We start from the raw sequence: 72,089 nt of genomic DNA on the forward strand, positions 1-72,089 counted from the left end.
GTATTAGCCAAAGAGAGTGGATAGATGTTACCAAATAAACTTATATTTAATAAAATGAGAGGAAAGTATAACAGAGCATTGTTTACCTTAAAAAGGCTGACTTCTGTCAGATTTCAGAAATATACTGAGCTCTTTAAATTTTCTTTAACAGTTAATAATTCATAAACATTGTCTATATTTAGAAATTGCCCTTATAACCATAATAACTCTGTGCCCATCTCCAACAAAAAGACATGAAGTGTTGATTGCTGTTGGAGTAGATGTGGGTGATGAAAGTTTAACATTATTTGAATAAACATGACTTGCTATATTTCCTTTTTTGAAGACGCACAGCTCTTTGAGGTCTCCTTATTTCCATCTACTCTATACATTTGAATGTATTCCTGCTCTTGAATGTACCACTGAGTTTTTTTACGGTAGGGCATCTTAACATTAGAACAACAATAACAAACAACAAAATTAAATTTATAGAGCGCCTTTCACGTCGGGAGGACGTCCCAAGGCACTGGACAGTCAGAGGTCAGGACCCGAGCATGGGGGAGGGGTGGGCTAGGGGTGAGGGAAAGCAGAAAGGTGGGAGGGTGACTGAAGGCACGATCGAAGAGGAGGTTCTTGAGACCAGCCTTGAAGAAGGCAAGGGAGGAAGCAAGGTGAAGGGACCATGGGATGGAGTTCCAGAGTGTGGGGGCAGAGAGGCTGAAAGCCCAGCCCCCGATGGTAGGGAGGGTCGGACGGGAGACAGGGAGCAGGCTGGAGCCCGCTGAACGGAGGGAGCGGGCAGGTTGGTAGGGAGTCAGCAGGTCCGAGATGTAGGAGGGGGCAAGGCAATGGATGGTCTTGAAAGTGAGGACGAGGAGCTTGAATTTGATCCTCTGAGGGATGGGGAGCCAGTGGAGTCAGGTGAGGGTGGGAGTGATGGGGTCACGGAGCCTGGGGAGCGAGAGTACACAATCTGCAGAGTTCTGCAGCTTGTAAAGGGAAGAGTTGGGAAGGCCGATGAGGAGGGAGTTTCCATAATCCAGACTTGATGTGACAAATGCATGGCTGAGGGTTTTGGTAGCCTGAGGGGTGAGGTAGTGGTGGAGTCTGTCAATGTTGTGTAGGTGGTGGCAGGGAGTGCTGGTCGTGGTGCGGATGTCGGGGAGAAAGGACAGTTCAGGGTCAAACAAGACACCCAGGTTCCTGACTGGCTTAGTGAGGTTGGGATTGCAGCCATGGAGGCCATGAAGGCTGATGCTGCCAGTGCCTGAGGTGCGGAGGCTCTGGCGCGAGCCAATCAGGAGAGCCTCGGTCTACAGTGGCCATTGCACCAAAACCTGCCTGGAGCAGAAAAAGCTCCATTTAACTGACAGTCATATTGCTTTCTATTCTGGAAAATTTCATGTGCTATCTTAGCTGGCGAGAGGACATTCATTGTCAGCTTTGCTAAAATTACTGGAAATCAAATAACTCATCTCCTTTTTTTGCCCTCCAGTTATTTCCCCTTCCTTCTGAAGATGTTTTTCTTTCTTCATGCCAGTCCCTAACCCCTTACCATATCTCATCCAAGTGACCAATCTTCATGTGTGAGTTTGAGAGCGAGTTCTATGAAGCTCTTCAACTGCAAGGCATATTAGCTGATTCCAAGCCTGTCCTTAACCAATATCCACACACGAACAACCAGCAGTGGTTTCTGAATAGCGATCAGTCCAAGAAGGATAGAAGCTTGAAGGGGTTTGGGAGCAAGGTAGGGCTGTGGGATTGAACAAACAGCCTGCTCTGACAGTCAGTGCAGGCTTAGTTTGCCGAATGGCCTCCTTCTTTGCTATACATTTCTATGATTCAGTTTACGAGGCACTTTTCACAGCAATTTTAGCTTTATGATTTACCCTCCCTCCCACTTCCAATCATGTGATTGAGCACTTTGAAATAATGAAATTAAACAATATTGAAAAATAGCTTTTAAAAAAGACCAGATAAGATTGCAGAAGCAAAAACTATTAGAAAAACGATGGGCTTCAATGGACCTGGTGGGTTTTTCTTCACCTTTGCCTTTATTGTTATTCTGTTTAATTCCTTTGTGAACAATTCAGCAATCATTCTTTCTCATATTTCTCCCTTTTCTATACTAACTGTGTTATTCCAATTTAGAATTCATTTACTCCAACTACCCAAAAATCCAACTATAACAGCCAAAAGTTTAGCTTCCCTCTTTAGATATTGCACAAGAATAGACTGCGACATTTGTTAAGCAGTCAGTCCAGGCAGTTGGCCAAAACTGACTCTTTAAATCCAGGTTCACAAACCATTTGGAAGTATTACAGCCAGAATCAGACAAAATGAAGTAACTCATTAATGAACTCACTGTGTAACTATGGTCTACTGTATTGACCTGACTTTATAAAACTATTTCTCCAGACATCGATGAAGCTTTGATAAAATATATCACTGGCCCTGCCTGCCACCTGCCACACATTTTATGACTAATATTTACTGTAACCTAATGACTATTATGAAATGTTGGTGTTATTTCCCCTCCTCCACCAACACTGAATGTTGGTCAATTCTGTTCTTTTTGCCTAATCTTTTATTTATCTGTGCAATTGGCTACTTAACTACTACTGTTCATTCCCATCTCAATATTTACAGTTACAGAATCCACTCCTTCTCCCACACAATTAATTTATGAACTCATGGTGTTCCTTTTTAAATGTTTTCAATTTTGTAATTTCAGTTCCCTATATCATATCCTTTTACAATAATTGTTCTTGGCAACTGATTACAAAATCAACTGGGGAAAAATTAAAGGTTTTTTTTAATTAAATCCCTAAATTGCTTTCCACTTTCCAAAATGTGCCTCTTCTCTTGTAGGTTTCTGCATGGACTCTGACCATTGATATTCACACAACCACCAAATAAGAATTACTCATTTATTTTGATTCCAAACCCTTTTTCCCTTAAGAACAAAATTGACACAGCTGTAGAATAGGAGTGAATTCAGGGTATAAAGTAATAGAGTCAGTGTGAACAATAAAGAAAGTCATGCATGATTGGTTGTAGACCAGGACTACTTGATTTGCTTCTGACACAGTTGACCACTTCATCTTTCCCCACTGTCTTTCCTTTCTGATAAACCTCCATTGTCTCTTGAAACGGCTTCTCCTCCTGCTTCCCTGTGATCATTTGCACTGTTTCCCTAAGGCTAATTTTCATTATTCACACCCGTCCCTCGGTAGCATTATCTACAGGCGTGGGTTCCACTTCCATATGTACATGAATGACGCCCAACTCTACCTCTCTGTCTCGACCTTTGACTCCAGACCACTGCTATTCTTACAAACTGCCTGTCATATCTCAAATCCTGGATGAGCTTTAACTTTCTACAAATCAATGTCAACAAAACTGAAGTTATTCTGTTCGGCTTTCATTAGTGCTCCTCACCTCAGGAAGGGACCAGACTATTCCCTGCTCTATAATCCCTCAGTGTTGAGTACCAGTCCAAACATATTTTTAAAAAAAGTAAGCAACTAACTTTTACCATTCTGTGGCAGGATCTAACATTTCCCCAGTTGCAACAATCTGCATTTAATGTTAGTGTGCAGTAGACAGAGACACAAGGTCACTCCATCAGGCTAGCGCAAATAAAGTATATAAAGAGATGCAAAAACAAAAATGTTTTACAAACTCACATCTTGGAAAAAAGTCCAATGTTGTTCATAGATTTTCCTTGGGGGCAATAAAAACAACTCATGCAACTGGTGTACTGCACCATTCATCACCTGCCTCTTCAGAGTAAAACTTTAACTGTTTAAGTGATTAGGTTTTGCACAGATACAAATAGCCAACAGGTTATGTAAAATAATACAGTGAGTAATTTAGTGAGATTGTATTAAGCATTTTTTTTAGGAAATCAGAAACTCAGCAATCATAACTGATGGACTCAGATCTTAAGATGTTCATAATTCCAATTGTGAAGGTGGGAAAGAAGGTAAAGAGAGATGAGAGCAGGAAATCCAGGTGCATCAGGCCAGACAGCAGAAAGTGTTGACTGTCTGTAATGATAATAATAATAATTCTTGCATTTGGTAATTATCACGTCTTCAAGACATCTCAAAATGCTTCACAGAATATCGTGTAAAGTGAATTGATGGCACACGTTCAGGGTTTAACACCAAACATTTAGCTTTAATAGTTTTCGTAAAGCTTTTTTTTATAAATAATGGAAATAGTCAAGATCCCTAAGCCTTATTCTACGAGTATTTCTGATCATAACTGTCCAGCCTCTCATTCTCCTTCATTCCAATCATTTTTACTCTAGTCAAAAGGCTTTTTTTTTTGCAAGTCACTTCATCTGTTTAAGTGAGTAGGTTTTGCACAGATACAAAGAGCTAGCAGGTTATGCTTTTTAATGCTTTCTAAAATTCAGAATATATGGTATTCAGCAGCTTATCATCCAAAAATTCTGATTCATCCTGAACGAATTCAAGCAAAATTTAGGAAGCCTAATCTATGTTGACTTGGAATTATTCTGTTAAATATGCTTGAATTATTTCCCTTTTCATAGGCTCCAATGTTTTTTCCAGATAGGGACATCAAGCTTAGAGACAAGTCTATAATTCCCAGGGTAATGTTTCTGACTTTCTTTTAAAGAAAAGGACAGCATTAAACATCTTACAATCTTCTGGTACCCCTGTATTTAATGAGCTGTGAAATTTCAGACACAGCTTTTTACCCCCCCACTCCCAATTCTATCCTCATTTCTTTAAGTATTCTCGGATATATTCCATCAGGTCCTATAGTCGTATGACGTTCAAGCACTGCAGGTCTTTTTTTAATGATAGTTTCATTGCCAGTCTCTATTTACTCATTTTAAAATGTATCTCCTAAACTTTTAGCGACTGGAAAGGGATAGGGTGAAAGCTTGGCATAAAATTATTGATAGGGTCTAAAAATAATAATAATTGGTCACTCAATCCACGATTGTTTGTGGGACACTGCTGTGCACAATTGGCTGCCGCGTTTCGCCCACAAAATATACAGTCAATTCACTTTACAGTATATTCTGTAAAGTGCTTTGAGGTGTCTCAACGATATGATACGTCACTCTATCAATTGCAAGGATTATTATTATTTTAAAATCCCCCAGATTGATTTGCCTTCTTTTTCTGCTTCAATAGTAGATCTAATAGGGAGTTTAGGAGGAACTTTTTCCACATAGGTAAGAATGTGGAACTCGCTGATGGAAGCTGAAATTCAAGCAAAAGTAATCAATGTATTTAGTAGAAATCTTGATGCACATTCAGGGGAATAGGAGGGGTGGGGTATAAATCTTCATGGACTCGGTGGCTGAAGACTGTGGCCATGCTATACTATTCAGTGTAATTCTGTATTATTTGTTTGAATAATATCAAATCAACATCATTGTTTTATCAGTAGTCTTTAGAAATTCCAAAAGATTAACTTCACCTAATTTTCACAATAGTGTAAATGAATCAAAGTCAAATATATTCTGTTGTTAAATTTCATTTATTCACTTATTTCCCTTATGTCTCCCCCTTCCCCCAATATATATTTCCTATCTCTTCCAAACATGTTCAATCTGAGTATAAGAAATTCATATTCATTGCCATTCTTGCCAGGTGTCTATCAGGCCAATTATATCCTTGTTCTTATTCAATATAAACCCCTCAAACTCCTCTGCCTAGTTTTCTATACTCCTTAGGTTTGTGTAAAAACATTTTAGTTTGCCAATAGTAATCATCAATATTTGTTTATTGACTTTTACCTCCTTTGTTCTTAATTTCTCAGCTCCTTCATCAATACTACAATACTTCCCATCACTCTCACTTTAATGTGTTTCTCCTTGTACCTTATCCTTTCTGTTGGTAATTTGAATATTTCATAGTTACTTCAGGTATATTCAGGTCCAATTTTCCAGACCCATGTTTATTTAAATATTCTTATTGACCAGTTCATTTCATCTTTATCCACATCTCAAAATTAATTCTTCCGTCCCTGCACAATCTTTCCAACTACCTGTTTCAATGAATTTTCTTCAGATGACACTGGTTGGCACTGCAAGTAATCCAGCAGATTGTTCTAATTTTACACTGTGATCTTGCAATTTTCTGGCAATTTATTTTTGTTTCCTTTTTAAGACAGTCACCTACATCATGAATTCCACTGCAGACACCAACCACATACTCATTTTCAGTTTCCTTCAAGATTAACATAAAAAAGTAAGAGCAAGAAAATACAAATTAGTTCATCAAATCTGCAGTTGATCTCTGTTATGTAACAAATTGCCAGCCCCTGTAAGAGCAAAACAGTAGTATTTATCTTATCTCCACTACAATCCTCCCAAATCTCTAATTACTGCTGGACATTAGCCCTTTGACATATCTTTGCTCAAGACATTCTCTGTGTGGCCTTCTTACAACTTCTTTCAAAACTATTTTACCATGACACACGTTATCCTTATTTTTTCAAGGCGCCAGCTTCATTTAGTGTATATGTTCCTTTCAATATCTTCTTTTATCATTATTTCTTCATTTTTCTCTTGTTTTCCTCCCATGACTCTTCGAGGAATCCTGAATTTACTCACAGCATAAATATGCAATTCCTTACAAGCAATTATATGTTACTATTATTGTATCAATATTGTTTCTCCCTATCTTATTTTGCTTAAAGGAATAGTGCAGAGAAGACTGGCAAAAAAAATTGCTTTTGTTAATTGCATTCCAGTATTTCATATTTGCCCAGTGTAAAATTAATTTGAATCTTTATGTGTTTCATATTGTACTTTGTAATCCATAAATGACTGTTCTGTGTATCAGAATGATTGCTTATCGTGCATTTATTTTCAAAGCATTCTGAAGCTCAAATATTGTACCAAACATTGGGCGTGACAGACTTGTTCAGTGCCAACTTCAAACAAAATCTTTTGACAAAATACCACCCCCCTCCGCCCGACATAATAATCATATCACAACAATAAATTGTCTCCCAACAGGATAATCCTTTTATACCTTTTGTAGTTGTAATCGAGAAGACGTGAAACGCGCTATATCAAATGCAAGGATTATATAATCATCTTGAGGTGTAAAATATCCATCTGTGGATTAAAATACAAATGATAAAATGTAGGCATGTTTAAAATCAATTTCTTATCTAACAGGTTGGAAGATTATCATGGTTTAAACACACGTTTGTTTGTGAATATTCTCCTGAATCTCACATCTACCACCCCCTATAAATGATGTTATATCTTAATGCACCTTGTGTTCATACATGTGGAGTCCTGTAGCTCAGTGGTTAGAGCACTCGCCTTGCAAGCGAGAGACCTGGGTTCTATTCCCAGCAAGGCGAAATGTCAGGGAAATTTCCTTACTCTGTTTACCTAGCAGTAAGTAGGAACCCGGTTGTTAGTCGATTGGCAGATCGCTTTTCTGGGGATAATAATCCTTAAAAAACAAACAATAATAATTTAGTCACTCAATCCAAGACTGTTTTTGGGACACTGCTGTGCATAATTGACTGCCGCGTTTCGCCCACAAGTATACAGTCAATTTACTTTACAGTATATTCTGTGAAGCGCTTTGAGACGTCTAGCGGATGTGAAAAGCACTATATCAAATGCAAGGATTATTATTATATTATTATTTTCCTCTGCCTATAATGCCTTACAATTTACAACTTTTCTCACATCTAACTTACATTATCAGCACATATTATATTGCCGTAATAGTGATCACTCTACAAATAGGAACAAGCCTCTGTATCAAACAAAGAAAATGTCCTTTGCTTAGTGTCCTTAGTGTTAATCTCTGTTACTCACTGTCAGTGGTTCTGTTAATGCTTCCTTTGTTATCAAAATCCTTTGTTAATCTGTTAATGTCCCATTCCCAAAGGACCACTACAATTCTCCAAATATCTACTGAGATCTGCTGAACAGAAACTGTTTTGTAGCTTAATCCGTGATTTCCATCAGTTTCTCAATAAATGTTCAATTTATTTTAAAGTTTACTGTAACTGGAAACATTTTACAACCCATCGTTTTCATGTATTGTACATTTTAAATCATTTTATCTATTTTAATTTACTGATCACATTGCTCCCATTACCAGCTAGATATCTTCTAGACAAGCAGAGTATTCCTCATGTCGATTTCATTGTTGCAAAGTCTATCTCTTGTGAAGCAGAATGATTAATGAAAAGAAAGACTGCAAATGATGATAATCTGAAATAAAAGTAGAAAATGCTGGTAATCCACAGCAGGTCAAGCAGAACCTAACAGTGGCAGCCAAGCTCACTTGGTATCACTCGCCTCTGAGTCAGAAGACTGTGGGTTCAAGTCCCATATCGTGACTCTGAACATACAATCTAGACTGACATGCCAAAACTTACCTGGGGGTGGCATTGATTGTCATAGATGCTGTGCTTTGGATGAGCTGTTAAATCATGCCCCTATCTGCCTGTTAAGGGGGACATTAAAGATTATAAAGAGAAGAAAATTTTACTCTCAGTATCTTGGTCAACAATTCCCAAATTAATTTGGTCATCTATTTCACAGTTGATTATGGGACATTGATACACGTAAATTGGCTGCCAATCACTATTCTTTACAATAAATCCGCTGAAGACACTTTGAGACAACTCGATGATGTAATAAGGTACTAATGTATATTATATGCAAGAATTATTATTGTAAAGAGAAATGCTTCTACTTTTCTGGTTCAATGATTGATTTAAAAATATATATATTTTACCAGATCTCTAAGAGCAGTAAAGCCCCTATCTTTCAAGACCTAGAAGCAAGTGGATAGTACAGAGGTAAATAAATAAGCACAAGGGTTGTCTAAGTGTATATTTCAGCAAAACCTTCATACTCAATCCAGTCTGAAATATGCAGATTCTATTTACAAGCACTGTGCTATGTGTCAGCAAAGCTAATTGCCTTCTTCTTTTTACATGGATTGTAAAACGTGCAATTTGTCCCATCTTATTTCTCCATTTATTTCAGCATCTAAAATATTACACTATATCTTATTGTAATGTCCTGTGCTCCCATCTATGCTCAGTTCAATTAAAGAGTAAAATTTCTGTTCTAGGAAATGGACAGGCAAAAATCTGGGCTGAAATCCAATGCAACTCAGTCTAAGACTGTCTGAATAATTATAGTCAAACAATTTCTCTTGTTGCTAAGTGTATCAATTTGGATGATGTGCACTTATAATGAGACACTCGCAGTGCTGCATTACTTCCAGTGCTTGACACTTAGTCAGGATCTTTCATAGTTAGTGCATGAGAGTATCCATCATAATTCTAAAGTTAAATGAACATTTAAATGCATTTTTTCAACTTTGAGCCACATATTTGCAAGTCAGCATCACGAGACTTAAACCACCAGTGAAAGTAGTTGAGAGGTATGGGATTTATCCAGCAGAATATATACTTCCTTGTTTGTATTTTATCATAATACTCTGACACAATGCCTTCTTATCACAAATAATGCTTTTGAAACACTTCAGACAAAAAAATAAGTCATTTTAAAGAATTGTGTTTCCTTTCCTCATGGCGAAATAGATTGTTAGTATTTGTTGGGGACCCAGATAAGGCAGCAGAGATGATTTGCCTTGTCACTAGCCTGAGGGAAACGACTGTTATTCTTGTCTCTTCCCAAGTAACTTTCAGAATATAAACATCACCATAGTTTCACAATCCCACATCTCTGCTGTATTTTGCAAATCTGAGATTAAAAAATCTATATCATCACCCCATGGGACGTCCTCCCAAGGTGAAATCCACTTTAGAAATGTAATTTTGTATTGATTGTATTTTGTATTTACCCCTAATATTTTTCCATATGTTTCAGTTTGGGAAGTTTTTGTAATAATTTTGCACTCTTACTGAACCAGCGATTGTGTAACATTTGCCTCCACTTCCGTCCTACTCAGCTCTGAAAGTTCTGTTCTTTGCAAATACTGTATTACACCCGAAGATCATCACTTTGTTAACAACAACAGGCTTGACTCAGTTGGTAGCACGCTTGCCTCTGGGTTATAAGTTGTGGGTTCAAGACCGCCATTTGAATATTTATAATCCTTGTATTTGATATAGCACCTTATCACATGATTGAGACGTCTCAAAGCACTTCACGGAATATACAATAAAGTGAATTGACTCTATATTTTGTGGGTGAAGTCTAGTCCAGTCAAGCTCAAGTCTAGTGATAGTCTAGTAAATGCAGTGCTGAGGAAGCATTCAATTTTCCAAAGTGCTATCTTGTTTTTCAGGTAGACATTGAAGATCCCTTGATGAGATTCAAAATAGAAGGGAGTTTCTCCTGATGTCCTGGCCAATTGATAAATTGGTTATGTGCTTCATGACAGGTTGTATAACTTTAAGTGTTTGCCTACAAATATAGAGTCACTACAATTGACAATAATTACCTGTGACAAGCTTATAGGTATTATATCAAGGATTATTATGAACAGCAAAATATAGTTATATAGAGAGCACCCTTCCTGAGTGCAAAGCAGGAGGAAAGGAAGAGGAATTTAAGTTTTTTGATCAAAGGTACGATAAAAACAAATGCATTTTACAAGGGCTTTAAATGTGGGAAAAGAGGCTACAGGGTAAAGAGATTTTCGAAGGGAGTTCTGCAGAGTTGTGGCTAAAGACTTGGCTACAGATGGTAGTACAGAGGAAGTGGGGAACACACAGCTAACCAGAGTTGGAAGAATACAGGGTATGGGCAGGAGAATAGAGCTAAAGGGGATTGCAGAAGAAAGGAGGAGCAAGATCAATGAATGAATTTGAAGGTCAGCATGAGGATCACAAAATTAATTCACTGGGAAACTGGGAGCCAATGGAGCCTTGCAAGCATGAGGCTTTAGCTAACATTCAAGTCCAGAAATCCTTGAAGGGTCGATTATCATAATTTTAGGCTTCCCTTGCACGAGTTCTACACCATGGCGCCTGTGCTGATATAGCAGATACAACCTCCTGAAATTCCATTGTTTTTTGACATTCCAGTCCAGGTAACAATACTGTTCAGTTGCTGCTTACCAGGTGGTTTGCCTCCTTCCATAATGAGAGCATGCTTTGTATACTGCTTAGTGAAAGGTTGCACACATTATTGTTGGTCCCATCCTTCTTGCATGACAAAACTATCAATTTCACAACTCCTCTGGAGACTCTGCCTCCATGTTTGTGGAGCAATCCCAGGCTCACCTGAAGTCATTAGTCATTTCATGCTGCAAAGCTGACACTATTGCAAGCCTGACCCACTTATGGAAATTTAGCCACAGAACTAACAAGCTCTTAAAAGTTTGTGTGCTGGACAAGGCAGCTCTTGAACCACCGTCTGAATTCCCTAATTTTGACATATCTCTTAAGTTCTTAGTATACGGAAGACCTGCAGAAGACAGGGATATCTGTCAAGCTCCAGTTGTCAGTGGCCATGCTCACATATACTGAGAAGCATTAATTCTTCCACTGCATCCAAAGGTCAGATGTTTGAAAATATATTTCATAAATTACCATCTGTTAAGATGGGACTATTTTCTAAAAAAAAGTTTTTTTCTGGCAAGCAAACCCTCCCAAACTCCCTGATTTATTCATCTGTCCATAGAACAGTTATAAGCTCAAGGGTCTTCAATTTAGTGCCAATAGAACCTCCACTTAATAGCTTCAGTTCCTGTTGGCTCAACTCTATGTTTTCATTTTCCAAAAGCTTGGAAGTGGGGTTAACTAGTTATCAACCTCCAACTATTGAATCAATTTGTGAAATGAAAACCTGTCGAGATGGAAATGAAAAAAAGCCAAAGGATCTCAAGATAACTCTCTTCAGGAAAGATTTCCTTGATGGATTTCCAGAGTACAAAATCTAAACTTCTTACTGAATCTACTTTCTTTTGTTTCCCCACTACTTAGGAAACAAACATCGCAAAGGAGGGTTGAGAAACCTATTGGGCATTTTCACCTTCAATGTGGCTTGAACTCCATTGGAGAGGAAGTTTTGTATCAATCACTGCAGAGCTGTTGATTGATTGTTTTTAAAGTCCGCTTTGCCCTCAAGTCTTCAAACACAGAAAATCTTGTTTGGGAGTGTACTCTGTCTGAATAGAAAAGGTGCCCCTGGTCTTACTTGGTCTTACTTTGTTGCATGTATTCTGGTATATGTGCTATGTTGTTTGTATGCTGGAATGGCCATGTATACAATTGGTTATCCTAAATGAAAAACAAATGTGCTGTGATAACACCTCTCCACAAGAGATAGAGCTTCTAGGCAGAATCATTTCTCCTGCATCAGATCTTAACAAGTCTCACAGATCTTTGAGAAATCAATGTTCTGTTTAATTTTCCTTTTTAGCTGAAGTACAAGGATACAACTCTCTATAAGAGAGAGAAAAAAAATGTACGTGGGCCTTCTAACTTATTCATTAAAGAGTAATTTGCAACTTTGTGGAATTAATGTCTTGGATCTATTTCTTCCCTGATCATGAATTTTATCTGTTATCACCCATTCTTCCACAGTACTCTAGCAGTTACAGTGCTATGACCAAAGTGATGTTTCTTTTAATTTCCTCCTTCTCATCAATCCAGTCAGTCCTCACAAAGTTTTGCAATCCTTCCTTATCCTTCCTTTGAATTATGCCCCAGGCTTTGATTTCAGTCACTCCTTTCCCTCTTAATGGATGTTCTTCGTTTTTTGAGCAAGGTGACAGAGATCATGTCCCTCCCCAACCAGGAGGTGTTGTCATTATCAGTGGCTGATTTATGATTGCATGTCTTATCTCAAGGGACTCTTCTCTACTACTGGCATTTCAGAAGAGACTATTCTATTCATTCTTATCAATGGTAAGAGTTCTAATTAGCCGGGAGAGTTCTCCCAGGGAATAATCTTAGACGCCTTTGCTGTTCATAATATTTTTAAATTATACCAAGTTCTGTATGAAACCGGGATGTTCTGAGGAGAGGATATAGTTCAAAGAACTCGAAAAAGAAACTTAACAAATGAACAGATAAATGGAAAAAAGCTATTTAATATTCAGGCTTGATACTGAAAATTCTAAGGAAATGTGAAGTGGTGCTGCTTCAAATGAAATTAATCGATATGGTTTGTTGTTAACTAAAGTAGAAAAGGAAAAGTATTTAACTATGATCGTTGAGTAAATGTTGAAGCAGTCGTCAGAAGGTAAGACAGCGATTGACCAAATAGAACCCTGAGGATCCATAAAACATAATTCAAAAATATTGATAAAATAATTGTACAAATCAATGCTTAAACCATATATGGAATATTATGCCAGTTTTTCATCAGTGTAGTTACAATGAATGTGCCAGTGGAATGATTCAAAGGACTGTAACAAGGATACTTCTAGAGCTTGTTTACTGTGGTAGGAAGAAAAGATAAGAGAGTTCAATCTGTTCTCATTAACACAAAAGAGCATTGTTGAGGGGAACACAAAACAAGTCTTTAACATCATGAAGAGAGTTAAATATGGGGAAGCAATTTGTATAGAACCAGGAAAAAAAATTATTAGACGAGTGAAGCATGAGCTGGATATGTAATAGCAACAAATTTATTCACAGTTGTTCATATCAGAATGACTTCCACTTAGAACAGAAACGTGGACTTGGTTGATGTATGCAAAAGGAAATAGACAGATTTTGAATTCAACATTTGTTTTAGAGGAAAATAGACTTGATGTTAAGGCAATAATAGTTTAGAATTCGTCGGAGACCATTTCGCTCACAAAATATACAGTCAATTCACTTTAAAGTATATTCCGTGAAGTGCTTGAGATGTCTTAACAACGTGATTAGGCACTATATCAAATGCAAGGATTATTGTTTGACCCTGAACTGTCCTTTCTCCCCCACATCCGCGCCATGACCGGCACTGCCTACCACCACCTCTGCAACATTACCAGACACTGCCACTGCCTCACCCCTCAGGCTGCCGAAACGCTCACCCACGCATTCGTCACATCAAGGCTCGATTATGGAAATTCCCTCCTCATTGGCCTTCCCAACGCTTCCCTTCACAAGCTGCAGATCATCCAAAACTCTGCAGCTCATATACTCTCACGCACCAGGCTCCATGACCCCACCTTCGCCTGACTCCACTGGCTCCCCATCCTTCAGAGTATCGAATTCAAGATCCTCGTCCTCACTTTCAAGGCCATCCATGGTCTTGCCCCCTCCTACATCTCTCACCTGCTGACTGCCTACCAACCTGCCCGCTCCCTCCATTCAGCGGGCTCCGGTAATGTTAGCAAAGCTGACAATGAATGTCCTCTCGCCAGCTAAGATAACACATGAAATTTTCCAGAATAGAAAGCAATATGACTGTCAGTTAAATGGAGCTTTTTCTGCTCCAGGCAGGTTTTGGTGCAATGGCCACTGTAGACCGAGGCTCTCCTGATTGGCTCGCGCCAGAGCCTCCGCACCTCAGGCACTGGCAGCATCAGCCTCCATGGCCTCCATGGCTGCAATCCCAACCTCACTAAGCCAGTCAGGAACCTGGGTGTCTTGTTTGACCCTGAACTGCCCTTTCTCCCCAACATCCGCACCACGACCAGCACTCCCTGCCACCACCTACACAACATTGACAGACCCACCACTACCTCACCCCTCAGGCTACCAAAATCCTCAGCCATGCATTTGTCACATCAAGTCTCGATTATGGAAACTCCCTCCTCATCGGCCTTCCCAACGCTTCCCTTCACAAGCTGCAGAATTCTGCAGATTGTGTACTCTCGCTCCCCAGGCTCCGTGACCCCATCACTCCCACCCTCACCTGACTCCACTGGCTCCCCATCCCTCAGAGGATCAAATTCAAGCTCCTCGTCCTCACTTTCAAGACCATCCATTGCCTTGTCCCCTCCTACCTCTCGGACCTGCTGACTCTCTACCAACCTGCCCCGCTCCCTCCGTTCAGCGGGCTCCAGCCTGTTCCCTGTCTCCCGCCCGACCCGCCCTATCATCGGTGGCCGAGCTTGCCTCTCTGCCCCCAAACTCTGGAACTCCATCCCACAGTCGCTTGGACTTGCTTCCTCCCTTGCCTCCTTCAAGGCCGGTCTCAAGACCCTCCTCTTCAATTGTACCTCTGCCTTCCCTCACCCCTACCCCACCCCCATGCTCGGATCCTGAACCTTGATTCTCCAGTGCCTTGGGACATTCTCCCGATGTGAAAGACACTCTATAAATGTAATTTTGTTGTATTATTATTTATGATTATTTTGAATGTGGTGCTAAATGATGTGAGGAACTGGAATAGGCCTAGTTTTCCTCTGTTGTACATTATTCTGTCCCTAGGAAGAATTACCAGAAAATAATCTGAGTAGTAAATTTTTTAGGGGAGTATCAAAATCGGGCCAAATCGGGCCAAAATCCAGATGTGGTGCTTGAACCCACAACCTTCTGACTTAGAGGTGAGGATGCTACCAACTGAGCCAAGCTGAAACCTAGCAACTTTTTAGCACCCTTTTTTGTTCTTATTTGTTTCTATTTCCCTCTATTTTCCATGGGAGGGGTATCAGATCTCTCTCAGGATGAATCAGCTTCAAGGAGATACATCTGGCAAATCAACTACAATTAAAGGCATGGATGGTAGTTGACCAGCTGGTTTGGTTTCATCCAGTGAGACTTGGAGGAGTAGAGGTGTTTTCAGTTCCCAATCCAGCAAACCAAAACCCTAAAATGTACATCAATACAAGGTGGATAAGAATAAGGTATCAGTATATTTGCACTGGTTTGCAGTTCTTGTTGGTAAGCTACACATTTATCAGTAATATGATTTACAATGTCTATTTCTCTTAGATTTTCTATCTTGCAGAAAATAGCAATGAGCAATCACTTCATGCTACACTATGTATACTAATATAAAGCTGATGTGATGGTACCATCACACAAGTACAATTGAGGCCAGACTCTTAAGTTTATTTTTAACAAGAAAGAAATGTGGATTTCATCATGAAGCACAAGTAGTATTTATGGTGAGGTGAAAAGTAAAATAAGAAAGAAACCTTTTTTCAAATAAATTATTAATGCAGTGAAAACATCACAGATTGTATAATTGAGCCACTGTTAAACTTTATAGAGCCTGTACATAACATTTACATTTCCTGAAATTAGGACTACACTTACCATAGAATTCTTAAAGCACCTTGAGGGGAATTTCACACTGATGGTAATGTAATCAATCTATAGCATAAATAATGGAACAATAGAAAGGTTTAAAGGAATTAAAATATGTTGTGGGGAAATTAATATAATATTTTAATTATCACTTTCACTCAGGTGTCAGCTACTTTACAGCCAAAAAAAACAATACAGCATGGACAATGTCAGAGGTGACACACTAATGTTCAAAATTATTCTAGCATTGACTTAAGGTTAGCATAAACGTCTGGCCATAAAAAACATGTGACACATGTGACATGCAAAATCAGAGGCAGAGTAAACTGGGTCCTACTTTAAATTCTTTGTTCACAACAGCAATAATAATAATCCTTACATTTGATACATAGTGTTGCATTTCACATCAGGAAGATGTCTCAAAACACTTCACATGATTTTCTATAAAGTGTAGTGCCTGTATTACTTTATAGAGACTGGTTATAGGACAAGGAAACAATTCCAATATCAGTCTGCTAGGCATTCGTATTAAGGACAAAAGTTTAAAGCCTTTCAAAATGAAAGTTGGAACAGGCGAGAGGGAGGAAGGTGGCAATGCATTAGCAATCCCTATGGACTGAATATAGTACATGGTACAGCAATAGCACTAATGCTACTATTAGTTGCTCTACCATGGGCCCTAATGGATTGAGACTGCCATAAACCTTTTCAGAAACTTCAAGCTGTAAAAAAGACTCTCATGGGGGTCTTTCTACCTCCACAGTTGAGGACTTCCTTGTTGGATGTAATATCATCAAATCCAGTCGTGGGACTAGAGAAGACAGACCAGGGCCATTGAAACCCAATGATGGGCACTTCTCCTCATCATCTGAAATGTGAGCTGGTATGAACTATTATTCTTCCACCTTCAGAGGAGTCATGCTAGTAGTCTTTTGTTCCTTACAGATCCAGTGTTTCTTTGTTGAGTTGCAAATCAACAAAACCCATAGAATCAACTTTAGGACATAAAAGTATACAGTAAGCATGCAGAAATAAATGCATGTTGACTGCAAAATAGTGACAATGTGTTTATTGTCTTTCACCTTTAATATTTTTGTAACAGATAATCAATGACTTGTCTTCCAATGTATTGGTATAACAGGAAATTTAATAAGGAGTTGGATAGATTTTTGGTTGAGGAAATGATTGAGAGATACAAGAAATACAATTATTTGGTATTTGTCAAGCTTTGGGACCAACTAAATGGTCTTTTGCAGTTTTGTACTTCAAGGAAAAAGTTTTATGCTGTAATGTGAGAATGATAAACTAGGAGGATGAGATCAAATGAGCCAAAGAAACTTCATGTGAAATGCTGCGCCCTAGAAAGCTGTAGAGACAGAATCAATGTAGGGAATGTTTAACAGAGATATAGGGAATATTAATTAGAGTGCTTAAATGTTTGAAAGGAAATATAAAGACAGTATCACGGATAGTAGAGGGATTAAGGAGTATGACAATAGGGCAGGGCATCAGAATTAAAAGGTCTGCCAAGATCCAATAAACAGACTTGATGGATTGAATGCACCTACTGTGCTGTTTTCCTATGTTCCTATGAACCTCTCTTGTGATCATCTGGTCTTGTTTGTACAGGCCCTTTAAGTGATTGGAAATTCAAGCAAATGCTTGCTTTATTGAATTGACCCCATCCAACACTACACAAACTCATATTTAAAAAGCTCAAATAATGTTTGGAGCAGGTTTGCTCACATTATAATAATAATAATAATCCTTGCATTTGATATAGTGCTTTTCACGTCTTCTAGATGTCTCAAAGCGCTTCACAGAATATATCTGTGGGCGAAACGCAGAATCCAATTGCGCACAGCAGTGTCCCACAAACAGTCGTGTTTATTCAATTTATTTGTCAGCCCGGCTCAGAGTGTGTGTGTGTGTGTGGGAGTGTGTCTGTGAGTGTGTGTGTCTTTGTGTGTGTATAAACTCAAAGCTTCCATTGATAATAATGTATCTTATTTGACGTTCAGTATCACTGCTGTGCTTGAATATTGCTAGACCATCGGAAACTACACCAGTATCCAGAAAAAATCTTCTTCGTCTCTTTGTTGTCTCCTCTGGTAATTCCATTTGATAACTGCAGGATTGGCCTTCCTACCAACACCAGACATACTGTTGACTTTGGCGGGAAATTCTAAACGTGTCTGGATCCTGTTCACTGAAATTGTGGTCTGGAAAAAAGTTTAAAACAATGTTTTACAGTGTGTGAGGAAGTGCATCTTAGCATCTGCAAAATTGTCTTTCCTTCCTGTGAAAGTCATGCATGTGCTGAATTCTGATGCTAGTTGTTGAATAGTTGTTTACATACCTTTTGTTGCAATTTCCATGCCTTATTATAATTGATTGACTGGTGACTATTTCATAGAACATTGCGTGCTCTATGAAATAGCACTTTTGCATAGGGACAAAGAAGCCCAATTACAACACTACATTATAGGGGAGATTATGGTCATGAGTATGATGATTACAGTTATAGTTCAAGCTCCACGTTGGGACTTCAAACCTGGGCTGACGCTCCAATACAGTGTTAGAGCTGCAGGCCTTCAGATAGTACGTTTAAACCAAGATATCAATTGCCTGTTCAGGTGGACATTAAACATTCTATGGCACTATTCCAAAAGACAGTGGAGTTTCTCCCGTTATCCTTGCCAACAAGCTCCCAGATAAAATTGGTCATTCATTTCATGGCTATTTGTGGGACATTGCTGTGCATAAATTGGCTGCCGTGTTCGCTGACAAATACACAGTCACTACACTTTATAGAAACTTTGTAGGCACTTTGAGACATTCTCAGTGTTATAATGCAAGGATTATTATTATTAAAGTATTTGTTTTCTACAGTAAGGAACAAAATGTATTTAATGTCACATAAAACTAGAAAATGCTGGAAATGCAGGCTGATCAACATCTGAAGAAAAAGATAGATTAACTTTTCGGGTGTAATCCATCATCACAACTGAGGGATTTTGAGGATTCATGGTGTTTCTTTTCATCTGTGTTTAATGTCGGCATGTCAAAGTTTGTATATCACTGCAGTAAAGAATAATCTTCCATTGCATTCAACCTTATTGCTTTTCTTTCATCCTGCCTGTGTACAATTAATTATAGTGCTGTAACTTACTTAGCTTAAGGTACTGAATGACTCCTTCCTTAAATCCTCGAAAAGAATGTAGATCATTTACTTCATCCTTGACACCATTTTAAATCTGACAGACCTAACAAGTGCGCTGTGTCCCGAGACCAGATGAAAACTTCCCCCATACCCGCCTTGGTATAAGTATCTCTTTTGAAAATAACAAACTTTATTTTGTCCGATTCTGGAGTCCCTGAAACAGGTGTAATTTATATGTTTTGTGCCTCATTAACACCATCAAAAATGTGGTTTTATCAAAGCACAATCAATTACCCCTTTGTGCCTTTAAAATAACATATAAAATAGTACACGTGGCACAGAATCTGCCTTGCCAGGTCATTTACATGTATACAGATTGTGTCAGATTTGGCTCAGTGTTAGCACTCTCGCCGCTGGGTTAGAAGGTTATGGGTTCGAGTCATGTTGGGACGAGAACTCGCAGTCTAACCTGATACTCCAATCCAGTGCTGAGGGTATCTTACATTGTCGGAGGTGTCGTCCTTCAGATGAGACATTAAACCGAGTTCCTGTTCAGGTGGACATTGAAGATCCCATGGCACTATTCGAAAAGCGAAGGCAGTTTCTCCAGATGTCCTGGCCAACAATCCTCCAAATAAAATTGGTCATTTCTTTCATGGCTGTTTGTGGGATATTGCTGTTCACAATTGTCCTGCCGGGTTTACTTACAAATGCAGTCATTCCATTCCACAGTAAATCCTGTGAAGCATTTTGAGACATCCTTCTGATGTGACAAGGCGCTATAGTAATTGCAAGGATTGTTCTTATATTAATTATTAGTAATCACAAATAACAATTATCCAAAATGACATGACTGAGGCATAAGGCAATGCAAAGAAACTTAATAAAAAAGAAACATAAGGTTTAATTTGTGGTATTTCTTCATAAGAAATCCAAAAAGAGTTTATAAGCAGCTGTACACTATGTCACCATGGGGGAAACCTTCTTTCCGAAGTAACGCTGCTGAAACCCTGGTTCACGCCTTTGTCACCTCAAGGCTGGACTATGGGAACTCTCTCCTCGCCGGCCTTCCCGCCACCTCCCTCCACAAGCTGCAGGTCATTCAGAACTCTGCAGCTCGTGTACTGTCCCGCACCAGGCTTCGGGACCACATCACTCCCACCCTCGCTCGCCTCCACTGGCTCCCCATCCCCCAGAGGATTGATTTCAAGATCCTCATCCTCACCTACAAGGCCATTCACGGCCTTGCTCCCTCCTAAATGCTAAATACTAAATGCTGATAGTAGTCCCTACTATCCCCGTACCTACCTGCCCGAACCCTCCGTTCCTCCGGCTCCGGTCTGCTCCACGTCCCCCGCCCCAATCGCCCTACCATTGGTGGTCGGGCCTTCAGCCTCTCAGCCCCGAGGCTCTGGAACTCTATCCCCCAGTGCCTTCGCCGCTTCCTCCCTCTCCTCCTTCAAGGCCGGTCTCAAAACCTTTCTCTTTGACCGAGCCTTCAGCTCCCCTCTCGACTCTCTGCTCCCTCCCATCCCTCCCCTCACCCTGACCATTTCCCCCCTCCTCGCTCCCTCCCTCCCTCACCCTGACCATTTCCCCCCTGCTCGGGTCATGACCCAACTGTGCAGCGCCTTGGGACGTCCTCCTGACGTGAAAGGCGCTTTATAAATGGAATCTTGTTGTTGTTGTTGTTGTAACATTCTGGTGGATCCACGTAAATTCTATAATAATAATAGTGCCTTATCACATCTTCGAAACATCTCAAAGCGCTTTACTATAAAGTGAATTGACTGTATATTTTGTGGGCAAAATTCTACCAGAATTCCTTATTAAAGAAATGCCACAAATTAGACTTTAGTATGCTATAACAAAGGAAACCATTGGATCACTGCAAAACTGTTTAAAACAGATCCAACTAATATTTTAAAAAGCCAAATGTTTTGCATCATGAAGAACTTTGGACATCTCCATTTTAGTTACTGTCACAAATAACTTGAATATTGAGTATTGATGCCAAACTGAATAAAGTTGCTGAAGCCAGAGGTTATATAAATTTTAAGCATGGATTTTTGATAAACAATTAGAGATCAAGTCTATTCTTTTATCCATTTCTTTTTCACGATTGTTAGTTGAAGTCACTTTGCTGCATTGGCAGTAGTATATTCTATTCCAAGCTTCACTTGTATTTTTTTAAAATAATGTATCTGCTGAATCTCATTGTACATGAAGAGAAATGCATATGTAATGTAATGAAAGTCAAAAATGTAAACCAAATCCAGTTTGTAACTGACAATTTAAAGTATTGTTGACAGGATTTACTGTAAAGTGTAGGAACTGTGTATTTCATAAAACAGACTATTGTCTCACACTTTTGTTTTATGATTAAAAACATCGAGGGTAAAGGCATTAGTGCAGTACATCACCATGTTCAAAAAGAGTACCCGTGAAAATGAAATAAGTCAATAAAACTGGTTAGATGATGTCAAGCTTGTGTTTCGAAAGGCTGTAGATGGTAAGAGAAGCGAAGATTGAAGGAGGTAGCGAGCTCTAGTCTTGAGATCCTGCAAAAGAATGAGCAAAGGACTGTGAGGTATTAAAAATGCAGAGAGGAAGTAAAGTAAGTGAAACAAGGAAGCTTGCGAGGAACAATCATCAGAATTGTGTTGATACAAAGAGAGAGAATGTTGTGATAGAGAAATAACAGCTCGGTTAAAAATATTAAAATTGCTTTGATTTTTGAGAGAATTTTGTTGTAGAAATTCTATGCTCTAAAACCTATAATTTGAAGAAAATAATTTGTCTATAACCAGGTGGTGTTTTTGGTGACTGCCCTTTAAACAGGGACAGTTTTCTCCTGGTTCTCCAAAGATAACCTCTTTGTGGCAAAAAGGCTAGCAAAGCACTGAACTGGCTATTAAATTGAACTTGTGTCTAGTTTCTACATGGACAGACAGTTTTAAAAATAGTCTTTTTTTTGTGGAAGTCCATTAGTCAACACATCTGCTTAGTGTACTTGTGATTCTAAAGTTCTAGTTCCTACAAAAGAATGTTGCAGCAAAAGAAAGTACTGCTTGAACTCTTAAATCATATCTACCCAGGGCTATATGTAGGTGCCTACATATCAGTCTGACAACAAAAAAGATTGTGTATTTCTTTTGTAACTAGAATGATTAATGCTGCAAAACTCACAAGAGTCACTGGTACAAGGGAGTCTGTTCTCACAGGCAGGAAACACCAGACAGCAGCTAAATACATTATTAAAACCAGACTACTCAGTATGATAGCCGTAACTTTTTATATGTGGTATACTTCTGACTTTCATTTCTCTGGTTTTATTTTAACTCTATTCATGAGCATACTAATGATGCAGGGTGCTAACTTATTATCTACTTTATTCATAGCTCATACCACATTAAAAGATTGGGCAATGCGTAGCTTCATAGTATTAAATACACAATGCGATGCAAAGTAGTTCTTTTCAAAAGTTTTTTTTCCAAACAAACCTGAAGAAGTCTGGGAGGCTACTGAATATTCTGTCTGCCCCTAGATTCCACAAGACTCCATTGCAATTACACTACTCATTGTTCACCCCACAGTGCATTCAGCACTTCTGATTATGAATACATCATAATGATACATATATTATAAGTGTATGTGTGTGACATAATAAATTGTCAACAGAAAATGGACATCAATGCTTTATGCTCCGCAGAGAAAATTCAAGTCTTTCAAACTGCAATAGGATGGTATATTACATGTTGTATCAGATGCATCAACACATTGAAAAAAGCAGCCAGGGAATCTGGATATTCATTGCTATTTTATACCACAGAGGCTGCTTACACTCGAGAAAAAGAGATTTGAGACAATCGTGAGGTCAAGTTAGATGATATATGTTCTGCTGCCATTTAAAAGCAGTGTTGACAATTTAGTGAGTTTACATTACAAGCGTTATATTTGCATTCTCTCCACTATGTCTCATATCAAATTAGCAATATAAATATCAATGCATTATTACTCTGCCCAAGTCAAATGAGACCGTGTATGAAGAGTTGCATTTTGCAAGTCCCTCAATTGTTTAGTGCCTAAATTAAATGCGTATGGAGTCCATTGGTTGTTTAAAAAATATAAAACCCCACTTTTTAAGACAGCCTTTAATTGCACACTTACGTATCAAATTAGTCACGGGAAAAGGCTCAGTCTTAGGGTGCACTTTGTACACTTTTCACTAATGTGTTGCAATATATTTTGTCTTTGACTCTTAGCGCTTACGTAGTGAAGCATAAGCGCAAAGCACCTGTTCAACTGTTACACAATGTGAATGGCACACCCTCAATTCCATGAGACTGCACAGCTATATTTGCAATGTGGCTGTTTCTCTCTGTTTTTATTTTCATTCTGGCAAGGCGTGGTCCATGTTACAATGATTGTGATTTTTAACTTGCTCGGGCTTTGTGTGATAGATCAGGTCAGCTCAGGTGCCTCATTATTTTTCTGTGGGGTTCCTCGTTTGTCAAAACACTTGACTGTGAATGTCTGCATGTAGCCAAATGCTGTAGGTTTTGCTTTGTATTAATGCTTTGTGGAATCTTTCACTTAAGAAATGACAGTACTTAGAATTAAGCCACATTCTGTTTTGAACATTTCTTTTATATCCGAGAGTGTAAACTGCGCAGACCTTATGTTAATGTTTTTTCATGTAATTTCAAATCCATAGATTGTATTTTAATAATAATCGTTGCATTTGAAATAGTGCCTATAACATCACAAAAGTCTCAAAGTGCTTTACAAAGTTTCAATAAAGTTCCACCTCGCCCCCTCCCTTGCCTCCTTCAAGGCCCATCTTAATACCCCCTGCCCTCCACCCTCCCCGATCCCCACCCTCAGCTGGGGTCCGAAATACTTATCGTCAGTGCCTTGGGACATCTTCCTGGCGTGAAAGACGCTTTACAAATATAATGTTGTTGTTGCTATAACTGCTTATTTTGGTGTTATTGAAGCCAATGATTCCAGCAAGAGTTCTCCATTAACTGTGCCAGTTATGCAGCTTCAAAGGTCCGCCCAGAGCAAAGCCCTTTGTTGCACATTAGAACAACAACTCTCTTCTCAAATAACTCAAAGCCTTGAGATCTCAGACTCCTGGACTGGAAGAATTTTGCATTGTAGATTCACTATTGCAACCAGACTGAGAACACCAATTTATGCTTTTAATTCGCATCGACATTAGAAAGTGCTAACCTTCATCACCGATCCTCAGACTTAAAACAAGGCATGTAGATTCCAAGGTGAAAACTAACATAATGAACTTTAAAACTTTAGAAAAGTAGAGAAATATTTCTGCACCGATGTGAAAGCATGCAACAAAAGTTCCAGAGTTGGGGTTAATGAGGAGAATGCTGGACTAGAAGATAATTTCTCTTCTATCCTTACAGTATGCATAGAAACAAAGGTCTCAGGATAGAAAACAAATGCATAATCTTACATTTTATATCTGAAACAGGAAATTCACTAGTCAACAAAGTAACATAGGGAAAAAATGGTGCCAAACTATTCCCAAACCAAATTCGCTTGACTTTGGTATAATTTACAAGTTAAAAGATTAACAAAACATTACTGGGATCTTGTTATTGATGTGGATTCTTTTGAATAAAGGTATCTTTTGTTGTTAAGACTAAACCAGTTCACCCACTATGTTGAAGGACACCATGGTATAATGTTTCTTTGCCATGTCACGAGGAAAAATAAATCAAAATGATGTTTTGTGGGCACACTACCAATTAGCTGGGTATCCTGTCTCAGTTCTCTTATGTTTTTTGGTTATATGTGAAGTTCAATTTTTGGAGTCTGAAATCCAGTTAAAACACAGAGAAATGTTTAGATGAATGTGATAGTCTTATAGACCGGGCAAAATTATTTTTCATGATAAAGCCTGGGTTCCAATCTCAGGTGTATGATTAAAATCAATTAGATCACTCTTCCAATGTCAGCTGCAAGATTCTCCTGACAAATGAAATTATGCTGAAAAAGTGTTCCCCTCGCTGTTCAGCCCTGTCTTTGCATCATTCACATGCACAAATGAGATTAAAATTTGCTGCACTGGGATTTCAAAAGGATATTTTCCATAAGAACATGAAAAATACTGGGAACCCTGTGTAAGTAGACTTTATATTCTCATGTGGAATGGCTTGCCGAATTCTGAGTGCCACCGTATGTTCCACATATTCATGAACTAACAAAAGACAGGGCAAGGAATCATAATTCCACACTCTAATGTTTTCATAGCACGATTTTATTTAAAAAAAAGTATTATCAATTTTTTCAGAAGAAAGGCTTATTCATCGATGGAACCTACTCAGTTCTAATGAGGTTCCTGTTTATTCTTTTATTGTGGTATAGAGTTTGTTGGGAAATTTCCAATGAAGTTATATTTCTTTGAACTCTCTGAATAACAATTGCCCGTTCCCAAGAGGAAAACTAAGCCCAGAAGCCACCAGAGGGAGCTTAAACTCTAGAAAAATATCAGAAATGAAATCAACAACCTTAAGTGCCTGTAATACACAATTTGTTTATTCATGCTGTAAATATTTCATAACACAAAATGGAAACAATGTATGGTCCCAGGTTAAATTGTTTCCCATAAAATAACCTAAATATACTTTGAAATATTAATGTGAATATTAAATGTTTAAACATTTAATGGAACCCTGAGAATTCTGAGAAGTACAATTCATAATGTTGTGAATTCCATTTCCAGGATTTAATTTTTTTTTTAATTGCTCATGATTAATTCTTGGAGCAAGCAAAAAAAAATGATATTTTATCAGTGTGACTAAATCTCTCCTTGTGGTTGATTTGATCTTGTCCTTCAATTTCCGTCCTGCTTGCTTTCCACCACCTGTGGTACTAGGACGAATTGGACCAATTCAAGAAGATAGAGAAATACGAGTGATTTGAATGTATCCTCACTGATAATATAGTAAAGTTCAAAGCTGTGTATCTTCCATTATAATAACTGTCTAATAATCCTTGAATTTGATATAAGCAGCGTATAATATCGGTGTCTCAAAGAATTTCACTGCATGTGTCTGTAAAGTGCAGTGACTGTATTTATAGGAAAATGCACAATATGATTTTCTCATAACATTGTCATAGAAGTGTTTTTCTTCTCTGGAGGGTTGTTGGCCAGGGCACTGGGCAAAACTCCCTTCTCTTTTTGACTAGTGTCAAGGGATTTATTGCCTCGTCTGAAGGACAGCATCACAGCACTGCACTGGAATGTCAGCTTAGACTATGAACTCAAAGACTGACATGAAGACTTGAACCCACAACCTTCTGACTCAAAGGCAAGAATATGACTAACTGAGCCAGGCTGACACCCGATACTGTTAAGTGTTAGAGATTCATATTTATTTTTCATCTTGCATGCACAAGTTGTTATCACTCAGTCCACAAGAAGAAATATATGATTCCCTAGATAATGTAGTTAAGTGGCATGAGTGCAGAATAACCGGTCAGCCCATTTGCAACCAGGCTCTTGCTTAGTATCCATCTTGTCTATTAGCTGGAAGTATTTTAACTGCCTTCAAGATCAAAAAGTTTTGAGTTTGACTAATTAAATTACGCGACAGAGTGCGCAGAGCAGCTACACAAAAGCTATTACCTATTTTCTCTGTGTTTATTTGTTGCAGCACGGCATTTACATGCAAAATGAAATGAATAATCTCTTTTAAGAGTGTAGCATCAGTAACTGTAATTTAAATACCCATTTATCTGCTTTGCAATTCACCTCTTGGCTATCACTTAGTCAACTAGACTTCAGAAATAAGGTCATGTAATCATTTCTGCTAGATTTCAGAAATAAGGGCATATAGTCATTTCTGTATTGCATAGCTCTATTTCCTTATGAGATGAATAATGCAGCATCAACACCCACTTCCTCCTCCAGGCCAAAACATTGAAGTTCAATTGCAAGTGCTAAAGGAGCATTTCTGCTCACAGCTACCAATTATGACATGCATTTTTTTCCCAGTTTATTACCAGAGCTCCTCTGGGTAAAATATTTTGACAGAAGAAGTGTTGTTCACTTTTCAACATTTTTTGGAGGAAACCAATTCCAAGAAAAATAAATTAGTATCACGATCCTCAAGCTTTTCGTATGTCCTGAAAATAAATGTGTTTCTGTGATAAATCTCGAACTGATGTGTTAAAGACACTAATAGTCAGAAGAACTGACGTGTCATGTATCTTCTGGAAGGTGGCAATTATTTTGACGTGAATTTATTTGTTGTTGATACAGTATTTAGATGATCTGATTTGCAAACCCTTATAGAGCACATTTGTTTTGCTTTGCAACCCAGCGACTGCTATCACAAGATAGATTTGTCAGCTTCCAGTGAAGCGGAGTCTGCCACGAGCTGTATCCAGCAAACAGTGCCTATGTACCAAGATGAAAATTAGCCAGCATAAAGCATACAACTGTTTTATGTTCAGCATGGATAACAGTAGAACAAACCTCACCAGGGATGTGCACTTGGATAATTTTAACCTCCACCCTCCCTAAATTCATAGTGTCCGATTCTGAATTCTGTAAAATCCACTAGCCAATCAACGAGAGCTTCCATTTTGCACTGGGGATTGGCTTGTTATAATTGCCAGGAAACATGGATGTGTCTCACTCCCGGATCATGAAGGAACTCCGATCTATCTTCCCACTAGACTGTCAGTAAACTCAGATGCATCCGCACCGCCAGCTTGCCAACAGAGTCGGATGGATGGGCACCCAGCCACTTCACCATAAGGGGAAAAAGAAAGAATAAATAAAAACACCAACAGTTCCAGCACTACCTGCTGCCAAATAGTTGATCCCTTTCAGCCCAAACCAACAGGAGATTGTTGTAGCCCACCAAACAAAGAGGCACAGCTGACAAAACGGCATTCCGAAATATGCAGAGGACACACACGAGCAATTTGTTTCCTCCGCACAAATTCAGTGCCATTTCCTTAAAGGGAAAGTTGCAGACAGACAGAGGGTTGACTCGATTCTGGCATTCTGTTGCCAAGCATGTAACCTTGGAACCAATTCAGCTCCAAAGAGCTCCTGCTTACCTCCCCACCACCACCACTCCCTAGGAGCATAGTAATGAATTGGTCAACCAGAGTTTTATACATAGATTTACATAGACTGTACAGCATGGAAACGGGCCATTTGGCCCAACCAACCTATGCTGGTATTTATACTCCGCATAAGTCTGGGTGTTGTGACTGTGTATCGGATACATAATACTTGTAAGTGAACGCAGCAGCTAATTTACACACAACAATGTCCCACAAACCACCTTGAAGTGAGTGCCCAGTATTGTTAATCTGGGAATTGCTGGCATGCACACTGGGGAAAAACTTCTCTTCCTGAATAGTGCTGTAGAATCTTTAATGTCAGTCTGAAAAGGCAAACAGAATCTTGGACAGCACTTCCAACAATACATTGCTCGCCTAGTACTAAATCGGAGTGGTAACCTAAAGAATGAGCTGGAATTACCAAAATAGGGTTTGAATCTACAACCTTCTGTCATCATTATTATGATAATCCCATGTCATCCAGAATAAATAATAATAACTTGCATTTATATAGCGCAGTGCCTTTCACATAAAAATAGACTTCTCATATCTGTATCTAAATATGCTAATTATTTCAGAGCAGATATTGAACTAATCATCGAGGCAGTGTTAACACGGTGAATGGATTGTTTTTTGGTCGATGAGTTCACCAATTTAAAAACCTGGGGCGAATAAAGTTTATTTCAAAGAGCAATAAATGAGTTTGCATTAATTTAGTAGCTGAGACCTCAGGGCAACCCAAAACTTTATTGCTTCAAGGCTTCCATTTGAAGCTTTGGTATCTCTGCTGAATATCATATACAGAGCCAATTGGTGCCTGTGTCATAGTCCAGCTACATTAAGGTACTTGAATTATAATATGCTGAATTATTAATTTATTATAAACAAGTAAAATATTTAAAAAATTAATATTTCATGGTGTAAATTTTAAACTCTGCAATTTACTTACCTCAAATTAGTTATTTGTCAGAACGATGTTCCACCAAAGCTGCAATGGACGGGAAAAAGATGTACACTTTCTCTATTTGCTACTATTGTTATTTTGGGAGAATCCATGTTTTAGTTATTCACTAGGAATCACACTGGATTTTTTTTTGCCTGAGAGTTCACTAAATTCTGTTATTTTCAGGGAATAATCTTTTTTCTTATACCTGAGGGAAATCCCACTTTTATTATTCCCGGAGAATTTACCATCTACCACCATTATACTTTAACTTCACATTCCAAAGAACAGGACCTCCAGCAATGTGGCACTACCCCAACTTGCGTTGGTGTGTCAACATAGACAATAAGCCCCAATGTGGAGCAAGCAATAGTTCTATCAACTAACCCAAGTTGACACCGTTGAGTTCAACTGGCAGCTTATGAAACTTACTCAGAGTAAATAATTTAATCAATCAATCAATCAATTAATACATTTGAGTTTTTTTTTAAATGGCCACCTACACACACAAAATGGATTCCATACTGATTCACTTGATCATTATTTCAAGCACTGAAATCGGAAATTGTAGATTCATAAATGTACCCCCAGATAACAAATAAACACAAACATTTTTATCTTTGTCTTTGTGATACAGTATTTATATTGAGAAAAAAATTTCAGAAAGGTTTCTTATTCATAAGAATATGTCCCACAGAATCTCTACAGATTCAAACAAAATGCTCTGTAGAGATTTTTTTTAGTTGAAGTGCAGTCAAGCTTTCATATTATCTGTTTAATCCATCACTCATCCAGGGGAACAGTTCATCGGAAAAGAGGGGAACCCAATAATTTTGGCAATAGAATTTAATAAAATCATCTCATTGTGAAAATTGGCTAAGAAGACTTATTGAGACTGATGGTTTAAAGGAGTTAAATTAACATATATAGCTGAAATGACAAGACGTCTGAAGGCCTTGCATTAATGAATATATCTGCTGATATTAATTCAGCTCACTGTTGCATTCAGAAACTGTTTCCATACAGTTCTTTCAGTGGTATTAGGAGCACTAATTAATCAAAACAAGAAGCAGAACACAAAAGAGAATGCTAATCTTAATCATAATTCTTTTTAAATAATTTTAAAGGAGGGCTAGATGATGCATCTCCCTCTTTAAGTTGTGGTGTCAGGATATTTCAAATTTCAAAAGGTTGGGCTTTAATGTGGAGCTCAATGGCTGTCAGAATTTGCAATATATTCTGTTAGCTTATGGAGTTATTTTATTCACTCGTTGATTAAAATGAGTTAACGCATGTCCAAATAGTCAATCTCATTTAATCCGATATTCGTTCTGTTTTTGATCCCAGAGCAAAATAAATTAATCAACAACAACAGTTTTGCAGTTATAATATATTTTTAGTGGAATTAAATGTTTCAAAGTGCTTCACAGCTATAGAGTAGCAGTCTGAGCAGGGTGGGAGAAAGGGATAAGAGGGATATGACCAAAGACACAATCAAAGACGTAGATTATAGAAGGATTTTGAAAGCAGAGTGAAAGGAACAGGAAACCAATAGCAAGTATGGGGTGGGGTGGTGATTGACTCACAGAACCTGGTAGGTAAAATAATATGGAGTTTGGGACGTTCTGTCGCTTGTGCATGGTTGATATGGGAAGGATAATGAGTAGGGCATTGGATAAGTCAATCTTGTGCTATAAATAAGAGATGCTATAGTTATTGTTAATAATAATAATAATCCTTGTATTTGATATAGTGCTTTTCATCCTATATCAAAGCTTTTCATTGGATTTTACTATGCAGTTGCAGTGACTGTGTATTTTGGTTGTCGTGTATTTTGGCAGCTAATTTGAACACAGAAATGTTCCACAAACAGCCATAAAGTGAATGATCAATTTTATCTGGGGGATTGTTGGCCAAGACACTACATACATTGAGTGAAAAATGCAATATTTTATCACAGATTGGATAATTATTATCCAATTATTATGATTCAAGAACTAATTTTTCATGGCATAATTTTGTCTCTTTTTTTTTGTTCCACCATCATCCCATAACATTCGTCAGCCAAGTGTGCCCTGGCTAAAGAAGATCAGTTTTGATCAGAGATTCATGTTCATTTGCAGCTGAAATAAAAGGTGAAATGAAAGGAGCCTATTGCTTTCCTTCCTCGTGCATTGTATACCATTGCCACAGTGTCCAGTTATTTACTTTTAATTGCCCTTTGATCTATAGGAGCAAGAAAATTCCTCTTAACACTAAATACAGCAACTTTGATGATATTGTATGTACTTATGAGAAAATCCTATTATTAATGCACATCCTTATATTCATTACACTTTAGAGATCTACTACCCTTGAGCTTTATGTTCAAAGGCTTTGTATCCCTACAAATACAGAGGTTTGTCTCGCATCAACAATAATAATGCTCAGTTCTAAGGTTTCAAGTTGCCAAGCTACAACTTCGCAAGTCACTGGTCTGTCAAAATCGTGTTATGCTAGGAGTGCTGGGAAAGATATTATTGATACACATTTACACAATTCAAGCCTGTCACGAAAAACATTTCCTGAACCTTATCCTGAAAACAGGACACTTTTTCAGGACACTAGATTTCTGCCCAAAATAATAATAGTCCTTGAAATTGATATATATCGCATCTTTGAGACGTCTCACAGCGCTTCACAGATGTACTGTAAAGTGAATTGACTGTATATTTTGTGTGCACAAATGCTTAAGTTCCAATTTTTATCCCTTTAAAAGAAGGTAGTTTTCTCCCTTTTAAAGGGGATAAAGATTGGCAAATAGTATTCGTTGAGGGAGTACTTTGCCCCGTTCACTTAGTATAGTTTCTTTTGCGATGAGTGACTATAATGGGATTTTCCGTTACAAGCGCGCATGAAAAGAATCACTGCACTAAGCAATCGAAGCAGAACAACCCCCATCGTGTTTTGATGACACAACGATTTTCTTAATGTTTTGAAATATCCCTAGATGTAGTAATTGGCAGATGTTCTTCAATCAAGTAAAGCATTCCCTTACCCTTATTTTTATGTGAGGAAACTGGGATGTAATGATGGCGAATGATGCAATTGGCCAGGGAGAATGGTTTATCTTCTCATATAGTGTAGTGCTGGGTGACTAGTACTTTTTTTCAGAGCAATAAATTTGAATTACTGCTTACAGTAGAATGCAAGACAGCAGTTAATATAGACTTTCATTGCTTACTAATGTATTCTGTGCTAAAAGCTAGCTGTAGTTTCATTTGTAATTATTGGCAAAAAAAGAAATGTGTGTGTGGAGGGGTGGGATGAGGGGAAACGGCAGATGTCTAATAATGGTTTATTAAGAAATATTTCATCACTGGGAAAATGTTGGAGTACAGAGTAGATCTCAAAGGGTTAAAGCCTACAAATTCAGTAACCCCTTGTAGGGTGCTGGACAGTGGCCCAAGAGAGTATATAAATGCAAACTCAAGACTCCTTCTGATGCTGTTCTAAATCTCTGCACTTGATGTCATTAAAGACAATCTGGCAGCAAGCAATCAGACTGTAGACTGATTTTATGAAGCCTGTAATTTGTTTTGTTAACACTAGCCATCTATTAGCATCATCTAAATGTTGTAGTTAAGATTTTAATCAGGGCAGTATGTTGTGAAAGATGTATGATTTTTTTCATATAAAACATTAACTATTACAACTATTCACTGTTGTATGGGTCACTGTGATAATCTTTCTATAACGGCTGATAGCAAGTCATTTCTGAATCATTTTTATCCATCAATTATTTGCTATGTTGACTGTGTGGGTACATTTTCCAACAGATGTAACCAACCTAAAAAAATAGGCACATTGGATGGGTCTGGACATATTGCTGTTCGGTTGAAATCACTGTTTAGTTGAAAGTGGATCGCATGAATCATGTATCACTTCATTTAAAAGCACTTTGTAGGCAAACACATTCTTTGTCAGCCTGCTAGTAGAATCAACCATTTAGTATATAAGTCTTCTGAGCAAAGTAAGTGCTTTGGAAGAATTTTGTGGGACAGTTTCAGTGTGTTTTTAAAAAAAAGGTTTGATTCAGTCGAGGTAGAGACTGCTTGAACTAATGGTTTACAATCCCACAGACAGTACTAGTCAATTGATAAGATATATAACAATATTAATTTAATGTATATTGAACTAAGGTCTGCACTACTTGCCAAATGTAAGATTTAGAGGGGCAGAAATCACCAACATCATTATCTAGAAGCCAATAACCAGCTTTTATAATGATTTTCCAAAACTCCAAAAATTACGGCTTGTTTCTAGACACTAAAGGCTTTGTAGGCTGCATTGTTAGTCACTCTTGTCAGTGCTGTGTATCAAAATGCGAAAGAACAGCAAGGTGATTTGGCAAGGATTCCTTGTTTCACAGCGAGAAACATTTGTTATAGAATCTGGTACACCAGGTAGGAGCAGCAAAGCCTGAACTGCTCTCAACCTCACATATGGAGTTAGCATTAATAACTCTGTTGAAAATTAAATATCGGATTTGTTTAGAATTTACTAGTGTGTAAGAGGTCGTTAGTGAACCTTTTATTCCTCACTCTTTTGGATGGTTCTGTTCACAGAGGTCCTGGAAGCACACTTCGTGAAACAGAAGTAACTGGTGATTATCTCATAGCAACAAAGAAAAGATTTATATAACAAACTGATGTCAATGATATGCTAATGTCAAGAGCTAATAAACTCTCAGAAGTACTTGTCACCAATTAACTTTCTAGTTCTTGAGATACTTTGCAGTTTTATGGTATGCATAAGTTTTCCATCATTTAACATCTGGCCAAATGAGAAATCTACAGAATTGATGAACACTTCCTCACTCAGAGTTTTTTTTGTGTGGGGCAGAAGAACTAACATAAAATCTGCTTTTGAGATCTGTAACACTGAGATCTAAACCCGTGCATGTCAACCTGACTCACAAAGGATTCATATACAGGTATTTGGAATTCTGGAGTTACTGGACACATGTCTTGAAGGAACTCTCCTCCAGTGTTCCTAGTAAAAGATGTAATTATCAACCGATGAAAAGGATGTATTTATTATCGAATTGACCAATTCTCTTCTTTGGTTGTTCATTACACAATTAAAGGCACTTGTATTTCTCTAGATACACATGTGCTTACACAGGGTGTACACATGGCGCATAATAGTCCCATCATGAGTATTCCTGTGCTGTGTATACACTGTTTTGTATTCTGGAGTACCTCCGCCTCACATGTACGCAGCCCTCGATGTGCCTGCTCATTCTTGACACTGCTCCAAGTTTAAGAGAAAAGGCAAAGTGCACATTCTGACACAACTTAATAATAATAATAATCCTTGCATTTGATATCGCGCCTTTCACGTCGGGAGGACATCCCAAAGCGCTTCACAGAACACACTGTAAAGTGAATTGACTGTATATTTGTGGGCGAACGCGGCAGCCAATTGTGCACAGCAATGTCCCACAAACAGTCGTAGATTGAAAATGACCAATTTATTATTGTTTTTGGTTTTGGAGGGATTATTATTAGGCTCTGTGTGGAGTAAGGAAACTTGCCCAAGGTTTCGCCCTGCCTGGAATTGAACTCAGGTCTCTCGCTTGCAAAGCGAGTGCTCTAACCACTGAATACAGGACTCCACTTGGGAGAGTAAGGCAAGAACATTCAACACGCCTCACTCACACTGGCCAACAGAGGCATCAGCAAAATTCCCCAGTTAGTAACAATAAGTGAGAAATTACAGTCAATGTTATGCTGCAGACTTGCATACACTACCAATTGATTTGAAACTGTCCAAGCGCTCTTAAGCTAGGGCCTTTACTGCTGGCAGAGAAGGGAGACTTTCATCTAGAAGTCTGGACAGGATTCAGACCCAGGGGTGAAAAGTCAATGTTCCAGCCTCCTGTACTGCCAAGTCCCTTGAGGTCTTTCTTTTAAGTGTCGGTGTGCTTGCCGACTCATTTTCTTTTAAAAGATTTGCAGCATATTTCAGAAACGTACAATGAATAGATTAATGGCACGCTTATTAAACAGTAACCGTAAAATAGGGTATGACTTGTGCACAGGTGCTACTTATTTTACAGTATAATACTGCTATTTCTTTGAGCCAACAAATGCTCTTGCAGTCCTGGAGGAGTAAATGAAGCATTACAGCCCGAGGCTATCAAAGTCCAGCACAAAAAGTTAATCTTTGGGGCCCTCGACCTGGAACTTATTGGTAATATGCTTTTGGCAAAAAGTTAGCAATGTTTTATTGAGCCCATTATCACTGCTGTTCAGGGTGGGTTTTAATTGCCTTTGTACGTTTCTTAATTTTGCAAACTGAAAACCAAGCTTTCGTTCCGAGCATATTTTATCCAGACTCATTGTGAAGAGACTTGAAGATAGGTTATGGTTGCTGCAGTGCAATGGGATCTCGTGGCTTGGAAGTGAAGGAGCTATGGGATTTGGAATGTTTTCCGATATACTCAACAGCATAAAGATTTCTACAGGGAGCCAGTTCTATAACATTCTTTGTGTTGCGCATTTTTATTTCCGAGTTATTGTGACGGAGATGGGACCCAGGAAAAAGTTTACAAGGGGGTCTCGTTTGCGGTATTTTTGATGGGATTCCTTAATAAGCAATACCAGACATGCAAATCGTAACCAGAAGGGCAAAATGCTGAGAGGTTGGAGCTTCACTTGGAGGCAGTCTAATTCTGGAGCTGCGCTGTGCGGCAGCAGGAATTCTAGCAGAAGATGTTTAGATGAAGAAAGCCTTTAGACCCATTTAAAACCAACCTTCCTGGATACTCTCTCCACTTACTAGTTTTCATTTACAGCATCAAACTGTTTCTTAAATGAGTTCAGTATTCAGGCCTTCCTTTATTGAGGGCTCCTATTAAGGCATACCACAAATGAGACCCTTCTATAAACCATACTGCTGTGGTTATTGTGTGTAAAATCACAATTTTTCTTGGAGTGAGTACTGATTTCTGCAGTCCTACTGCAACCCCAGAAGGCCTACCCCACAGTCTTTTTATGTTGCCTGTGGATGTGATTGCTAGCAGCATAATATAGAGCAATGTGTCATAATGTTCATGTATATCTGATGCATAATCTATCCTTAGTCAAATTAGCATTAATCAGAGCTTTCCATTCTGAATGCAGTGAAAACAGGGCAGCTCTGACAGCAAACTATGTTGGGATTACTCGAAATAGTGGGATGAATGGGGAAATTGTCACTATGTACACAGAAGTAGCCGTAAAACATTTAGCTGTCATATTCAGAGTTCAGGAAGTTCTCCCATTAAAATAAATACGCTATCTTAATTTGATAAATGACGTGTAGCTAAAATCAAAATATAATGTATAACACAAGAGATACTTTTTGTGCACTGACACAGTTTAATCTAATTAATCACAAACCAGTTTATGTCACGAGCAAGAGTATAAAGTGTTAGTGTGGAAAACTATCAGGAAGTGTAGATTTTTATAATGTAAAAGAGTCAAAAGTATACACAATTATAAATTTGTTTTTATGGTTTTGTTAGGTTTTTCAAAGCTAAAATATCACCCTTAGTTACACTTAAACAAAATCTATAATTGTGAGTAATAAATTATGCATTAAGTAGTCAATTATATAGTCATAAGGACAAAAACAGGCAAATATTGAATAAAAGATGGAGGTGCCATAATTTACAGAGGAAAAGCTAATGAGTTTGGCACTTTGCTGCTGGAAAGAATTTAAAGATGGTTGATTTGAATCTTCCCTCAGTCTTCCATCAATAAAACAGAGACATGGTGAAGTTGAAAGCTGATCTGGGAGAGTCATGTTTTTATAATTGCTTTCTACCCTCAGGCACTAAAAATCTAGAGGGTTCCTACTGCTGGTGTTAATGCTGGAGCTGGCCAAAAGACCCAGTCAAAACCCCGATACACCAATTAATTTGTTTATGGTTCTGATTTCTGAATTATGAACAATGAAAAGGGATTGGCTTCATTTTAAATTATATTACCTGATTAAAGGTGATGGGAACAGCAATGTTATTTTTTAACGTCAAAGAAATTGCCTAATAATTTCAGCAAGGGCTTGTTTGAATTCACTGTACTTGACCTTAAGTGTACCATTTACCTCTGTCGCAATTTTATTGAAAGCCAGTACATTTCTGGCTGTTTAAATTCTCTAGACACTAGACAGATTTTCCTGCTTTTCCAAGATTTGTTTTTGATGCAGATCCCCTCTTTTTTTGATGCCTAATCAGATTCAACTACAAAATCACAGCCTTTGTGCTTTTCCAGGGTGTAAAGTGGCATCATCAGATGCAGTGCCTGGATCTTTGAAAATATTCAAAGATAACCATTTAATATGATATTTCTCATGGCAATGTGTGTATTTAAAGGGGCAGAAACGTATTACAAAAATAAGCAAGGAAAGGGCCAAAACAAACAGAGAGAGGGCAATGAACAAAATACAATTAAATCAGGTAACAAATAGAATTTAAAGAGGCTTTTGTAATCATGTGAGCAACTCTTGGGAGAGGGAAAAGTGTAATGCTTCAGTTCAGGGGGTTGTGACATTGTGGCAGATATGGGTCTCTAATTTTTATGATTTGGTGGTGATGTGTTTGAACAGCTCCAGTTCTAGAGTGCATCTTTGAAAGCATTTAGAAACACAACCATTCATTACCGAATCTGTGGCACGTTGGCAGTTCTCAAATTCTTCCCCTGTAGTTCTGCATGATATGTTTTCAAGATGGCACAGCACTTTAGATGACATTGTAATTATATTTAAAGGGTTGTACGGATTCAGCATGAGCGAAAAGGATTTGGGCTCGGTGCCAAGGCGCAGAGGAAAATGGTAAGAAGAGGTCCAATAAATGGATCTAAATGGCATGGAGAACTCGAGAAATTATATTATTTTCTTATTCCTACCTTACGTTCTTATGTTACATTTTTTATTACTTTCATACATACGTGCTGATTTCCCACTGCCCTTGTTATTCTTGAACAGTAAACAGGAGAAGCAGGCCGTGTGTGCTGCTCCCTGTATCAGCCTGCGGAGGACACACACACTGGTCTAAAATGCGAGCTTCCCAAAACAATTAGTAAATAGCAAATCCTGGATGCTTCACAAGACAACACATTGGAAATCCGTTTTGACGCGATTTTCAACCCCTGTGATGTAGTCAACCGCATAGTGTTTCAGAGGGTCGACCTCGCACACATCCAGAAATCTCTAGTTCCTGACTTTTAACGAATCTTAAAATTTAGACCCCACTGTGAAGATTTCTTGCCGGGATCAGATAACAACCAGTCATCAGGGGCTTGAAATTGCAGAGTAACCCAAGTGCCTTGGTGCATCTCATCAAGGCGACTGATTCCATTTCATTCTGCACCCTATGCAACTAGTTGACATAGTCTTAATGCAGACACAGATGTACTGGTAGAGCTACCCTGTCAGGATTGGAATCGGGCACTAAATAACAACAGCGCCAAATCTACAATACTGCTGCCTGTTGCTCCTGCATTCTGGGAACTTTTCCTAACAAATTGATGTCATCATGATACTGAATTCATGTGTTTTCTCATGATTCAGAACTCATGTTGCTACAACAGCTGAAATGGACTCTTCATTGACTCTGTGTTTGTGGAATTACTTCTACTAATGTTTTAACTTAACAAAGCATGAAGGGTACACTACACCATAAAATCAAATACACCAATGGAGAGTTTCAACAGAAAGTTCAATTCAGATCTGAATTTCTGTTTGAATGGCCTGATGTTGATCCATTAAGATCATTTTTTTTCCCTCAATTAAATTACATGGCACTATCAATACATGTGACTGCTGCAACAAGTATTAGAAAACAAATTCTCCATTATTTGTTTTATCAAACCCAATGCATCGATGACGAATCGTTGATTTTTAGAATTATATCTGGGCTTCTCCCAAAACATTCAAACCTGAAAAAAATTAACAATGGGGTAAAGATTGTCATCCTTCTTAACCTATTCCTTGTATCAATTAACACAAGGACTGAGTTAAGAAACACAACACGTTTTAACCCAATATTCTTTAAATACATTTTCATGAAGTTAAATATCCCAGTACATAGAACTGTCTAATTATGATTATCTAAGTTTCAGCTCAAAGTACCTTAAACTTCCTCATTACCCTCTAAGATGCGTGCTGTCGTAATAAGATCAGGCCTGTCTATTGTTTGTAGAGTGGTCTTATGTTCGCCTTGGGTCCATAGTTAAAATAGCTTCAGGCATGAAGAAAATATTATCAATAATTTTGTTTCATTAATAATAAGTAATAACACGTTTTTTAAATGTACCATAATACTCATGAAATTGTGTTTCTAACTAGTGGTTTTGTGAGTTTTATGCTCATTGAGGTGAAAGATGTTGGGCAATGGACCACACTTGAACTATTTTCCAGCAGTATATTATTATCAGATATACTATGGGTTAGACGTTGAGTACAGCTCATAGAAAGAGGTCCCCATGCTCTGAACACCTCGTACCTTACCGATGCAACATTTCCATTGCCTGTGCCAACCATCCGTATGGTCTCCCTGACCAAGAATGCCAATTTGGTGTCAATTATTGATGAATTATGGATAGGTTTGTGCTGTTTGACTCCTCACTCCCGCTAGGAATTAGGTTTTGTTCTGCCAACTATATTTCACCTGGCTCTCTCGCTAGTTATATTAAAAAAGAAAAAAGAAACTTTAATTGCCTCAGGCTGGGAGTGTTTCAGAAATGAAAGGCCAGTCAAAAATATTTTCACCCCCACCCCACCCCCCACACGCACACCAATACAATTTAAAGATCAGGAAATAAACTTAAGTTGGGTTGATAATAAACAAGTCTCCAATTCTAATGATTGTGCACATATATGATATTTATGTATACAAGTTATCAAAATCCACATTCTTATGTACTGGAGAAGATATGCAAATTATATTAATCATAATATAGGGATTTTATATTTGGAATGATTTCAGCGCCTTGGGATATCCTATCTATGTGAAAGGCGCTTTACAAATGTAATTTTGTTGTTGTTATATTTCAAGTCAGGAGGACATCTCAAAGCTCTTCACAGGATTCACTCTAAGGTGTAGTGACTGAATTGTATAGGGGAACGGCCAGATAGGCAAATAGATACCCTTTTATATTCACTATCTTCCAATGCTTGAACAAGTCACAGTGTTTGTCAACTATTTCAAGATGCTTTTTGTAATGTTAAATGCATTATATAAATATGAGATTTTGATGTTGCAGCATATCACTGCACATGCCATAGCATACCTATAACATTGAAAATCAGAGTTCAGAGGAAGGGGAACTGAAATTTCCATGAAAAAGATTTGCTACTGAAATATTGATGTATAAAAATGTTATCTAGGTTCACTATTTAATGTGTACATGTCAAAAATCATTGGCCACTCCATAAGATCAGTTGATGATTTTTGACATTTTTGATACTGATCATAGTTTTGCCACAAACCTTGTATTGCTTCAGTTGTTGGTGATCACAGTCGGTTTCATGGGATGTATGTTTGAGTGACATATTTGCAATCCATGCTGCTTTCACCTGCACAACACAATGCACATCCACAAACCATCTTTTCCTAGTTATTACCTATGCTTCTCAGTGCAGATGAAACACTTTGAAACATCTTACTGAGTAGTTTTGCCCAGTTTAATAGGAGTACCTTTTTCTGAGTATTTACGTTCTGAACTATAATGGTGGTCATTTGCACGACCACTATTATAGCTTAGCAAGTAAATAGAGAGCAAGACATGTTCAAGCAGATGTCAAGGTCTAAAATAGAAAAGAACAAACTGTATAAAATGGTTCAATGTTAGATGCTATGAATATGTACCATATACCAGCACTATATTGGAGGTGTCAGTCTGACTCATTTAGCCTCTTGCTCAGAGTCTAGACTGACACTCCAGTCGTGCTGGAATGCTACATTGTCAGAGATGCCATCCTCCAGATGAGATCTTAAGCCAAGATCTTGTTTGTCCCACATTCCGATTTTTCAAGAACACGTTTCTGTGAATCAGGGGTTTGGTTATTTAGCTTTGTTTTTCTCTTGAAGTGCAATTTCCACTTAGAAAACAGTGTTATAGCTAGCAGCTCAGTCAAAAAAGAACAACTTTAGAAAAATCCAGCCAATAGAGTCAGATCAGTTTCAATGTATGTCATTGAACCCATGACTCTCTGGGTTGAACCAGTCAATGGCTTGCAGACAAAACAACTTATGGAACCTGCTTGTAGGTTGCTGAATTGGCTGATCTTGAGACTTGTGTTAATCATCTTCGTGCAGATGTTGGATCTATGAGTTATAGCTGTTATAGTCATACAGTTATAGTTACACTTTTCAGATCATTCGGATTTTATTTACTCCTTGCCATTAATTGGCAAGACGTTTTCCTTTGGCATTTCACCATAGAAAATCAGAAGTCATCTAAGACTTGATTTCTGATAGGCAATTAATCCAGAACAGCATTGGCCCTGGAATCGAGGGTAAAGGCAGGCAGGCAGACAGAGAGAGAGAGAGAGAGAGATGGATGTCATGTGGATGCATCAAAGTTTGGGCTATTCTGTATTCATCCACATACACACACATATACTTTCTACCAGTGGCTAGTGGATTGTGATGAGGGAGCAAAACCCTAGTTGTTATCCCCTCACCCTCCAGCTCAAGGGCTCTGAGGCCAATTGTAGCGCCCCAAACCCTTGTCTTAACTGAGTTAATAATAATAATAATAATAATAATCCTTAGATTTGATACCTAGATTTGATATTCACAGAATATATTGTAAAGTGAATTGTCTGTGTATTTTGTGGGTCAAACGTGACTGCCAATTATGCATAGCAATGTCCCACAAACAGTCGTGGAGTGAGTGAACAATTTCTTTTTTAAAGCCAGACCAGCTTTTGAACCTACAAGTTTCACTTCAATATGTCTTGGTGCTATTACCATGCAATGCCCTTACTCACTAGGCCATTGGGAGAACATTAATTTCTTCGGTTCACTGCACACCACAATAATCCCGAGAATGACTATGGGAAGCACCTGGCCTCTCTTTGGCAAGTCCCCTGACAGAATGGCCAAGATTAGGTAACCGAGAGCACAAACGCACTGCATGCAGTGCCGTGGTGCACATCCAACTTGGAACCATTTTTTTTTACTGAATAACTAAATGAAGATTTTTGGGCTAAGAGTTAATACAAGCATCTGCCCTCCTGCCAAGCAGTAAGCTGATAGTTCTGACAAATTTATCACGCATTTGACTGCAATTTGAAGCAGACCCCTACAGGAATTCAAGCCTGCGAGCACAGAGGCGTGAGGCAAGTGTTTTACCACTGTGCCACTGAGCCACACTTTTTTTTCCAATTTATTTGAACCTTCATACAATCACCCCAGCCCCCTTCTTCTCCACCCTACACCAACCCCCCCCCCCCCCCAATAAATATGGCTTGTTTAAATTGGTCGCATTGGTTGATAATGCTTGCAGCTTAGCTTAAAATAATGTGCTATCTTTCATTTAGGACCTTTGCATTTTTGGGGGGTAAATATTAACATTAATTAGCAGTGAAGTGTCTGTCAACAAGGCAAGCCAGTCTGCAGGAAACAGCCTCACTTTGATTCCCTCTCACATTGGTATGCTGAGTTCTGTTTTGGTCTCCTTAAGTGGGCCTTGTCACCTTGAAAATGTGTCTGGAAACTGCCTGTGCAGATGGTCTGGAATGTTTTTGCAGGAAATATTACTTAAATGCTGAAGGAGATCACATTTCTTGTAAAGAAATGAAAATCTGGATTTCATTTATTTTTTCATAACTTTGGGAAAACTAGTTAATGTGGTCATGATCTTCAGATTCAGAAGGGTTAAGTATCAGGAAAAGTTATATAAAATATTATGAAAATAAAGCTTCGGTAACAAGAAGCAGTCTGTTGAAATAATTTATTCAGACTCTGAGCAATTTAAAGTCAAAAAGTATTTTTGCAACACTGATTCTGTTAATATTAAAGAACGTTAACGGTGTATGCTGCAAAGCAGTGAAAAAACATTGACTGTTAACAGGCATCTTCCTGGCACAAGTCTGCTATTACCCAGCTGGGAATCTACTAAGGACCCCTTTTTTTCCTGGGCAAACATAGCTTCACCTGCCCTCCAAATCCCTTCTTGCTCTTTCCTCCCAGCCCTCCCAGCTGAGCTATGATAATCAGGTGGAGGACACAAGGTAAACAACTGACTAATTCAGCCAATTATGCCAGAATAGTTTGCATCCAGCAACATTTTGTATTTCTGCAAATGTGTGAAATGCAAAATGTGCCCTGCAGCAAAAATGACAGCAGCCATGTACTGGCTTTGTGTCAACAGACTCGCAGAATGGCTGATGGGTGATACTGATACATACATATGTTTGTGTGTGTGTGTTTTTATGTGTATGCTTTTCTGCTGAGAGGAGTCACTGCGTAGGTCTTTGTGGCAGATGGGCGAGGGTAACGGGGATTGGCTAATCCCAAATCTGCATTCTTCTTCCTCACAGCGATGAGGGAAGATGGAGCCAGCTGTCAGATGGAAGGCTTTCATGGTCCCTTGCACATAACAGCTGCACAGGCCCTGCCTGCTTGGTTCTAAATTATTAAACATCTTTTTAGTTTGTTCCAGCTGCAGGCATCAGTGTGTTTATACAGCCTTTGTGCATTTTACATACGATTTCTACTCCCCTCCTCTCATCAAAATGCTGTTTGTAAAATCCATTATCCCATCTGTGCCCTAGTTTGGCCAGACAGCATAAGACACATCCTATGCTATTCTCCTTCTATGACAATTTGGGAGCTGAAGATGATTTCAGTGACTGACTTTGGGGGTTTGGTGTTTTGCCTGCATTTACAGTACCACCTGTAACTGATGGTGTCATCTAGGCGGCTCAGGGGTACAAAAGTGTAATAAGGATCTTTGCAAGTAAGATCGCATCCTTGGAAACGCATCTTTAAACAAGACAGACCCTTTCTGTCTTCAAGGATTTTTCTAAGCCATCTTGGGCAGGTTTAAATAATCTATTACTGGCAGCTTCACTTCCCCAAAGACTCCTGCAGTGGTAATGCTATTATTACTTTGTAGATCTGTGAATATTTACAGGCTAGAAGCATAGCCATAGCTATATAATGTTTAAGTATAAAGACTTTCCAGACAAGAGCTTCAGCTTCAGTTACCCTGTGCCATAAAAGAGTCCCACTATTAACCCTATAAGTGCTTGTCATAACTAGTTTCAATTAAAATACGGGGGTGGTTTAAAGCTGGTTAAAGTGAGCTCAGGATTCACAAAAATAAGCTGTATGAAATAGGCAGCAGTTTTCAAGTTAATTTACTGTTTTATGTGTCAGTCATAATGTTCTAATTATGGACTCTAGCACTAGGTTACCAGATGGTAAGGGATGTTTCAAGTGACTACTGGCCATTCATATTTCAATTACTATATTGTATTTTGCACATTTCATATTACAGATTTAGAGCAGTAATAGCAGCACAGAAATTAAATTGTCTTATTTCCTAATTGTAATAACAGTACCGTAGTTTTATACAGGGGACCAAAAAATCATGATAACGACCCTATTTAAAAATATATTTTTATGTTATCATTTCGTTAAGACTTATTAGACATTGTCATTGTAATGGTATCACAACTTTTTGGTCGCCCTGTGTATATTTTTCTATTACTTAAACATTTAGCTGACCATCTATTAGGAGGGAGAACTGTGATATTTTGAATTACTAATTGTGCATTTCAAAGAAATAGTTGAAAAAATTCTATTCAATGTTAGATGCGAGCCTTTCAATTCTATTTTGTAATGCAAAAACTGTTTCTAACAGTAATATAAAAATAAGGAAATTATATGCAAAATATTCTCTAAAATTTGTCTTTTTGGTGAAAAATGATTGGAGTACCTGCAATAGTTACATAGGTTAAAATGTATAACAGAGAGGCATGTTTATATCACACTCACAGACGCATACTAATACTGTTCACACACAGGGAAAAATATTAATGTAATACACAGTGATAAACAACTAACCTATGAATGCAACAGCGATGAGTTTAGCCTGCTTTACAATTCTGAATGACATTTTGAAGCTAAGTACTACTGAGTAAGTATTCCATAACAAGCCAGATGTGGTTATTGTGGTATATGTAATTTAATTACAGAATTATAAGTATGTAGAAGTTTAAGCCCTACCATACCACACTGAAACAGTATATATATTTTTTTACTTTATGTGTTTATCCTGACGATGCTTTTTGTGTTTAATTATAGAAAGTGCTAATTCTTATCATATGAGAACATTTTCCTTTCGCTCTTTTTATTACCTAGACTGAATGAGAAATAAAGTTATTGTTCTTTAAAAGCAAGGGTTAATATAATTGACAAACCCAAGTCAGTGAGCCAGTACCTTTGTGCAATTTGGACAGATTTTTTTTAAAAACCCTATTTTTATTATAAATCTTTGTCTCAACATCATCAATTTTATGTTGTGCATGTAATTGCTAGAAAAGAGCAGCCAAAGACTTAGCAGATTTCAAGGGAATAATGTTCATTTCCTGGTAATATGCTGCACTGGAAGAGAAGAAACAAGCTTTGCTCACAGTAAGTCTGTACTCGTGGAACGGAGAGGTACTTGTTCTATCTGTACATGTAAGTCTTATAATAAGATATGCTTGGTTGTGGGGGTCCTTCAGGAATATTCATTAATACAGTATCTCATAAGGAATCAAATGATTGAAAAATGAAATTGCCAGGGCATCATTTTTGTTTCCACGTTTTTTTTCCTTCCGATGAAACAAATTTTGTCTGCGCGCACACCTGCACAGACTGTAACTTTGTCGAACGGTTCATTATGCTGCAGCGGTTGTTCCGAACAATTATGTCCCACGATGTCGATTCTCATCTCGCAAAGCGCCGCCAAAACAGGGTTTTCTATTTGACAAAATGTGAAGTGAAGTGCTGTGAACTGCAGCCCAACAGCTTGGGACGGTTGCAGCATCAACACAGGCGGCATTTGTGAAATAACCATGCAGTTCACTAACAGCATTCCAAAGATTGAAACCGTTATTGTTTCCACCACAGATTTAACCGGACGTAATATTTTTCTTTGTTTGCCAATTGTGCTTCATAGCAAACGAAAATGATGCATCTGTTTGTAAATGCACTTTACCATCCGATACTGGCGGGGAGTGAGGGGCAAGTCATAGGAAAAACCTTTGATACAGTTAAGAGAAATTCATTTCTATATTTTCTATAACTTCTTTTTTTTGGTGTGAGATTCACTTTATAAATTGGAGCTATTGTTCCACCCTACCCGACCACCACATTCTTGAAAATTGTGACATACATTATAAATCATTGCAATAATTGCACTAAATTAATATAGAAAAATATACATAATATATTATAATTGCTCTTATTGGCAGATTGCCCCCAATTGTTTCCATCCCTGGACTTTGTGCTGCTCTTTGCATAAACACGGTAAAGTTACATTAAATCTTTCAGAGATTAGGGGCAAAACCTGCTTGAGCTACAAATCATTTCATATTAAACCGCACCCTGTGTATTTAAAGGGGGTGGAGAATTTTCAAAGCTAGAAACTTTAAATAAATCCAAAACAGCGGGCAAATCCAAGATAAATAAAATCAGCACCTAAAATAATTCAAAATCAATTTGAAACAGCTCTCAAGTCTACCACTTTTCAAACTCAGAAAGAACCCCAACCCTCACCCCCATACATACACACAAGTTAACCCAACTTGACGGATGAACAGCTTTCGATTGACAGTGCAGTTAGCCATTCAGGAAGTCCTATTGCTAAGAGTTTTGGCCCTTGATTAGCCAGGTAGATCAACGTAAGGGCTGTCACTCAGGGAGCAGAATTAGTGCTTTGAAAGTACTTCCAGTCATGGGAATCCAAGTGAGTGAATGCTGCTGAACTGAAGTTGTGTGTCACGGTGTAGGGTCTGAAAACAAAGAAAGGATTTTAATGATATTATTAATGCTATAACTTTCCCCAGAGTCATTTATATAACCCCATTTTGAATGCTATAATTGCAAAAATTAACTTCCATTTCTGTACAAAAAAAAACTATAAACCAATACGCTCATATCCCACAGCTTAATGTTATTTAGCCTAACTGCATTTTAACATATTTCACGGCTACTCATTTCTAGACACAGACTTTTTTGGAATCAGCCATTCATTCACAATCAGCCACACATTGATTCACACTTAGTGCTATATTGTCAGCAATCTCCATTTTCACAAGCACCAACTTGTGAACCACTCAAATCCTCTACAAAACAACAACAAAAAATCACACATGATCCCATTCACAGATATAACCAGCATCACAATTGAAACTTGCCTTTTAGGTCCATTTCCTTGTGGGTTATTTTTGTGAAACGACAGGAAAATGATTTAGTGTGTGTGTGTGTGTGTGTATCATAATAAACAAAAATCCCACGACTTCAGGTTTAAACAAAATGAAATGTAATTCTTTAGAAAGGCTAAATTTTCAAAGTGTAGCTGGAGAATCTCTCACCAACTGTAAGATGGATAATTGCTTCTTTCTAACCCTTTTTTATTTGGTGATTTTTGGCCTTTACAAGTGTATTGCTCTCCATTTCTCCACTCACTCATATTTCCTTATTAAACCGAGTTTCTGAATGGCTCTTGAGAAGGAGTTCTGCATTACATCTTTGTCAATCTATTTAGAAATAGACTTATTTACTTCAGATGGATACAAGTGATAATGTGATGGACAGATTGTAATTTTTCCTCATTCATGCCATTGCCGCAGCAATACAGGTAGGAGTCATTTTAAACAGATAAATCTGTGTATATTCCTGAAGGTCTAGTATGGAAGGCATCCAAACCCCAGTGCTTCTAGTGGAGGGAGAAACATCTGATCCATATTTGTGTTCCCTAGCGATATAGTGGGAGATGTGCCTGCGTTTCCTAGGGGTCTAAGGAGGCTCGCGTGCTCGCCTGAAGGATTGGCATCTTATTTTCAGCTTGAACTTCATGAATATCCAAATTTCATGGGGTCTCAAGTCGAAACCTGAAAGCTGCTTTATAACTCCTTCACTAATAGAGAAGCCATATAAAACACTCTCTCTGTAACATGCCCCTCACACTTTCTGTGCAGTTCAGAAAAAGAACGGAGGCAGAGCTCTGGTGCCCGACTGTTAGGGTCAGCACTAACAAACACTATGAGCAACCTTGTAGCATATGTTGGATAAACTGAACTGTGCATTACATTGCAACGTGCTATTGATTGTCACCAGATGAATATGTAATGTGCGTGTTCTTCTATTGCTCTTTCATGTCAGTTCCACCATTTTACACTGAAGCGTGGAGACAAAGGCCACACAACCTGTTGGAAGTTAAAGGGTCCATTCTTAACACCATTTTTCCATGGACCAATTTTAAAAACATTTTAAAACCACAGGTCCCTTTATATCCCTTTATATCACAAGGTCTGTACATGAGGTTTTCGTGTTGCGAACTAAAGCTGGAATTGGGGAAAATAGCATTTCTTCCAGGATTGCTAAATTGGACAAAATATCACAGCACTCACCATTGCACATGCAATCTCTCCGTTTGTGCCTATGGCTCTAGTGAAAATTGCCTTATAATGGGAAATCCTCACTGTAAAGCATACATTGTCAAAGGTGATCACTTAGCAGTTACTGGTATATCAATTCCATCCTCGCCTCCCCCTCCTCCTCAACACACACACACACACTCACAAAACTTTTATGGGTAAATTTGCAGGGTGGGAGAAAGTGAAAAGTGAAACTTAATGGTCCTTATACAACAGGGCACCGTCTCCAGTTATTTTTCAGTTGGGGCAGAGAGTCGTTCATTGAAACAGTTTTAATTTACTTCTGGCAGGGTTCAGTTTATTCCTCAAAAAAAAATGCATAGAGCTAGCACAGTGCGTGGGTGTCCGAGCCCAGTGGTATAGCTTAGGCCAGAAAAATAGATTTCTAAAGCAAGTCAGAAACAGTCTCTTGGTTGCTGTTGCCTGAGACAGCTGGAGTCCTGCCCTTTTTGAGGCAGGATTCCAATTGCTCATGGGGGGGATATTTGTGAAAAACAGAAATAACTGTCTGGAGCAGTGTTAAGGGGAGCGTTGAGTTGCCCCTAACACTGACGCTCATTCAACAGTGAGAAATCAAGTCCAGGTGGCGATTACCACTGCCACACGCCTTAATTTTACACCGAGAAACCAAATCGTACTAAGCCTATCAGCAAACACACTAACAGCCTCAACATTCAAAAGAGCGTACCTGAAAACTGATGCCGCATAATCCTGCCCAAGGTGCACACTTATTACATACAGAATAATAATAATCCTTCCATTTGATACAGCGGCTTTTCACGTCTTCTAGATGTCTCAAAGCGCTTCACAGAATATACTGTAAAGTGAATTGACTACGTTAAGTGCAGCTCTTATATATAAAATATCTTGGCCTTGTGAAACAAGTTTGGTCATTTATACAGATACAGTTTTCACTGTAAAGCTCAAGCTTCAGATCATAGCACATATCTCTACTTTTTCACCTCTCTCTCCTCTTAGATTCAAAAACTAATAACAACCTTGAACCAAAGAAGTTCTGCTGCCAGTCGTCTTTGTAAATGGGATGTACTCAGGTGTCAGCAGCAAAGCCCAGCTCCCTTCATACCAGAAGCGATGACTACCCTACTCGCTCCTGTTCAGAATGATGTTAACACTCTTTCATGATTTCCTAACCACATCTTCTCCAGTGTAAGCAACATGTTAACAAAGTGCTTCTAGTAATGGGAACAAAATAAAGAAGCAGTCACTGCAGATACACGACTCTGCTTCAAACAATATTGTGGATAAATAAATGTGTAAGTGTAAACGTAGGCTGCAGGTTTCTGCTTTAAGATATGGACGCCAGCATGTTGATATATGTATTACCTTGCAATAATGTTTAGAGTCAGTTTCAGGAATTCTTACAGACAAGAAGTTAGGATTCCACCAGTACCTACACTCTGGGTGTATTTTTTTTAGTTTAATAAGTTAAAAACAAAACGTGAACCTCGTGCGGAGATAAGTGCAGCATTGAACTGCTTTGATTTCCAATTGTTTACGATTGTGTGAATCTGTCTTAGTGGCAAGTGGAAGAGCTGCATGCTATTAGTGAAAGGTGCCTTGGGCCGTCATCCCAACGTGAAAGGCACTACGTAAATACAAGTTGTTGTTGTTGTTAGTGCTGTCCTACTCCGAACAAAAAACACCCGTTCCTCCACATGGTTGCTGCTCCACAAACCCATTGCAGCAACACAGATGGATTGGGGCTAAATACTGTGCTATGATATTACTGCAGAAGTGCACTCTCCACTTGTACCTATGACAGAAGTGGAGATTGCTTTGTAATTGAGTGAAAAATTGAGCCCACAATCTCTATACATTAGGGTGTATTGAAGCATGTTCCCTCATCGTGTGGCCTCAGACACTGCATTAACGCTGTTTTCACTTTCACTCTCTAATAAAGTAATAAAACTCTCATTAAAAACTCATCCTGGGGTTTTAACTAACGGCTGCTCACAAAAGCAGGGAGAAAAGTCAGATTCGGTGTCTGCTGTTCTTTTTTTAAAAAAAAGGTGAACGGCATTGTACAGCAGTCTTAGACCAAAAGGAATTGAGTCAACATGTGCTTTCCAGAAGATGAAATGAATGTACTGTAATTATTGAACTTGTAACCCTCTGAACAGGGAGGATTTAATCCATGCATTAGTTAGGATGTCACCCTGCTCTAGAGATCGTATCTATGGCACTTGTACAATGTGCCTGTGGGAGGTTCTGTATTCTCTTCGCAATGAAATACTCCAGTGTGGCTAAAAGGATGCACTTGGTGATTGTCGTTAGCTTAGCATTGAAGTAAAATATCATCATTCTTTTCTGAAGCTCTATTTCATCCAACTGGAAGGAACCTGAAATTCCGAGTCTTTCAATTCTGTTAAGCACTGCACACGAGAGCTGATTTTTTTTAACACATTTTAATATGAAAAAATAATTTTGTAAATTGTCAAAACATAATCATATCAGATAGTGCCTGAATTTTAATGGGTACTTCTAGCTTGTATTAATTAACCAGTCAGGTTGACACCACATCTGTCTGCTGAACAAATGAAGTGAGATTCATTCAAACCACAGTGCGAACTTCTGAAATCAGTTATTAAGCTGCAGGTTTCTGTTTCATTTGCCTGCCTTTCACTTTAAAGCATTCATCAACCACAGAGAACACAATAATGAGATGAGGTCACAGAGCACAAGTTGTGCATGAAAGATGTGAAAATTTACTGCAAATGAGACAACAGCAGCAAATTCATTTTTGTTCAAATTACTGTCATCATATATTACCACTTTTGTAAACATTTTGCCTCAGACGGTGTGGCAGCATATTATTATTTGTGAGATTATACTATTAAGCTGTTAACATGTCACCTCCTGCCTGAAATGATGCCTCGGCTCGGTAGCGCAATATAAGACAAGTTAGGGAAACATGCTGACGTGTCATCGAGGTTTGTCATATGGAGATGCGTGAGGAAAGGATCGAAGTGGTGGCTTTCTTTTAAAAGCCAAACTGGGCTCCTGAAGTCCTGCAGATAACTGAAATTCTAATTCCGTACCAATAGACACGATATTGCTGGGACAAAACATATACGAACTGCAGAATTCAGAGATTACATTCCTTTAATCTTTACTCATGATGCACTGCTGTTTGCCAGTTTTGTAGATTAACCACACTGTGTTCTGCTGCCAGAATTGTAATTTCAAACTCACGAAAGTTTGTGTTTGAAGAGAACTTGATACAAAAGCATTCTGCAATAAAGGAGATTATAACAATTCCACTTTGAGGAGGGACTCTGGTTTCTATGGCGTTCTTTCCGCTGTTCGTTTGTTTTTAAAATGTTTAATTTTCTCTTTTGTTTACCGTGCCTTTTCACAGATTGTAAAACTGAATCTTTCAAAGAAATGTGCGCAGGAATCTACAAACCCATTCCCACATTCATTTTAAGGACGTCATGTTCCTCTGTAAACATTCAGGCATTTAATTTAATTTAAAGCCATTTTTATTCTTTTTTATTTCCTTACAGTACATCAATAATGGGGCACATTGAACACCAATGTATTATAACAGCACAGGGACATCTGCAATTGCTAATAAAAGTTTTGACAGAATGACAGAGCAGGCACATTAAAAACAGAAAGCTAAAGCTGGGAGGTAAATGCACAGAATTTTTGTCATAACGCATCTATTACATTTTTGTTTGACTAGGGATATTGCCTTCAGAACCCGTACAGATCTCAAGGACCCCCCCCCCCACCACCACCACCAACACCACCCCACCATTCTTACTGTTCTTTATTGGCTCTATTCTTAAAGAAAGAAGACTTTAAGGCACAATCACAAGAGGAACCCAGGATATATCGGGTTAGAGTTTAGTTTAAAAGACAATAACTGGACCTCAGTTTGCATGCTGCACTGCCCTTTCAGAGACTTTAGTGGGAAGGCTGAACAATGTCATCTTTGACTAGCAGTTTATGGGACTTTAGGACAGGTCAGTGATCCATGGAACATGGGGCAGACTATGAAGGAATGAATCATTCTTCTGCTTCCTGCCATGTTATCACACCCTGCTTGCCTTCTCAGTATCCTTGTAAATGTTACAAGATGCATAGCGACATTCATCATCTCGACCATAGCCTGTTATGAATGTGCTCTCATCTGTTTGCCACTAATTAGCTGGCTTTCCTTTCTCTGATACTATTGGATTTCACACTAGCAATAGATGGTACTTGAGCATCTAAAGGCTGAGCTGAGGCCCTTTTCAGAACCTGAAAGTTAATATCTTACTTTCAACTTTTTTTTCCCCCCAGCTTAAAAGAAGCCTTAAGAGGAATTAATGGCCCTCTGAGCTGAGCCGTAAAAAGAGATGATCTATCTTCCAGGTGAAAAAGTGACCAAGACTGCCTTTTCTTTTTCTATTGAAAGTAACAGCGGCTGCACATCTACATAGGTAATTTTACCTCCGTTTTGCCAGGAGCAGAGCTTTGAGACTCACCCTGAGGTGAATGCTTTCTATGAAGAGTCTCTTCCTCCTGTCCCTTTGCTGTAGAAAGCTTTTGTGCTCGGTTTACTAACCTCCAACAACACAACAGTTCTGCAACTTTTGAAATAGCAAGGCATGTCTGTGACCTTACATTTCACTCACAGCAAAGGACTCCCCTGAGCTGCATAGGCATCTTCTGGTATTTGGAAATGTGTCATGGATTTTACACAGAAAAGTGTCACATAAGTGCTGCCAGAAAGTACAGCACTTCCCAAAGCTGTGACTTCTTCACTTATAGAAAATGACACCTGGGCAACTGGCCTTCCTTTTCTTTCTTGGCAGAAACAATCTTCTGCTAATGAGATTAAAACATTATATGTAAGCGTACACACACAAACACAAGGGACGGCAATCCATTGTCCACTCGTATTTGTAGTACAAATCTCCAAACCTGCCCCATCATCTCAAATGGAGCAAAGTTTAATCTGCAACGGATACAATAGACGCCTTAAATGATTCAATAGGATTTGTTTTGAAATCTCTTGCAGATTCTGTGCAAACAGTTTGAATAGCGTGTGGTATGTTGGTATAGGTTTCTTAAATTGTTTTACCCCTTCTTTAAAACCCCCCAAAAAGTTGTATGACACAGTTTAATTACTATGATATTCAAAATCTGTTTTAAAGGTCATTACTGTGAAATTGGAAACACTTTAACTTCCGCTACAAGGTGGAAGGAAAACTGTATAAAATGTGTAACAATCCACTTCAGGGATTTACATCACTAAAAACAGGTGACATTTATATTTTGCAGACTTCTTGGTTGCTGAAATCACATTTCACATTATTGCAGAGGAAACAGCAGGTTTTAATTCAGGTTTTAATTTAGAGAGTTATATCTTTTTCCTGTGCTAGTTTGGCACAGTGCATGTCATTATAACCAAGCTGAAGAATTGCTGGCACTAGAGCGCCACCAACTGGACAGAAATAATAACTGATGGTCAAGAACTGACCTTTATCGCGACAGCTAAGGTTATACACAAAAATATCCTTCTTTGCACCGCAAGAGCAAAAGTTTGAAGACAATATCTTAGTTACAGTGCGAGATATATAACACTGCTTGTTTTGTGGGGGGTGGAGGGCAAGCGAGGGTTGTCAGAAATCATGCATTCTGGGTTGCTTGATCTTCATCATGATGCAACTTTAATAACGTTGGCAAAGATTGCTCTGAAATCACAGCTGTAGCTTCAGGCAAAAGCTAAAATGAGGTGCGTCTCCCATGTCTCACCTAGAGAGCACAGCATTGGCTATGCGTGAGAATAACTGAACGAATCGATCGCTGCAGTAGGTTGATGGTTACTAGCCAGTTTGATGGATATGACTGTAAAAAAAGTCCAGATTGGTTCACAGTGGACCTAAAACCATGTCAGCTAAAACCAAAGAGACAAAAAAGTGACAGCTGCGGTGAGCACACTGCAGGCAGTCGATGGCTTCCGTGATTTATTGTTCCATCTGCCTCACTGCATTGAGGACAAGTTTCCCTGATTTGGTTAAAAATGAAAGGACCTCTGAGAGTGCCACATATTTTCAAAAATGTGCAGGAACCGGGATTTATTTTCTGTTTTATTAATGGCAGCTTGCCTGTAATTTTATTCCATTGTTTCAGACTCCAGTCATTAGTAGTTCCATGTAGTTTCCAGCAACAAACTATTAACACCCGTGTAATAATGTGCATGAGTCAGTCTTCACAGAGCAGAGCTGCTCTTTTTTCACAATGTTACCATTTACATTGCATCATCAATTATTTTTTATAAAATAAAAAAAAATTGGATGCGTAATAATTGCTTAAAGTACCTCATAAGAGAAATTTCTGCCAAGGGTAATTTTGAAGGGGAACAAGAATCCCCAGCACAAATAGAACAATATATTTGTTGTTTTTCCTTTTTTTTTAAAATAAATGATTCTTTTTTAAAACCTGGAGTAAAACATGAGTGTTCAACACATTTAGAATTTGAAGACTGATCCAATATAGAATTTTCGAGAGGCGAGTTTTACCGAAGGAATATATAAATTCGCAGCAATTCGCATCTTTTATTTTCGTAAATTATTCCAAATGATTTTCAGAACAGTAAAGGCCGCAAAGCAAGATCACCCCTGTGGCAAGGAAAACATTTCCTTTATCCAATCATTTTGATTAAGCAAACAGTGAAGAATGTATGGGGAATTAATTGGTGCCTGAGCAAATGTTCCCTTTAAATGAACATTCATATTAACAGGGTACCCATTAGCAGGCATCTACTGTAATACAATTACTGCTGATTCTAGTTTCGATTTTCGTATACTTCAGCAAATTTAAACTCTTGAAGACTAATTTCCCATGAAAAAAAACTCATTGGTAGTGATGGAGCATGGAAAGTTCTGTTCGCCTTTGCCTTGTTTCTGTGTCCCTCTTGTCCTGACCCAACGACAGGCTCTTCCTGTCTAAAGGTTTCTCCAGTCGTTTCAGCACCAACCTGGTGTCAAAGGCTTGCCTGTCTCCTGTCTCAGGATGTTGGTTTTACCTCTCAAGTGTTTCCTGAATTTGTGAAAATTCTTTTCTGGCTGCTTGTCCACAATTGTGAGTTAATGTTTGATAAATATTTACTGTTGTTTGGAGGATAGGCGGTTTGTTGCTACTGTGGTGATGGTAGTGCTTGTGTTGGGTAGGGGGTGGATTGGGAGGGAGGAGGGGGAGAGTGGAAAGGGGGTGCAATGTGCCCATGGGAAAAGTTCGACTTTTGGAACATGTTGTTGTTAGCCAGGGTCAGTATGTCACAGCTTTTTCCATTATTCAAAAACTACTTTCAATGTTATGTTTTTGCTATTTAAAAAACAGCTGTTCTTTTTAAAGATGTCATTTTTCTTTCAAAAAAAATGATTTGGTATTTTTCCTCGGATCACTGTGGATGGTTATACTGTGTAGCAAGTCTGTGCATTGTCTTTCACAAATCTAACCTTTCAGTGTCTAATTTGGTAGAAAGGTTTCAAATAGTATTAATCTAAATTTAGGCAATTCAAAGTCCATATGTATTAAGTCCCAGTCCACCTCATTTAATTATAGCAGTAAAACATATGTTGTGTACATGTCCAAAACACTTCTTTACTTCTTGACTGTATTAACCCTCAGGGCAGTTTATTTTCTGCAGACTATCACAGTAGCATTTTTTCAACCACATAATAAATTTGAATAATGTTTACAAAAATAATTTTGAGTACTTAAATAAAGGATAACGGAAAGCAGGAATAGACTTATATACTATATTGTGTATATATATATATATATATATATATGTGTATATATAAATTCCACAAATCAAAGGAAATCTAATCCTGGAGAAAAAAATGAATCTACAAGTAGATGAATTCCTGCAAAATATTTACTGTTAACATTTAGACAATAGTCAATCCATATTTATAATAGGTGATGTTTTCCCTCGTAGAGTGTCACTTAAAAATTAACTTACAAATGCAATGGTATCTGTCACATGATTTGCATCTTCCTTCAGGTCAAATGTCATTATGAGCTGTGTGACCCTTTTGTCTGTGTTTCAATGCCACTGCATAACTATGCTCAGTGCTTCTCTGTGCTAGAAAGTAGAAAAGCGTGTCACAATAACCTTTTTAAAAAAATAATAGTGTGCTTATATCTTACATAGGGTGACAAATGGTGCTGAGTTTAAACAAATACTTTGAGCTCAGAGTCCCACTGATGTTCATAAACTGCGCTGGAAATTATCAGATTTATCTGAACATTTCAATTGAATTGCAGTTTTACAACTCACTAATAGCTATCTTGTCTACGACATGAAAAATGCATTTTTCAGCTGATTTGTTTTTGCTCCTGTTTTTTTTTGCCTACACAACTTGAGTCAATTTTTTTTTGAGGATCTCAAAGGGTGTCCACAATAACGTACGTGCCTACCTAGATTGCTTTGGTGTGTTTGTGTTCAGAAGAAAAGAACAGTAAGGAGAGTGTGTAGCTGGTAGATGTGGAGAAGTAGGGTTTAGTGTTGCTGAAAATGCCATACCTGCTGGTACATAGATACCTGATGTAATTTACTACTTAATCTGTTGGGGTTGCGGGAATCTTTTTTCTATGTGGGATCTGGAGCAAACCCACATCATATTTTTTTTCATTTCTCTTGTGTCTTACACATTTAGATCTTCCTGTCTTCAAAGATCAACAGACTATCTCTCCCTTGAAACAAGGGAATTTTCAATAAGGAGTATGTGAGCAGTATATGTAAAATATTGAACATTTTTACTTCATTATTAACAGTTATTTATTCCGAATGTCAATCAAAGTCATTTTAAGTAAAAAATTACATGGTATCTTGATTAACCTTTACGAGCTGAGTAGTTATTTTTAAGACAAATAAAATGCATCGTATAATTAGGATTTTTTTTGCTAATGGAAGAGAATAATTCTGTCAATACAGAAACAATTTAGTTTGTAATTGTGTGTAATTCAACTTATTACTGTACGGTAGAATCCGCACAATATATTATAATACATATTTCGATCCTGTAATGGAAAATTCACAGCTGAAAAAAAAATACAAGCTTCAAACCTGAAAGAAGGTGACTGACTGAGAAACTGACCGTGGAATACAGACTTAACTAGTCAGTACAAAACGTACACAGTTTTTAAACCACAAGCAGGAACTGAATAATTTGACGTTTTGTCTTTTCAATACATACATACATAAAGTATCAGTATTGGGCAGGAAGTGAGCTGACAAATTAATACTATAAGAAAATAAACGATGGTGGTATTTACCATAGAGCAACTTTATTCAGATTAATTTGTGTTGGAGTGACTCCAGCCTCCATTTGCACAGACCTCAAGTCAATGCGAAATAAATTTCCTGACATTTAGGTGACTACAGCCTCAGTCACATAAGCTGTGTCTGCGCCACAAGTTAAGTTGTTTTAAGCGTGCGAGCAAAGGTAATCATTAACACAGCGGAGGCAGGACTATACTAGATTCCATTACACCTAAGCAAAATTCCAGAATTTCTCTACAAAATGCTCCAGAATTGGATTCCTTTATTTGAAAGCTGTGCTTCTCTGTGGTCAAAGTCTGCAACTCGACAAACTGAGTAAAACTCACACATCAATAATGTAAAACAAATGCATGCTTTTAATCAGACTTGAGCACTTTAGAATCATTTTACACGGCGCTCAAATGGGATCTGTAGCTCTCTCATGAATTTCTTTCACAAATATCTCTTCCGGTGATGCACTGAAGGTTGACAGATATGATAATCTAAATTCACCCACCTCATGCATCAGGTTAATAACACTCAGCAATATTACCCATTTCGGCTGAAAACAACCCTTTGAGGACTAACATTTTAGCAGCAAAACAAAACAATGAGATGGGTTAGTGTTTTTTTACTTTATTCTGAGGATTCGACAAACGAAGAGAGATCTTATGGATCTGGAACTTCTTTTCTAAATATCTCCTTTAAATGTAAAATAACTTTGCAAAATGTAAGAAAATACTAAGCTTGTATACAGATCCAAAACTGCAATGGAACCTCGATCCTTCCTGACTTAAATGAAGTTATTAAATTGCTTCCCTTCTTAGCAAGGTTTTAATGTCCATTTACTAATCACACCAATTACGATTTATTGCAGCCGGTGAAGAATGATAGATTCTGCTTCAGCACTTAAAAGGCCTGTGTCATTGTTTAAGAAAAAATAGCAATACAGAAATCGATTGCTGTAAACACATGGGTCTGATTCAGAAGCAGCTAACTTGGTGTCAGCAAATGTTATTGAAAAAGCTTTGGGGGCTCCTCTGCCACAATCGTATCAGAATCCCCGTATCAATTTCTGCCTGACACAATTTGCCTAAATGATGACATAGCCCCCTTTAATTAAGAACACATGAAGGAAAAGCGGAGATGGTTTGCTTCCCATTGTGGCCTACCTTGATTCAAATAAATAGCAAAACACTGTACAGACTTATTTAATCTGAATGAAGTCTTAATTCTGAGTGACTCGCAAATGTGACTGTATAAAAAGGTTTGCAGTAAGCTTGACATTTAAATGTAAGCTTTGGCTTTCTGACGGATGCGCCCTCAGGCTGTCACCACTCTCCCGTGAATTGGACGAGGAGAAAAGTACCATAAGGTGTGAATTCCCTCAGTAGGGCTGTGTCCAGTTCACGCTACCAGTGATGTAGGAGCTGGTACATGTAGTGCATCTAGATTTACAAGCACTTTATTTGCATGACTCAGATGTCTCTAATGTGTGTCACTGCGGACTGCTCTAATTGTTCTTACACCAGGCTCTTGCTACTTGTATTGATAACTGCATTAAGTAACATGGCTGATGGGATAAACTGTTTGTGACACTAATGTGCAACATTTCTGGCTGTATCTCTTCTATGATATTTCACAAATTTAACACTTAGATTACTGCCGCCATTTAAAAACATAAAGGGGTTCTTAACACTGAAGACTTGTATATTCATTACATTGAAATATAACCGAGGATTGAACTGAATCCCAGTGCTGTCACTCCGGCCTATCTGTGGTAGTTTATTTATCAAACTCCAGAATGATTATAAATACGTCAAAGCCCATCAAAATACACAGGCGTTGTCTTTTCTTTAGCTACTAAACGCTGCACAATGTATTTGAAGTAACTATTTTAATTCCTTCCATTGTAGTAGTAGTAGTAGTAATAATAATAATGAAATATTCCAAAAAGGTAAAATGGATGATCTCAGTCCTTTCAAAATAGGAAGATATAAAACTCCTTGAAATTATCTTGGAGTAGCACTTATCTAATGCAAGATTAAATATGATGTCAGATTTTCGGTCAAAGATGGTGTGCATTATCTAATACAACACTATTATCATGTCAAATAAATCGTTCCTATAATTAGTATCATCTTTGCACACAGCCTATTCTCAAAGCCAATTTCAGGACCTTTTATTATCTTGAGTAATGCAAATGTGACTCTAAATGTATTTTTATCGCTTTTGTTATCTGGATTACCAAAGCAAAAAGCTTGTAGTCTGAAGGAACAGTTTGCCACTTGTATCAATACCAGATATGCACAGGAGGTGGCATTGTTCTCTGGCCTCAGTACTGGAGATTACAGCTACAATGCATATTGTAAACAACACAGGTTAAAAGAGAGTACGTATTTTAATTGTTTTTACAATTTCGTGCCTGGGATAAAGAAATAGAAATATGATTTTTTAAAAATAAATTTACAGTTAGACTAAAATGCATCTCAGGACCAGTACTGGGCATCTTTTTGTTTTTCAGTCATGTTTAGCTGATATTTATTATGTCTTAGCTCAGTTTAAATTTGCAAGATTTAGCTCCGTGAAGTTACCTGGAATTATCAAATGTTCATTATTGACAATAGAGATAAGACGAGGCACTAATTCAATTACCAATCACTTTAAATTAAAAACATGAAGCTCAAAAGGCGTAGGAATATTAACGTAACAGAAAGACTTCCTTAAATTCACTTTGAATTATTTGTTACGCTTTATAACTTATCTGGTGAATATTAAATATTGCTTTTATTAAAAAGCAACATTTGTTTTTGATTTATGTGGCAAATGTTAATAAAGAAAATAAGTAACGCAGGATTTGAAGATATTTGGTGCAATGTGGCTGGCAACACAGTCTTAAGATTTTTTTTCAGAAATGTCTTATCAGGAAATGACCTACGCACTATAAATTATACACATTAAAACTATGTTGCTGAGTATAATCAATAAATCTGTTCAGTGTATTTCAGCCTTTGCAACTCAATTTATTGTGATGCTAAAAGTCTTTAGTAAATAGAAGTGTTGTTGATGTGGATTGTGTCGATAGTAAATCTAATTTGTTTTACAAAAGATGGATGAAGCTATTGCATTAAAAATTATCCATTATTCTCAGAAATGTTAAACTCCCCAAATTCTAGTTTGTCTTAATGCCATTTGTGATGGAATGGTTTATAGGAGAAATCGAAGCTCCTTAATTTGCTGTCAATCTGTCGGCCTTCAAACACTGAGCAAAAAGTACTGAAAATTATGAAGTAGAAAAGTATCTTCAAAAGAATGAGTATCTGATAGAACGGAGCATTTTGATTCCAGAAATACCCATTAAAAATGCACTGCAGCCAGATCTACATTACTTCAGACAACTTTTAACAAGACTAAAAACAACATAGTGTAGTTTAAAATTTCTGCAGTTTTGAGTTTATGGATTTGGGGAAGAAGTAACTGTGCTAAAGATTATAAAATCTTGGCTCAAGTCCAAATGCTGTGCAGCATCAACACTACCAGTTGCATCCATCTCTCCAATTTTTTCCCACTGTTTCTAAAACTATGGACCAGTATAGTTCCTCAGGCAGTGCTATCTCATCCAAGTACAGTTGGCAAGCTGTTTGAGCACTAGAGAACAACTCACGTTCTCACATTTCCAGTGGCATTTACAGACATGTGCACTTTCCAATATGAGTTACAAGATGCAAGGATGCAAGATTATTATTATTACTTTTTCCGAGAGGTCTTATTGTCCCACGGAAGCTTCGAGCATAATCATTGACAGGGATGATGGATCGACTGATGAAAATGATCTTGCTGTTCAGGACAAACCCGATGCTGAAACCCAGAGGGAAAACAGATGAAGGTATTGAAACTGATGTGGGCCAGAGTGGCCTGACTATTCCAGGACGCATCAGGAATGAAGGTGTTACAACTAACATGGGTCAGACAATTCCAGATGGCATCACAAATAATCCCCACTGGTTAGTTAGATTTGTAAATGAGAGAAATGGACTTATCAATACAACCCTGAGTTATAAGTTATACAAAATAGGACCAATGTAACCTAGTGAAAGTAGGATAAATCTGTTTTTCACATAAATCCTGATGGTAACTAATTTCCTGAATCCTGGTACACACACATTCCAGCAAATCGGGCTCAAGAGAAAAGAGACCGGCTCGAATTTAGTAATGATTGTGAGGCGATGTTTTGCTTTCCATGCAGACTCTTTGCATAGGAATGAGTTGATAAAAGTGAGAAAAGTGAATAGAGCTAGGAGTTAAAAAGTGGTGAGAAAGGATTAGAAAAGATTCCCATTCCCAAATGCAGTGAATCGCACATTTTCTGTTTTGAAATAGAAACATTTTACCGTGAAATGGAAAACGGTGGTTCTGAACAAAACCTTACAAAGCGACATTGAATGAAATACAGTGTCCCTGAAGCCAGGAAAATAATTATTACCCATAGAAAGCAATCCTCCAATCAACTTAGAACCGGGTTCCTACTTACTGATAGGTAAACAGAGGTGTGTGTGTGCGCTGAGTAAGGGAACTTGCCTAAGGTTTCACCCTATCTCGCCAGGAAATCGAACTCGGGTCCTCTCGCTTGCTAGTGAGGCAAGCATGCTAACCACTATGCTAGGACTCCACAGTTACCATAAAATCCATGAGTAGCCGAGGACCTCGCCCCTGGACCATCACCAGGGCTCTGCTCCTCGACCCCAATGGGGGCCTCTGGTGACTCTAGATCCTTCACCTCAATTTGGCCAAGTTCCCAGTTTTATGCATTCCTGTGTTTCTATAGATTAGTCTTATTCTGCATTTGCTGTTAGTTGCCCTCCCCAACTCCTCCCTCCATAGGCTGCAAATCATCCAGAACTCTGCAGCCCGTGTCCTCTCCCACACCAGGCTCCGCAACTCTATCACCCCCATTCTTGCCCAACTCCACTAGCTGCCCATCACACAGAAGATACAGTTCAAGATCCTGGTACTTGCCTTCAAAGCCCTTCATGGCCTTGCTTCCCTCTACCTCTGCGACCTCCTAACCCCCTACCAACCTGCCTGCACCCTTCGCTCAGCAGCCATTCTGCCCCCACCCTCTAGAACTCCATCCCGCAGTCCCTACGCCGTGCACCCTCCTTTGCCTCCTTCAAGAACCATCTTAGGACCCTCCTCTTTGACCGTGCCTTCGATCACCTCCTTCCCCCCCTGCCCACCACTTTCCCGATCCCGACCCCCCCCCACCTCAGGTCCGAAACATTGATTGTCCAGCGCCTTTGGACATCCTCCTGACGTGAAAGACGCTATACACATGTAATTTTGTTGTTGTTGTTATCAAGCTGCTGCTGGTAGCTTGGCACCAACATACAGTACAGGGGGGAGTGAATGGCCACACAACCGGCCAATAATTAAACAGACAGCTTCGTAATGAGCAGTTAAAAATACCACAAGAACCAGTTTAAGATTTCTTTGCAATCCATAAGCATGTGAGGCACCGAACTGTGCACAGAGGGTTGATTTTTGCTGTTTGCAAATGGAACTGGCCATGGTAAGCCAGCACCTCCACTTCTTCTAAGGTGGTCTCACACAGCACCAGGCTGAAGCTAATGTGTCACTGAAGTAATTATAGAACAGTTTTCAGAGCTGCGGATGTCATAAATGATGTTTTTTCCCCAATAAGTCCCTTTTCTCACTGGCAATGATGCACTAAAATCCCAATCTTGCAATCACGGCTTGTTAATTTTTTAGATGCTACCATGGATCGTGCTAAATGCATTTAGTTCTTTTGTAACATTTACAGAATCTCTACCCATTAGGTAAGTACTCATCATGGTGCAATAATGTGACTGCAATAATACACCAGGAAATTAGAAGAAACCACATTTATTCACTTCAAAACATTTCAGGTGCTATACTGAAATTTATAAAAACATAAAATCTGAAACTGAAAACATCATTATCTGCATTAGTGAAGCAAACTGATCTGTTTAATATTAACATACAGCAGTGTGCATGTTAGAACCCAGGTGTTCAAATTGTGTTACGAGATTATCTAAAAAATTATTGTTCTCTGGGAATCTGAGGGTACATTACAGGAAATGTGTATGGGACCCATCATTTGAAGGCAAATCTTTAACCAGGGCTTCCTGCTGTTCTTGAATTATAATATATGCATATTTTGAAAGCTATAAACTTGGAATTAAATACATATACTGCAGAATAGCAGAAAATATACAATGATTAAAATTATACTGTGAAGTTTGTGTCACTGGATTGCTGTTCATAGTGAAGTTGCTACATGTTTCAAAGAAGGACATCACTAGTTCTATACTTATTGTCTGTTTATCACTTTGTCTCATTTTATGCTTTAGAATTGCAAGTTAGCTCCTATGCTGACTCGGTTAGTAAATTAACAACCAAGTGTGAAACTGAGCCACACGGGCCAAGATGGTATTAGGTTTACTCACTGCCATGGGTTGATCGCAACAACAACAACAACAACAACAACAAGATTCCATTTATAGAGCGCCTTTCACGTCAGGAGGACGTCCCAAGGCGCTGCACAGTTGGGTCATGACCCGAGCAGGGGGGAAATGGTCAGGGTGAGGGGAGGGAAGGGAGGGAGAGAGGAGGGGGGAAATGGTCACGGTGAGGGGAGGGAAGGGAGGGAGCGAGGAGGAGGAAGAGAGTCGAGAGGGGAGCTGAAGGCACGGTCAAAGAGAAAGGTTTTGAGACCGGCCTTGAAGGAGGAAAGGGAGGAAGCAGCGAAGGCACTGGGGGATGGAGTTCCAGAGCCTCGGGGCTGAGAGGCTGAAGGCCCGACCACCGATAGTAGGGCGGTTGGGGCGGGGGACGTGGAGCAGACCGGAGCCAGAGGAACGGAGGGTACGGGCAGGTAGGTAGGGGGATAGTAGGTTGGAGAGGTAGGAGGGAGCAAGGCCGTGAATGGCCTTGTAGGTGAGGATGAGGATCTTGAAATCAAGGGCAACCAGGGTATCAGCAATTCATTGGCCTCGGGTTCTGCAGGAGCCCAGGGCCCTATCGAGTGACTCTTGCTGGAAAGTGAGTACATTGGGTAAGAACAAGATTGGAGCCAGCTGCAGTACTCCTATTGACGATTGAGACTTCTGAATAATCGACAGTTGGATAAGGAACAGCAAGGCATAAGGTGAATTAAACATCAGTAAGAACCGGTGCCTTCAGAAGAGGACGATGAAGAAAATAGGAGCAGGAAAAACTGAAAAGTAGTACTAATGATGTTTCATATGACATGATGGTAGATTTTGTTCCAGTGATATTACCAATATAGATATTTGGGCAGCTTCATCATTCTCGATATAACTTGGTCAGAGTTTTTTTAAATGTTACATTGGGGAGTGCTGCAGGAAATATCTGCTTCTAGGGTGCTTCTAATCAGCAGTTATAAAGGTTAAAATATGGTAAGGAATGGTGACCAAGGGCTCCCAGTAGGTTTGCAGTTATATCTTTATAACCAACGATCTTGCGGTTCCTTTTAATTGACCACAAGGTCCTGACAGTATAATTTTACACTCAGATACTTCTGCAGATAATTGCTGCAATCTTTATAATTTTATACATAAAAATATACAGAGCGTACTTTATCAGGTGAATCCTCCTAAGGTAAAAAACTCTTTTATTAAGTGCTTATCCTGTTCGCAAAGTTGGCTATTATTTTATGAAGGAACGATGTGGTTTTGGTGGCGTTATCCCTCTTTACCTTACTTGGTTTGCCCACGTTCTGGCATTTGACATCCAGTAGTAACAGGTGACTTACCATCGTGCAAAACTAAAAACACATTAAACAGTATGATCTTTCTAAAAACAATGTGTGCAACTGCCCACTCACTGTCTATTGTTTTGCTTTCAAAATGGCACCAATCGCAATGAGTTGTGGTGGATAACAGCGCTCAGGCCATGGGAGGTGGAATATGACAGATGGCTGGGTTGCTCTTACATGCCTCTCTCCAGCAGCTGTAGTTTCCCTGGAGGTTGCACCATGCCCTCATAATTATATTGGAGCCGTGGTAGGATTTTTTATATATATATATATCTATATGTAAAGATAAGTTCCTGAATATACTCCAGCTGTAACCCGTTTCTTGAGGTGAGAGTCCATCCCCTGTGGCGGTAAAAATACCTTCCAGAGGAATGCAAGTGGGACGACATCCGTTAGCTTTATGGCTGCCACCTGGGTAGCATAAGCTATCTTATGCTTCTTGCATTCCAGTGCATTAAGGGATAAGCCACTGGGATTTCCTCAAGATGCCCTGGGCCACAGTCCACCATCTTCTTCATTATGATTATATTGAATTTGAAGGTTGTAATTGGACTTGCAGTGAGAATATCTTTTGTCATAATACTAGCAGATCTGATAGAAGCATTAGGGCTGTTTTTTACGTCCATATAATCCACAACCAAATAACTTTCTGAGTGCCCAGAATGTTTGTTCCCTCCAATAGACACCGGTGTGAGGATCCTCAGCTGGCCTTTGTATGATGGATCTTCATTGCCATTTTCCTTTGAAATACCCAGTGCCTTTGGGTGGTAAAATTGAGGTTCCGAATTTTGATTCGTAGTAAAGATAGAGGACTCCATATAAAACGAAAGCTAAAATGACATTATAATCCAGGGCTGCACAAAAACAGGACAACAAAAGTGCCAGAAACACCCTGAAAACAGGTGCAGCCAACACCTTAGGAATTCAAAGAATGACCATGTAGGGTGGAAGTGATGGTCAAGTGGGTGAAAAGGGGAAGCAGATTGTCAAAGACAATTTGTACCTCCATATAAATTAGTGGCCCCTGCACTTTATAACCTCTTCACCCTTTTTTGTAGATCAGCTGTAACTGACTATGAAGCAACAAGAAATTAGAAGAGCAATGGAAGAAGCGAAGTTACAGACGGATTGGGGGGCATACAAAGATTCCCAATTTGGACAGCATTGCCACCAACACACAACTATGTTGAATTAGTTGTTCTATGTGAGTAGTGTTACCATTGAGTAATATTGCACATTTTGAATGTTTATATCCCTACATTATACATGAGGATTCGTTGAAGTTGTGTTAAGCGGGACCCCTGTATATAGTTATGCTTTGTAAAGATAGTCAAAAATGCTAGTACATGTGGCGCATCAAAGAATTGATCATACATTTGGAAAACATCTCTCAAGGGATTCATAACGCTGAATTTGCCTTACAGTCAGTGAGAATTATTTCTGCTGATATATTCTTTGGAGACGATACTGTTCAATATTACTTGTAGAATTTTCATTGCAGGTTTCAAAATTTTTAAGAAAGCTCCATAAAAATAGCATGGAGGTGATCAGTTGCATTCAGTGTTTCACCATAATTAGAGACAAATGACAAATACAAGGCACCTGTCAATGAATATGTTTGGGCTTAGAGGGCTTCTAAGAGCAGGTCAATATAACAAACTGCCTTATGTCAGAGATAGGAGGTGGACTGGAGAAGAATGCAGTCGTGCAAACAATTCGGTTGAAGAAATACCCTCAAAATCAAACAATTGCATTGGTGAGAGTACAGACAAGAGTAACAAGGATGATTCTGGGGCTAGGTGTCTAAGTTGTGATGAGAGGCTCACAGAGCTGAATTTGTTTTTATTGAAGAAAAAAGGATTGATTAGAAACATGAACTAGATCTTTAAAATGCCAAGAGCCATGGATAATGTAGATGTGAACAGGCTATTTCACTTAGACCGTAGGCACAGAACTAGAGGACATAGGTTGAAAAATTAACAAGCCTCAAGCAAGGTTAGAGATTAGAAAGATTTTTTTCCCTACAGAGAAACAGATACGTAGAACAGATTTCCAAGAAAAGCAGTTGATGCTGTGTCAATTAACTCCTTCAAAAAATTCATCAATAACTATTTAGTAGGAGAAAGTATTGGAGGTTATGAGGATAGGTAAAAACTGAGATAAATAAATACTCCAAGGGGCACACAGATCCTGTGCTACTGAAACCCTGGAAGTGAGGGGAAGAAATAATAATAATAAACCTTGCATTTGATACAGCGCCTTATCACGTCTTCAAGACGTCTCAAAGTGCTTCAAAGAATATACTGCAAAGTGAAATGACTATATTTTGTGGGCGAAGCGCAGCAGCCAATTGCACACAGCAGTGTCCCACAAATGTCACTCCCTTATCAGTCCTGCACAATTGAGAAATACAGAAGTTAATTGATGGAGGCTGCAGCAAATGGACACAGACTCACAAAGTGGCTTGTGACATGACTTAAAGACTGTATGAATTTCTTAAATTAAAAAGCAATTTAAAATGCACTTTTTTTGGCAGTTATATTCCTTCCAGTTATATTTTCAAAGACATCGTTTTCTAAAAAAAATGTAACAAAGGCTCATTTTTACTTTTTATTTTTACTTTAGTCGTTGCTGGATGCTCAAACTATTGCAGTTATTGTGTGAAGCAGGTCAGGCCTGAAGAGTAGAAATGTCAGTATGGATGAATATTGTGTAGTTTTTCTCATATTACCTTTCAGGATGGGGAGGATCTGAGTAGAGAACCCGAGGAGATAGAATGGGTGCAGCAGAGTTTACAGTATAATAGATTTCACTTATGTGAATGGAAGAGGCTTGTGAGATAAGCTATCTTTTCTTATTACACGTTTTCTTATGTTTGTATTAAATTCAATATCACCCTGGCTCAGTTGGTAGCACCTCTGAGTCAGAAGGTTGTGGGTTCAAATCCCATTTTAGGACTGTGAGCTCATAGTCTATGCCAAAACTCTAGGGGTTGTTGGAGATGCTGTACTTTTGATGAGATGTTTAAGTAAGGTCCTGTCTGCGCAATTAAGTGGACATTAAAGATCCCATGATCATATTCACAAAGCAAAGGGAGTTTCTCCCAGTATCCTGACCAATATTCCCCCAGATAAAATTAGTTATTCACTTTGACGTGGGATATTGCTGTACCGACAAATACATAGTCACTACCCTGTAAAGTAAATCCTGTGAAGTGAATTGAAACAGTTTGATGATGTGATAAGCTGCTTTATTAAATGCGGGGATTATTTTACTATTTCGAATCAGCACTTATGGTTTTAGTGGGGAGGAAAACGTTCTTGAACAGGAAAACTGCAGCAGATGAGAAAGCTTGTGACTTGTGTACATACCATGCTTTGCCTCTCTCTAAGGTGAATCTGGTGCTCCTGTAAAGGTACTTTTAATGGTAATAATAGTACACTAAGGCTGGTCTCCCTCAATTTCCACTAATGTATATGCAATCATTCGTTTTATATTTAAATCTCACAACAGAAACTGTTGTTACAGTGAATGACAATGTCATCTGTAAAATATTCCTCAAAACTATCAAATCAATCTTTAATATTTATTGAGTCAGGGTTTGATGCCATACCATATATTTTCTGATCAGATCAGTGAAGCAAGAATAGCAGCATTGTAAATATTACAAGTTAAAGGAATATGAAGAACCAGCAATTTCTATTTTGATTACCAATCAATTTCCATGCACAAAATTATTTCCAATCTGCTATAACAAAGTCTATACTTGTAATCGCATCATCTCTTGCACTACTTACTCGTGTAACATTTGTTTAACAAAAAGAAATTTGAACCAAATATTTACATTCCTTGATTCCGTGAGTGTTGATCAGGGCTGAGTTTATTGTACCTTTGTTTCAATTTGAATTTCACAATCAATCCAGATTCATTTTGTGTAATGGATTTAGAGAGAGCGAAATTTTCAGAGTTGCATAATACATTCAATATATCACAAATTTCAACCCAATATTGTAGTTTATCTTGTATTATGTAATAGTTGGCTTTCATTCAGCTTATATCAACTACCTACACATATGCAAAAGCATTTTGTGTCGTTTGTTCCTCTTATTGTTTGCAGCAACCCATTTGTGACTATCATCACAAACCAATCATAGATTTTTATGCAGGGCTTATATTTCATATTTGTGGTGATTGTGCCAGTAATTCTCATCCAAACGTGCAAGAGAAGCTGAGTCGAACCAGCATGAATCGTGCTGGAGCTCCTTCCTGAGACCACATGGAGGAAGTAGTTTGAGGAGCAATGCAATTCACATCTGCTGCGGCATATAAACACAGCGGGTGTGGGTTGCACTGGTTTTGCTCCCCGTGATCCGTTGAAAACCTTTGAGCGGTTGAATGAACGGCCTAGAACTTTCAACAAACTGTTTTCGAATGTTACCAAAGAGTCAATTGCGCAACTCTTTAATAACATTAAAAAACTAACGCCCAATTTCAGACTTGACTGATAACTGGTGTTGGTTTTTAACAGCCACGATCTGATGTGGAGTGGAGTGTGAAGTATAAATCAGGTTTCCCTCTCTACATTACTACACTGCTGGAAGGAAAGACACTTCACTTCCAGGAGTATAAACACAGAATCAATTACTTGCTGTCAAGTGTTGTTGATTCTGCTAAAGTCACTTATTAATCACTTTCTCTTTCGCTACCCACATTTCTCTTGTTCTTGATCGCTGCCTCCACAGTACCTTATGATTTTGAATCTTCTAAATCACACTGTACCGTATTACAAAGCAAACCAAAGATATCCCCCAGAATCCCACAACCAGCATTCACTGTACTGCTTGCAACCCATTACTAATTACTTAGCTATTTAGATTACGAAAATAAAATTCTTCCTTATTTTTTCATACAGTGTTCCGTATAAATGTTACAATTTCTTCCAAGTTTGGCTTGATGCAAATTATACCATGAGTCTGGTCTTTTATGTGAAACTCCCTTCACACTCACATCTTTGTACAATTTGCCTTTAAATATTAAAGAACATTTCAAATCTATTTTAGTGGATAATAAACAATTAGCATTCTTTAGATAATGGAAAAGCTTCTTTTAAATGCTCTGAGACACTACCTGGGTAAAGGGAGTTATATAAATGCAAGTTGTTGTTATTGTTTCTAATTTTCAAATGAATACTTTTTTAGTTTTATTGGGCAATACTTTCAAGTTTAACTCAATTAATTGATACTTTTACTGTTTCCTTTTATGATGAATAATTCTGAATCACTAAAATTTGAAGTCAATGGATTAATGACACTGAGATACTGTAGAACTGCAAATATAGGATGTGTGAAGGTTTGCTTACTAGAAACAAATATCTTCATCTAAGTATCAAGTTACTAAGAACAAGATTGCTTTCAACACTCAGGTGTGAAAAGCTCTGTCTCAACAGGTTCTGTTACTTGTATGCTACAGCAATACATTATATCATTAAGAGGGAATTCTACAGTTGAAACCGTGGCTAAGCACAAGAGTGTATTTTAAGTATAACTAACTAAAGCATTGATATATATGTATAATATATATATATATTTATATAGAATAAGGGCAAGGTTCCATTGTCTTATTGGTTTTCAAGAAGATAAATTATATTTTAGAAAGCATAGGAAGGTTGAAACATGGGAGAATCATTTGGCCAGAGCTGGTTTTATTCAGAACCCGTACAGCCCATTTTTAATTGTGTATTGCCTCAAAGTCAAGCTTGTTATGCTTGTTGCTATATTGAATCAAGAATCAACTATTTTCTCTCTGATGTTTCAATCAAAATTGTGATTATCGTGTCAGGTAGAAATTCGTTCCATAAGTTAACATTTTATAAGTGTGAAGAAGTTACAACTTAAGATATCTGTAGCTCATAGCTTCCTCAATTGTCACAAATGTCCCTTTGGTTAAT

The sequence above is a fragment of the Callorhinchus milii genome, unplaced genomic scaffold (genome assembly GCF_018977255.1).
Source record: "Callorhinchus milii isolate IMCB2004 unplaced genomic scaffold, IMCB_Cmil_1.0 Scaffold7, whole genome shotgun sequence".
Taxonomy (NCBI): Eukaryota; Metazoa; Chordata; class Chondrichthyes; order Chimaeriformes; family Callorhinchidae; genus Callorhinchus; species Callorhinchus milii.